The sequence below is a fragment of the Meles meles genome, chromosome 15, assembly GCF_922984935.1.
Source record: "Meles meles chromosome 15, mMelMel3.1 paternal haplotype, whole genome shotgun sequence".
Classification (NCBI taxonomy): Eukaryota; Metazoa; Chordata; class Mammalia; order Carnivora; family Mustelidae; genus Meles; species Meles meles.
This window is the reverse complement of record NC_060080.1, coordinates 43,979,873-44,051,961: the sequence shown is the minus strand read 5'-3', so window position 1 is coordinate 44,051,961 and position 72,089 is coordinate 43,979,873. Positions and strand designations below refer to the sequence as shown.

At 34.6% G+C, this 72,089-nt stretch overlaps 1 long non-coding RNA gene across 1 annotated transcript; it reads right to left on the bottom strand.

Moving 5' to 3' along the window:
* Positions 1–42,874: 42,874 nt before the first annotated feature.
* On the bottom strand, positions 42,875–57,958 carry LOC123925528. The gene is made up of 3 exons (XR_006815037.1): positions 57,927–57,958; positions 44,426–44,532; positions 42,875–42,961 (listed from the first exon to the last, which is right to left on the bottom strand). It is a non-coding gene; the product is annotated as an uncharacterized LOC123925528 (long non-coding RNA).
* Positions 57,959–72,089: the final 14,131 nt, after the last annotated feature.

Genomic DNA, 72,089 nt, shown 5'->3' with positions numbered 1-72,089 from the left:
TACAGATCTGTCAATAATCACTTTAACGTGAATGGACAAGATTCTCCAATCAAAAGACAGAGAGTAACTTAACAGATTAAAAAAACAAAGAAACAAACAAACAAAAAAACATGACTCATTTATATGTTTTACCTACAAGACATTTCAAATGTAAGGACACAGAATGAAACTGATAGTATGGAAAAACATATTCTACTCAAATGGAAATTTTTTAAAAAGTTGAGGTAGTTATTATATGCACATCAGACAAAAGAGACTTTAAAATAAAGACTGTATTAAAGGCAAAGAAGGACACTACATAATGATAAAGGAATCAGTACAAAAAGAAGATATAATATTTGTAAATATATGTGCACTTAACATAGGAGCACCAAAATATATAAAGCAAATATTAACAGACCCAAAGGAGAAACTGTCAACAATACAATGACAGTAGGTGACTTTAATACCCCAGTTTTATCAATGAATAGATCATCCAAAGAGAAAATCAATAAGGAACCATTAACCCTAAAGAAAACACAAGACAATATGGACTTACTAGATATGTACAGAACATTCCATCCAAAATTAGCAGAATACATACTCTTCTCAAGGGCACATAAAACTTCTCCAGGACAAATCATATGTTAGGTCACAGAACCAGTTTTAATAAATTTAAGAATACTGAAATCTTTTTTTAAAAGATTTTTATTTATTTATTCGACAGAGAGAGACACAGTGAGAGAGGGAACACAGCAGGGGGAGTGGGTGAGGGAGAAGCAGGGTTCCCATGGAGCAGAGAGCCTGATGTGGGGCTCGATCCCAGAACCCTGGGATCATGACCTGAGCCAAAGGCAGACACCTAACCACTGAGCCACCCAGGTGCCCCAAGAATACTGAAAGCTTATCAAGCATCTTTTCTGACCAAAATGGTATGAAACAAGAAATTAATTATAAGAAACAATCTGAAAAAAATGTGAAGATAAAACAACATGTTACTGAATTAACATGTTACTGGTTAAAGAAATCAATGGAGAAATTAAATCTTAGTGATTCGAAGAGAGAAGTTTATAGCAACACAGGCAGACCTTAAGAAACAAGAAAACTCTCAAATAAATGAACTAACTTTACACCTAAAGGAACTACAAAAAAGAATACAAAGCCCAAAGTTAGTAGACGGAAGGAAATAATAACTATTGGAAAGGAAATAAATGAAATAGAGACTAAAAAGACAACAGGAAAGATTAATAAAAATAAGACCTCGTTCTTTGAAAAGATAAACAAAACTGACAAAATTTTAGCTAGATTCATCAAGAAAAAGAAAAAAGAGAAAGGGTTGATACAAATAAAGTCATGTGATGTGATGAGCACTGGTTGTTACATGAAACTGATGAATCACTGAACTCTACATCTGAAACTGGAGATGTATTTTATGTTGGCTAATTGAATTTAAATTTAAAAAATAAAATTGGAAATGAAAGAGAAGTTACAACTGATATTACAGAAATACAAAGTATCATAAGAAACGATGAGGAACAATTACAGGTCAACAAACAGGACAGTCTAGAAGAAATGCATAAATTCCTAGAAACAAACAAAAAATTTTCCAAAACTAATTGCTGACAAATTATAAAATTGAATAGACTAGGGGTGCCTGGGTGTCTCAATCATCAAGTTTCTGCCTTCAGCTTAGGTCATGATCCCAGGGTCCTGGGATTGAGTCCTGCATCAGACTCCCTGCTTGGCAGGAAGACTGCTTTTCCCTCTCCCACTCCCCCTGCTTGTGTTCCCTCTCTCACTGTGTCTCTCTCTGTCTCTGTGTCAAATAAATAAATAGAATCTTTAAAAATAAAAAGTTGAATAGACTAATTACTAGTAAGGAGACTGAATCAGTAGTCAAAAATTTCCTAACAAACCAATCCAGGACGAGAAAGCGTCACTGGTGAATTCTAACAAATATTCAAAGAAGATTTAAATCCTGTCCTTCTTAAACTCTGAAAACAAACAAACAAACAAAAAACAAAAAACAAAACTGAAGAGAAAGAAATACTTCTAAACTTTTTTTTTAAAGATTTTTTATTTTATTTATTTGACAGAGAGAGATCACAAGTAGACAGAGAGGCAGGCAGAGAGAGAGAGAGAGAGAGAGAGAGGGAAGCAGGCTCCCTGCTGAGCAGAGAACCTGATGCGGGACTTGATCCCAGGACCTGAGATCATGACCTGAGCCGAAGGCAGCGGCTTAACCCACTGAGCCACCCAGGCGCCCCTACTTCTAAACTTCTAAATGAGGCCAACATTACCCTGATACCAAAACCAGACAAAGACACAAAAAAATTTACAAGCTGATATCCCTGATCAACATATACAAAAATCCTCAACAAATATTAGCAAACTGAATTCAGTAATACCTTAAAATGATCATAAACCATGACCAAGTAGAATTTATTCCAAAGATACAAGGATGGTTCAACACCAACATATTAATCAGCTTGATGAAGGATATCAACAAAATGAAGGATAAAAATCATCTGCATTATCTTGATAGATGCAGAAACAACATTTAACAAAATTCAGTAAACATTCATGATAATAACTCTCAAAAAGTATGGGTACAAAGGAAACATACCTCAACAGAAAATATATAACAAGCACAGCTAACACATACTCACTAGTGAAAAGCTAAAAACTTTCCCTGTAAGATCCAGCAAGACAAGGATGCCCACTCTCACCCCTTTTATTCAACATATTACGGGAAGACCTAGCCAGAGCAATTATGCAAAAAAAAAAAAAAAAGAAAGAAAAAAAAAAAGAAATAATAGGCCTCAAAATTGAAAAAGAAAATGAAACTGCCAGTAGTTGCAGACGATATGCTTTAATATACAGAAAACCATAAAAACTCCTCCAAAAACTGTTAGAACAAATTCAATGAAGTCACAAGATACAAAATCAATATACAAAAATCAATTGTGTTTCTATACACTAATAAGAAACTGTTATAAAGAAAGATTAAGAAAAAATCCCATTTATAGCTGCATCAGAAATAATCCTAGGAATACATTTAATCAAGGAGATAAAATACCTATACTTTGAAAACTGTAAGACAATGATGAAAGAAACTGAAGAAGACATAAATAAATGGGAAAATATCCCATGTTCATGCATTGGAAGAATTATTATTGTTAAAATGTCCATATTACCCTAAGCAATATATAGATTCAAGACAATCCCCATCAAAATTCCCACAGCATTTTTCACAGTAATAGGACAAGCAATCCTAAAATTTATGTGAAACTACAGAAGACTCCAAGTAGCCAAAGCAATCTTGAGAAAGAATAACAAATCTGGAGACATCATGCTCCCTGATTTCAAACTACATTACACAGATATGGTTATTAAAATAATATGGTATCCACAAAAACACAGATACATAAATCAATAAAAAAGAATAAAGAGCCCAGAAATAAACCCACACATAAGGACAATTAATTTATAACAAAAGAGGCAACAGATAACAATGGTGGAAGGACGGTCTCTTCAATAAATAGTGATGGGTAAACTGGATAGTAAGATGCAAAAGAAAGACACTAGACTATTATTTTATACCACAAACAAAAATTAACTCAAAATGGATTGAAGACATGAATGTCAGATCTAAAACCATAAAACTCGTAGAATCAAACACAAGCATTAAGCTACCTGACATCAGTCTTGATGATAAATTTTCTTGGATATGACTCCAAAAGAAAAGATAATAAAAGTAAAAATACACAAGTGGGACATCAACAAACTAAAAAGCTTATCAAGAAAGGAAACCATTAATAACTACTGAATGGGAGAGAATGTTTGCAAATCACATAAAGGGTTATTATCCAAAATATATAAAGAACTCATATGACTCAATAGCAAAAAAAAAAAAAAAAATCCAATTAAAAAAAGGGCAAAGGAGCTGAAATGACATTTTCCCAAAGAAACATAGATATTTCAAAAGACACATGAAAAAATGCTCAGTATCACTATTCATCAGGGAAATGCAAATCAAAACCAGAATGGGTGAACACCCCACACCTATTAGAATGACTATTATCAAAAGAAAAGAAATACTGATAAGGTTGTGGAGAAAAACAAACCATAGTATACCACTGGTGGGAATGTAAACTGATGCAGCCACTATGGAAAACAGCAGGGTGTAGCTTCTTCAAAAAATTAAAAATAGGTCAAGATGGCGGAGAAGTAGCAGGCTGAGACTACATCATGTAGCAGGAGATCAGCTCGATAGCTTATCTAAACATTGCAAACACCTACAAATCCAATGGGAGATCGAAGAGAAGAACAGCAACTCTAGAAACAGAAAATCAACCACTTTCTGAAAGGTCGGACTGGCAGAGAAGTGAATCTAAAACGACGGGAAGATATACCACAGGGGGAGGGGCCGGCTCCCGGCAAGCGGCGGAGGAACGGAGCACAAAATCAGGACTTTTAAAAGTCTGTTCCACTGAGGGACATTGCTCCAGAAGCTAAACCAGGGTGAAGCCCACGCGGGGTCAGCGTGGCCCCAGGTCCCGCAGGGTCACAGAAGGATCGGGGGTATCGGAGTGTCGCAGAGCAAGCAGGTATTAGAACGGAGAAGCCGGCTGCAGAGACAGAGCCGAGGACTGAAATCTCAGCTCGGGGTTACCTTGAACTGGTCGCGGGCTGGGTGAGCTCGGAGCGCAGCTAGAGGCTGGGGATACGGGAGTGAGTGGGTGCTGTCCTCTGGGGGCACACTGAGGAGTGGGGCCCCAGGCTCTTGGCTCCTCCGGGCCGGAGACAAGGAGGCCGCCATTTTCATTCCCGTCCTGCGGAACTCTACGGAAAGCGTTCAGGGAACAGAAGCTCCCAAAAGCGAACCTGAGCCGATTACTTAGTCCGGCGGCCGGTAAGGGCGGTGCAATCCCGCCTCAGGCAAAGACACTTGAGAGTCACTACAACAGGCCCCTCCCCCAGAAGATCAACAAAATATCCAGCCAGGATGAAGTTCATCTATCAAGGAACGTAGGTTCAATTACTAAGACAGCAGCGCAATTCCAGAGGAGGAGAAAGCAAAGCACGGAACTCATGGCTTTCTCCCCATGATTCTTTAGTCTTGCGGCTACTTCAATTTTTTTTTCTTTTTTCAATTTTTTTTTCTTTTTTCTTCTTCTGCTAAATTTTTTAAAACTTTTACCCTTTTCTTTTTTAACGTTTTTTGACTAGTTTATCTAAATATATATATATATTCTTTCTTTTTTATATTTTTTTAATTTGTTTTATTTTTTAAATTTTTTTCTTTTTTTTTTCTGAACCTCTTTTTATCCCCTTTCTCCCCCCCACAATTTGGGGTCTCTTCTCATTTGGTTACAGCTCATTTTTCTGGGGTCTTTGCCACCCTTTTAATATTTTATTTGCTCCTTCATATCCTCTTATCTGGACAAAATGACAAGGCGGAAAAAATCACCACAAACAAAAGAACAAGAGACAGTACCGAAGGCTAGGGACCTAATCAACACAGACATTGGTAATATGTCAGATCAAGAGTTCAGAATGACGATTCTGAACATTCTAGCCAGGCTTGAAAAAGGCATGGAAGATATTAGAGAAACCCTCTCTGGAGATATTAAAGCCCTTTCTGGAGAAATTAAAGAACTAAAATCTAACCAAGTTGAAATCAAAAAAGCTATTAATGAGGTGCAATCAAAAACGGAGGCTCTCACTGCTAGGATAAATGAGGCAGAAGAAAGAATTAGTGATATAGAAGACCAAATGACAGAGAATAAAGAAGCTGAGCAAAAGAGGGACAACCAGCTACTGGACCATGAGGGAAGAATTCGAGAGATAAGTGACACCATAAGACGAAACAACATTAGAATAATTGGGATTCCAGAAGAAGAAGAAAGAGAGAGGGGAGCAGAAGGTCTATTGGAGAGAATTATTGGAGAGAATTTTCCTAATATGGCAAAGGGAACAAGCATCAAAATCCAGCAGAGGCAGAAAACCCCCTGCAAAGTCAACAACAATAGGTCCACACCCCATCACCTAATAGTAAAATTTACAAGTCTTAGTGACAAAGAGAAAATCCTGAAAGCAGCCCGAGAAAAGAAGTCTGTAACATACAATGGTAAAAATATTAGATTGGCATCAGACTTATCCACAGAGACCTGTAAGGCCAGAAAGAGCTGGCATGATATATTCAGAGCACTCAACGAGAAAAACATGCAGCCAAGAATACTCTATCCAGCTAGGCTATCATTGAAAATAGAATGAGAGATCAAAAGCTTCCAGGACAAACAAAAACTGAAAGAATTTGCAAACACCAAACCAGCTCTACAGGAAATATTGAAAGGGGTCCTCTAAGCAAAGAGAGAGCCTAAAAGTAGTAGATCAGAAAGGTACAGAGACAATATACAGTAACAGTCATCTTACAGGCTAATAATGGCACTAAATTCATATCTCTCAATAGTTACCCTGAATGTTAATGGGCTAAATGCCCCAATCAAAAGACACAGGGTATCAGAATGGATAAAAAAACAAAACCCATCAGTATGTTGCCTACAAGAAACTCATTTTAGACGCGAAGACACCTCCAGATTTAAAGTGAGGGGGTGGAAAACAATTTACCATGCTAATGGGCCTCAGAAGAAAGCTGGGGTGGCAATCCTTCTATCAGATCAATTAGATTTTAAGCCAAAGACTATAATAAGAGATGAGGAAGGACACTATATCCTACTCAAAGGGTCTGTCCAACAAGAAGATCTAACAATTTTAAATATCTATGCCCCTAATGTGGGAGCAGCCAACTATATCAACCAATTAATAACAAAATCAAAGAAACACATCAATAATAATACAATAATAGTAGGGGACTTTAACACTCCCCTCATTGAAATGGACAGATCATCCAAGCAAAAGATCAACAAGGAAATCAAGGCCTTAAATGACACACTGGACCAGATGGACATCACAGATATATTCAGAACATTTCATCCCAAAGCAACAGAATACACATTCTTCTCTAGTGCACGTGGAATCTTCTCCAGAATAGATCACATCCTGGGTCACAAATCAGGTCTCAACCGGTATCAAAAGATTGGGATCATTCCCTGCATATTTTTAGACCACAATGCTCTGAAGCTAGAACTCAATCACAAGAGGAAAGCTGGAAAGAACCCAAATACATGGAGACTACACAGCATCCTTCTAAAGAATGAATGGGTCGGGGCGCCTGGGTGGCTCAGTGGATTAAGCCGCTGCCTTCGGCTCAGGTCATGATCTCAGGGTCCTGAGATCGAGCTCCGCATCGGGCTCTCTGCTCCACAGGGAGCCTGCTTCCTCCTCTCTCTCTGCCTGCCTCTCTGCCTACTTGTGATCTCTCTCTGTCAAATAAATAAAATAAAATCTTTAAAAAAAAAAAAGAATGAATGGGTCAACCAGGAAATTAAAGGAGAACTGAAAAAATTCATGGAAACAAATGATAATGAAAACACAACAGTTCAAAATCTGTGGGACACAGCAAAGGCAGTCCTGAGAGGAAAATATATAGCGGTACAAGCCTTTCTCAAGAATCAAGAAAGGTCTCAAGTACTCAACCTAACCCTACACGTAAAGGAGCTGGAGAAAGAACAAGAAAGAAACCCTAAACCCAGCAGGAGAAGAGAAATCATAAAGATCAGAGCAGAAATCAATGAAATAGAAACCAAAAAAACAATAGAAAAAAATCAATGAAACGAGGAGCTGGTTCTTTGAAAGAATCAATAAGATTGATAAACCCCTGGCCAGACTCATCAAAAAGAAAAGAGAAAGGACCCAAATCAATAAAATCATGAATGAAAGAGGAGAGATCACAACTAACACCAAAGAAATACAGACAATTATAAGAACATACTATGAGCAACTCTACGCCAACAAATTTGACAATCTGGAAGAAATGGATGCATTCCTAGAGACATATAAACTACCGCAACTGAACCAGGAAGAAATAGAAAACCTGAACAGGCCCATAACCAGTAAAGAGATTGAAACAGTCATCAAAAATCGCCAAACAAACAAAAGCCCAGGGCCAGATGGCTTCCCAGGGGAATTCTACCAAACATTTAAAGAAGAACTAATTCCTATTCTCCTGAAACTGTTCCAAAAAATAGAAATGGAAGGAAAACTTCCAAACTCATTTTATGAGGCCAGCATCACCTTGATCCCAAAACCAGACAAGGATCCCACCAAAAAAGAGAACTACAGACCAATATCCTTGATGAACACAGACGCAAAAATTCTCACCAAAATACTAGCCAATAGGATTCAACAGTACATTAAAAGGATTATTCACCACGATCAAGTGGGATTTATTCCAGGGCTGCAGGGTTGGTTCAACATCCGCAAATCAATCAATGTGATAGAACACATTAATAAAAGAAAGAACAAGAACCATATGATACTCTCAATAGATGCTGAAAAAGCATTTGACAAAGTACAGCATCCCTTCCTGATCAAAACTCTTCAAAGTGTAGGGATAGAGGGCACATACCTCAATATTATCAAAGCCATCTATGAAAAACCCACCGCAAATATCATTCTCAATGGAGAAAAACTGAAAGCTTTTCCGCTAAGGTCAGGAACACGGTAGGGATGTCCATTATCACCACTGCTATTCAACATAGTACTAGAAGTCCTAGTCTCAGCAATCAGACAACAAAAAGAAATTAAAGGCATCCAAATTGGTAAAGAAGAAGTCAAACTATCACTCTTCGCAGATGATATGATACTATATGTGGAAAACCCAAAAGACTCCACTCCAAAACTGCTAAAACTTGTCCAGGAATTCAGTAATGTGTCAGGATATAAAATCAATGCACAGAAATCAGTTGCATTTCTGTACACCAACAACAAGACAGAAGAAAGAGAAATTAAGGAGTCCATCCCATTTACAATTGTACCCAAAACTATAAGATACCTAGGAATAAACCTAACCAAAGAGGCTAAGAATCTATACACAGAAAATTATAAAGTACTCATGAAAGAAATTGAGGAAGACACAAAGAACTGGAAAAATGTTCCATGCTCCTGGATTGGAAGAATAAATATTGTGAAAATGTCCATGCTACCTAAAGCAATCTACACATTTAATGCAATCCCTAACAAAATACCATCCATTTTTTTCAAAGAAATGGAACAAATAATCCTAAAATTTATATGGAACCAGAAAAGACCTCGAATAGCCAGAGGAATATTGAAAAAGAAAGCCAAAGTGGGTGGCATCACAATTCCGGACTTCAAGCTCTATTACAAAGCTGTCATCATCAAGACAGCATGGTACTGGCACAAAAACAGACACATGGATCAGTGGAACAGAATAGAGAGCCCAGAAATAGACCCTCAACTCTATGGTCAACTCATCTTCGACAAAGCAGGAAAGAATGTCCATTGGAAAAAAGACAGCCTCTTCAATAAATATTGCTGGGAAAATTGGACAGCCACATGCAGAAAAATGAAATTGGACCACTTCCTTACACCACACACGAAAATAGACTCCAAATGGATGAAGGACCTCAATGTGAGAAAGGAATCCATCAAAATCCTTGAGGAGAATGCAGGCAGCAACCTCTTCGACCTCAGCCCTAGCAACATCTTCCTAGGAACAACGGCAAAGGCAAGGGAAGCAAGCGCAAAAATGAACTATTGGGATTTCATCAAGATCAAAAGCTTTTGCACAGCAAAGGAAACAGTTCACAAAACCAAAAGACAACTGACAGAATGGGAGAAGATATTTGCAAACGACATATCAGATAAAGGGCTAGTATCCAAAATCTATAAGGAACTCAGCAAACTCAACACCCAAAGAACAAACAATCCAGTCAAGAAATGGGCAGAGGACATGAACAGACATTTCTGCAAAGAAGACATCCAGATGGCCAACAGACACATGAAAAAGTGCTCCACGTCACTCGGCATCAGGGAAATACAAATTAAAACCACCATGAGATATCACCTCACACCAGTCAGAATGGCTAAAATTAACAAGTCAGGAAATGACAGATGCTGGCGAGGATGCGGAGAAAGGGGAACCCTCCTCCACTCTTGGTGGGAATGCAAGCTGGTGCAACCACTCTGGAAAACAGCATGGAGGTTCCTCAAAATGTTGAAAATAGAACTACCCTATGACCCAGCAATTGCACTACTGGGTATTTACCCTAAAGATACAAACATAGTGATCCGAAGGGGCACGTATACCCGAATGTTTATAGCAGTAATGTCTACAATAGCCAAACTATGGAAAGAACCTAGATGTCCATCAACAGATGAATGGATAAAGAAGAGGTGGTATATATACACAATGGAATACTATGCAGCCATCAAAAGTAATGAAATCATGCCATTTGCGATGACGTGGATGGAACTAGAGCGTATCATGCTTAGTGAAATAAGTCAATCGGAGAAAGACAACTATCATATGATCTCCCTGATATGAGGACATGGAGAAGCAACATGGGGGGGTAGGGGGATAGGAGAAGAATAAATGAAACAAGATGGGATTGGGAGGGAGACAAACCATAAATGACTCTTAATCTCACAAAACAAACTGGGGGTTGCTGGGGGGAGGTGGGATTGGGAGAGGGGGAGGGGGCTATGGACATTGGGGCGGGGAGGCGAACCATAAGAGACTATGGACTCTGAAAAACAACCTGAGGGTTTTGAAGGGTCAGGGGTGGGAGGTTGGGGGAACAGGTGGTGGGTAATAGGGAGGGCACGTTTTGCATGGAGCACTGGGTGTTGTGCAAAAACAATGAATACTGTTACACTGAAAAAAATAAATAAAATAAAATAAATTAAAAATAAAACTACCATATAATCTAGTAATTCCACTTCTCTATATTTAACTGAAGAAAATGTATTCAAAAAGTAAATTTAAAAAATACATGAATCCTTATGTTTACTACAACTTACAATAACCAAGATATGGAAACAACCTAATTGTCCATTAATGAATGAATAAAGAAAATGTGATGTGTACATACACACACACACACACACACACACACACACACACATACACACACAGGAATACTATGCAGCCATAAAAAGAGATTGCAAACTTGACACCTACAAGAAGATGGATGAATCTAAGTGAACTAAGTCAGATAAAGACAAATACTTTATGCTCCCCCTTTTATGAGGAATGTAAAAAAAAAGAAAAAGAAAAGAAACAACACAAATCCTACATACATAGACAGAAAGGTGATTGCCAGAGTGCAGGGGTAAGGTGGCTGAAATGAGTACACGGGTCAAGAGGTACATATTTCCAGTTACAAAATAAATAACTCATGGGGATGTTATGTACAGCATGGTGATTACAGTTAATAATACTGTAGTGCATACTTCAAAGTTGTCAAGAGAGTAAATCCTAAAAGTTAACTTTATGTATAGTAACTAGATTTATTGTGGTGATAACTTCACAATGTATACAAATATCGAATCATTATGTTGTACACTTAAAAGTAATATAATGTCATATGTCAATTATACCTCAATAAAAACTCTTTAAAAGTAATGAAATATGAGACATAATTATCAGTAAAGAAGACATCAAAAATTGTAAAACAATACTAAGTACAACATGACTTCAATAAATTTAAAAAAATTCTACAAGAAATGTTTGAATCCCTTTAAAAATATAAACTTGGGACACCAGGGTAGCTCAGTTGGTTAACTGCCTTCAGCTCAGGTCATGATCCCAAGGTCCTGGGATTGAGTCCCATATCAGGCTCCTTGATCAGGAGCGAGCCTGCTTCTCCCTCTACCTGCTGCCCCACATGCTTGTGCTCTCTCTCACTCTCTCTCTCTGACAAATAAACAAAATCATATATATATATATATGTGTGTGTGTGTGTGTATGTGTGTGTGTGTGTGTATATATATATGAATGTATGAATGTGTGTGTGTGTGTGTGTGTGTATTTAACATTCTCAACCCTGAATACTCATTATGATCACTGCATAGAATTTGGAACAAAAAATTACCAATGTTTAGGCCCTACTACCACGGATCAATTAAATCACGGTATCTGAGAATGGACCCTGCCTTTTTAAAATCTCCTCAGTTGGTACTGATGGATGCTAAAAATTGAAAGCTTATATTTTCATCAGAAGATTCCTTTCCTCTGTTCTCATATCTATTGTCATTAGTTTACTTAATATTCTCTTGCTGTAGAATATATTGAAAAGGAGGTTAAAATACACCAATTAAAAGATACCAGAATCACATGAAATCACAGGTGAACTCCATTTAACTTCTAAAGAAAGAGGTGGAAAGAAATTTTTAGTATTTCATTTTATAGTAAAAGATGAAAAGCCTCCCAATTCATTCCATAGTAACAGTGGAAATGAAAAACCAACATGGATTAAAATAATAATAACACCAAAATATACAGTTCCAGTATTCAAACATGAGACCCAAGACTTATGCAGACAAATTAAAAGAATTAAGCAGCAAGAAGGCATCTAACCTAATTTTAACTGCCCTCTTCAGCATAAATTCCATCATGGCCTTTCTTTCATTAAAAGAGAAAGCAGGGGCGCCTGGGTGGCTCAGAGGGTTAAAGCCTCTGCCTTCGGCTCAGGTCATGATCCCAGGGTCCTGGGATCAAGCCCCGCATCCGGCTCTCTGCTTGGCTGGGAGCCTGCTTCCTCCTCTCTCTCTCTCTGCCTGCCTCTCTGCCTACTTGCCTACTTGTAATCTCTATCTGTCAAATAAATAAATCTTAAAAAAAAAAAGAGAGAGAGAAAGCAGCTGGGGAAAGCTGCACTTTGGAAATAACCTCACATAAAGAAATCTAAAACACTCTCCTGGTAACATTGGAAACTAGCCTGTGTAAAAGACCCCTTAAAGTCATTTTCTCTGATCCTACTTTTTTATATTTTGCCATTAAAATTATTTCTTAGTAACCTTAGTTCCTCTATTGATAATTATCCTGCGTTTCATTAAGATGGAATATTAATCATATGTCAACGAATAGAGACTTGCATTATGGGACTCAACCAGATATCCAGATAGCCAGAGTCTCCTTATAAATATACAAAAGAACAAACAAAAACATGTACCTTTTCTTGTGTAAATAACTATTATTATTTTAAATTTACACTCATTAATCATTACTCTGATTTTCTACCTGGTATTTCTTTTGTAAATCTACCAAAGTCACTTTTGTTTCTTTCTCCTTGGATCTTCACCCAAATGGTTTCCATGAAAGGACCCACAGATTGTGAATTTCTACATAATACAAATATGTATACAAAATATTCTGGGCATAAGAATATAAGATAGAAATAGTGCCAACAAAAGATACTTTGGAAAGGTACCAAAGAAAGAACTTAATGCAAATTTGTCTTATTTAACAAATTACTCTAACCAGGCCTTGAATATAAACATGCAACACTTATCTTTTCAGTGGGCTTCTATGATTTCTCGACATTTAGAAAATTCACAATTACTTAATTGACACCATCACTGAAACTTTGCAGTTTTTACTATTTTTAGTATTATGAACCCTATAGTAAGAAGGTCCTTTTGGTTAGAATCAGCAAAGTGAGCAGGTTTATGAATACAGTTAACCAGGTTTTTTGTGGGTATTGTGTGTACGTCCAATCTCAATTCAATGAAAAATGTATCATTCTCAAAATATTCTCCACCGGATTCAGTGTGTCAACATTTTATCTAGCTAATAAACCCATTTCCTCCTCTCTTTTAGTAATAATTCTATATGTAACCTTTTCACATGCAAAAACTGTGGTGGTATTCAAAGCAACCAGAAAGCAAAAATTGTAGATAGACCACGACATTCTCAATCCTCATTCCTATCAATGAGTATAAAGAGGGAAAAAGCTAACAAGTGTCATTATAGTAGAAGGTTGCATAAGTATGAAAGTGAATGTCTAGAGGGTCACAGACCTAAACAGATTCCTAACTACAGATGAAAGGGAGACCAGGAGAAAAAGAAAATCTATTGAGGCAAATAATACTATGCAAACCTTTTTCTACGGCTTCTTCCCTAACACTCCAGCATATTTTAAAATAAATGAAAGGCTGTGTTTTAGGAATGAAATTGAGTGAGTCAAAAACCAGTAAGTTCAACAATGTATGTTTGTATTATTCTTGGTTGTGTTACCACAGATTGTGGTAAGCTAGAGAACAAATATGCATGGGTTCACAAATATCTTCTTGATTTGAAGAGTGATAACACAGCATTGAGTTATTGAGCAGTGACAAGAGTAGATTAGGATAAACTAGTCTCGAGTATTTGCATTTATGGATATTATTCTATTTGATCCAGCCTTGTAAGGATTCATGCAATTCCCATTAGGTGCAAAGGGAAATAAAGAACTGAAGCACTTGTTTACCTTATGATTAAACATCACGTCAACAGTATCTTTGAATCTCTGAGTGCATTTAGTGCCATTAGGTATGCTATCAAACATCCTATCTTGATTATTCCCTCGGCCCTCACAGGTGGCAGTGGCACTGTTGTCATAAGGTGGAACACAGGAAAAAAAGAGGGCTGATACTTGAAGCTCATAAATGGAGAAATGAAGAGGCTGTGGTTGCTGGAGTTGCAAAGAAATTAAGGAGTCGAGAAACTAGAAGATCAGGGGGGAAGGTCCACAAAGACAGAACTGGAAAAAAACATGTTAAGTCACATAGATCAGTTCATCAACAAGTTTTTGAAGATAGATATAACAGGGGAATGGATCAGTAATGTCAATATCCCAGTAAAAAGGGCCCAAACCATGAAAAATCAGGGCATAGATACATAGATTGAATGATTACAACTTATCAATAAGGAAAAAGAATGGCCCCAATGTTATAAGGGAAAGGAAAGATGAATTAGAAACACACAAAGTGTGTTTACACCCAGGAAGTGATATATACTATTACTTCAGAATGGACTTAGCATAATTGTAATGTATATTACAAATAAACATTTAATTTGCATAAATGATAAAGTATATTATATAATACTTATTATATAATATTTTATATACCACATATTATATAAATGTGTATTGTAAAATATACATTTTATAATTATATATTATTACATAGGTACACATTAATGTAAATATACATTTAATTTATAGATGTTATAAATGCTTATATGGTTGTAAAATGTATACTACAAAATCTAGGGTAACCACTAAAATTTTTTTAGAAGAAGTATAATCAATATGCTAACAAAGAGGAGAAAATTGAATCACATAAAATGCACAATTAAAACTGGAGAAGGAATAATAAGGGGGCAAAAGATATTACTAGTACAATGAATAGAAAACAATTAGAAAAATGGTAGATATTAAACCAACTCTATCAAAATCACTTAAATGTGAATGGTCTAAACACACCAATTAAAATACATAGACTATCAGAGCTGATTAAAAAAAAAGATCCAAGTATATGTTATCTATAAGAAATGCATTTAGAAATAAAGACATAAAGAGGCACCTGGGTAGCTCCGTCAGTTAAGCAGCCACCTCTGGATTTCAGCTCAGGTCATGATCTCGGGGTTGTGGGATTGAGCCCCCAACTGGACACTACACTCAGCACAAAGTCTGCTTGTCCCTCTTGCTCTGCTCCTCCCCCCAGCTAACTGTCTCTCTTGCATGAGCTGTCTAGACTGCATGAATGAAATCTTTAAAAATATATACATACATGTATACATACATACATAAAGACATAGTTATGTTAACAATAAACAGATGAAGAAATATGTACCATGATATCATTCATCAAAAGGAAGCTGAATTGCCTATTAATTACAGAGAAAGGAGGTTTCAAAATAAGGAAAATACTCAGGGATAAACAGAGGTATTACATTATGATATAGAGTCAATTCTATAAAAATATGTAATAATCCTTAACATATATGCTCCTAAAATAAGAGCATCCAAATATGTGAGGCAAATATCTCATACAAATGCAAAGAGAAATAGATAAATCTATTCTTATAGTTTGAGATTTTAACAATTCTCTTTATTATTGGCAGATGAAGCAGGCAGAAAATCATTAAGGATATAGTTGCCTTGTACAGTATCATCAATCAACTTGATTTATTTGACATTTATAGGATATCTAATCCAATGACATTACAATACACATTATTCTCAAGTTCATACAGAACATTCAGCTAGACAGAACACATTCTGAGCCATAAAACACACCTAAATTAATTCAAAAGAATAGAAATCATATAAAATATATGAGAGACCATAGTGGTATTACACTAGAAATCAATAAAAAGAAAGACAGGAGGTAAATCCAAAATATTTGGAGATTAAACCACATACTACTAAATCAAACATGGGTCAAAGAAGAAGTCTCAGGAGGAATTTTAAAATACTTTGATATAAATGAAAATAATCCTTAAAATTTGTTAATGCTTGGAAGGAATTTTATAGCACTACATACATTAGTTAAAAAAAAAAGTCCTAAAATCAATAATCGAAGCCTCCATAAAACTAGAAAAAGTGTTTCAACTTAAAGTTAGCAGAAGAATAAATAAAAATTAGAGCATAAGTCAATGAAAATAACAGAAATCAATGCAGATAATCAACAAAACAAGAAGTGGTTTTTTGAAAAGGTGGATATAATTGACAAGGTTGTATCTGGGGTAAACGAGGGGAAAAAAGAGAAAATAAAAATTACTACTATTAGAAATCGGAGATCATCACTACTGATTCCATAGTCCTCAAAAATGTAATAAAGGTGTAGTATGAACAACTCTATGTTTACAAATCTGATAACTGAGTTGAAACGGACCAATTTCTTGAAAGACACAAATTCCTAAAACTTAGACAAGGAGAAACAGATCATCTGAGCATAATTACTGTCTATTAAAGATACTGAATCAGTAATTAATAACCTTACCAAAAAAAAAAAGATACTATTAAACTCAAGTGATTTCACTGGTGAATTCTATCAAGAGTCTAAAGAAGAATATATGATACCATGCACTTGTCAAAACCCAGCGAATTTTACAGCACAATGAGTGAACTTTCATGTATGCATATTAAAAAAATATATTTAGGAGTTTGGAAATCCCAGGAAGAAATGCCGACTGTGATAAGAGCACCTAACTTATTACAAATGTACAAAACAATCTCACTGAATGGAATGGGAGGGAAAGGTGCTGACCTAAATAATATTGGAATGAGTGAACTCTGAAAGACGAAATGCAAAAGAACTGTACTTTAGCTGATAAAGTGTTTTCTCAGAGGGTTATGGGTTAACAATGCTGCTGCTGCTATTCAAGTGTACTGAAATACAACAATTAAATGGATGGAAGAAGGTGGAAGCCAGGCTTCACATTTCTGGAGTTCAAATTTAAAGATAAGCATGGGGAGGAAATAAGAATCATCCTTGGAAATAAATTAGAGTTGGACACGTCAGTATGGACCTATGTTTACTTTATCATATATAGACTGTTACCTATAGGAATATTTATAGATATGTCTACATACACAAAATTGTTACCTGGGAAATAAATGACACCGTTGTAGCAATGAGCATGCCTGGTGCCTGGCTAGATATTGGTTTCTTTTCTTTTCTTTTTTTTTTTTTTTAAGATTTTATTTATTTATTTGACACAGAGGGAGATCACAAGTAGGCAGAGAGTGAGGAGGAAGAGAGAGGGGGAAGCAGGCTCCCTGCTGAATAGAGAGCCTGATGTGATGCGGGGCTAGATCCCAGGACCCTGAGATCATGATCTAAGCCGAAGACAGAGGCTTAACCCATTGAGCCACCCAGGCACCCCTAGACGTTTGTTTCTGATGCCATTCTCCAATAATAGAAACAAATATTCCTTGGAGAAATGGCTAATTCCAGGACGGGGGCCAGAAATATATACGATGAGCCTGGAGTATCTTATGGTGCCAGCACATAAGGAAGTGTTCAAAAAAAACCAAAAACCCCACTTTGATGAGGGCATGTCAAAGGTACACAGGAGCCAAGTGAAAGAGCTCCCGTTCAACAATATAAAAATCTGACAAATAAAAAAATTGTGTTGAATCATAACCCAAAGTATAAAATATGTACTCCTGAGTTGATATTCTATAAATAAATTACTGAAAAGATTAATAAGTGAAGAAGGAGAGATAAATCTCCCACGTAGAAAAATTCCAATAATCTACACAGATACTCTACCCTCAAGGAGGAGGAACATAATCCCACACTTTAGGTATGGGCTGCACGTAGAAATTCCCTTACAAAGAGTACAATATGGAAGGGGGGAAAATACACTGGAGAGGTCTCAGCCATGGTGATCAAGGCCAATATCAGCAGTCATAAATCACACTGATAGTACATATACTTGGTAAAGTTATACTTTGTTTCCCAATAACCCATAATACCAGTTTTACTATAAGAAAAACATCAAACAAATTCTAATAGTGGGCAATCTATAAAACACCAGAAACACTGTCCTCCAAACTGTCAAGGCCATCAAAATCAAGGAAAGCCTGGGAAACAAAGGAGAAATGTCCTAAGAAGGTATGACAACTAAATGTCACATGGTATTCTGGATGGGATGCTGTAACAGAAAAGGGACATTGGATAAAAACAAAGGAAATCTAAGTGAACTAGAGATATTATTTAACAATAATGTATCAATATTGTTTCATTAGTTGTTAATAAATATCCTAATCTAAGATGTTAATGATAGGGGAGACTGAGGTGCGATACAGAACTCTCCTCACAAATTTTCGATAAATCTAAAACTGCTCTAAAATATAAAAATTTATTAAAAAGTAAAAAGAAAGTAAAAAAAAAAAAAGGAAAAAGATAGTGGAAACAAAAGGAATGAAGTACTAATACATGCTACAACCTGGATGAACCTTGAAAATATGAAATAAACCAGTCACAGAAAGCCATGTATGGTATGATTCCTTTTATTTATTTATTTATTTTTATTTTTTTAAAGATTTTATTTATTTATTTGATAGACAGAGATTACAAGTAGTCAGAGAGGCAGGCAGGGAGAGAGGAGGAAGCAGGCTCCCCGCTGAGCAGAGCATGATGCTGAAACAATGACCTGAGCTGAAGGCAGAGGCTTTAACCCACTGAGCCACCCAAGTGCCCCTATTTATTTATTTTTAAAGATTTTATTTATCTGAGAGAGAGAGAAAGCCAGAGAGACAGCACAAGCTGGGGGAGGGGCAGAAGGAGGGAAAAGGAGACTCCCAGTTGAGCAGGGAGCTGGGGGAGGGGCAGAAGGAGAAGGAGGCTCCCTGCTAAGCAGGGAGCCCAATGCCAGGGCTCAAACCCAGGACCCTGGGATCATGACCTGAGCCAAAGGCATACCCTTAACCCACTGGGACACCCAGGCACTGCTGGTATGATTCCATTTATATGAAATGTCAAGAATAGGCACATCCAAAGAGACAGAAAACAGACTAGTGATTACCAAAGTTTGGGTTTGGGGAGAATGTTAGCTACTTGTAAGAGTCACTGCTAAAGATTATAGTGTCTCTTTGTGGGAGATTTAAATGTTCCAGAATTACATAATGATGATCAGCATAAAATTTTGTAAATATATCAAAAACCATTGGATTTACACTTTAAAAAGATAAACCTTACTGTATGTGAATTATACCTTGAGAAAGCTGTTAATTTAAAAAAATCACTGCAAAGGGGTCCCTGGGTGGCTCAGTTGGTTAAGCATCTGCCTTCAGTTCAGGTCATAACCAAGGATCTTGGGATCAAGCCCCACATCAGTCTCCTTGCTTCAGCTGGGAGCCTGCTTCTCTCTCTCCTCCCTGCCTGTGCTTTCGCTATTTTTGTCTCTCTCTCAAATTAAAAAAAGAAAAAAAAAGCAACAACAACAACAAAAATTACTGCAATGATTTGTGTTTCCATAATAGGTTTGATGCTGGGTCCAGACTGTACTCTTGATACTGTCAAAAATCTTATGACTAATAAAACTACCTGAAAACTATCAGCCAGGAAAAAAAACAAATTTATGTCACTAAACCTTATCAGATAATTAAATATATGAAAGTGTGTGTATACATAAAATATTGTAATTATATACTATATTTTATTAATAAGAAAACTAAGGCCTAGAGAAGTAAAAGTACCTGTTTAAGATCATGAAACTAATAATAATAACTAAGACCATCAATTCCAGACCACATGACTTTCTAGTAACCATAATTTCTCCTTGACCATAGTACTGAACTCTCCTGATTTTGCTTCTTATCCTTTCCTTGAAATAGTACTTTGGCAAAACTTTTCCCTTGTTTGTATGTGCAGTCTATAATGTGGCACAATGTTGTCTTTGCTAGTTTGCTTCCTTTAACTATCTTTGCCTGCATTTGTGTGGCCTAATCCAATTCTCTAAAGTGAATGTGTGTCTTTTGGATATTATCTATATTATTAACTCATTTGCTTTGCATAACTCTGTTAAATAAAATAGTGCTAATGAAAATAGGAGTTTGATTATATGTGAAACAAGAAAATGAGATCTAACAATGACTTATCATCACAGTGTATTTGGCAAAGATATAGAGAGGGTCAACAACTAAACTTACCTATTTTACAACTTTGTATGGTTGTATATATCCTGATATGTTTTAACAAGATAAAGAACACAAATCATTCTACATTCTGGGTTTTTCATTTAAAAAAATTCTTGTTCATCTCTTACTCATCATTACTTCAGTAATCTATCTTAAAATCTGAAAGCATACTGATTGATTAATCTATACAGATACCATAATACAGCATGTGCTGAGGAGGTGGTATATAAAATTAAAAAATTACTTTCTAATATTTAAAAAATAAATAAATTACTGAAGTGTACAGAAATTTTACTAGGAACTGAGTATAATATATTCAGTTAAGTGACTCTTCAATTTAAAATGAGTGAAAAAATATTCAGAACAAAGAAAATTATCTTAATGCAATGCCTTTAAACCATTAAAGTAGATTATATTGTATAAACCAGGTTAAAATTTAAATCCAGCATAAAACAACAAAAAAATGAAGTCTTAAAAGGAGATATAGTAAAATCAATATTGTTCTTTTGGAGTGAAAGCATTCTCTTGGAAATGGTCAGTAAACCATTAAGGCATCAGAACAAAAAATTTCAAGTAAAACTCCTGTAGATTTCAAGAGTTTAATTACTGATGAATTACTAGAATGCTATTCTTAATTCTGGAACTTTCCCAACCAATTTGGGAAGTAATTTAATGGAGAAAAATATCTCTATATCAATGACTATTCAAAATGTATATGTGTAAATCATGTCATGAAGACAAAAAATGCATATATAAGCTATTTCCACCTAGAAACAACTCACAGCTCACCGTTACTCCCGTGGAGGCTTGGCTCTTCCTCACTATTCAGGCTAGTAGGACCCCCAACTGTCCTTTTAGCCTTGTGTCAACACAAGCAAATTATTTCAATTAAAAGAAAGGAAATAATTGGTTCAACTTGAGGAGATAGTTTTTAAAAACAGTTTTGAGGTTTCTGAATCTGAAAACTGAGAGTCAGAGGATATCAGACTTACAAACATGAGAGGTCACAGAAACTAATTATCTTCTGAGTGCATCGTATCATATATCATGGGTAAGACCTAACTTCATATCTTTATTTTCTTTGTAGTAATTGTTTTTCCTTGTGTCCTTCTCTAACTAAACTTACAAATAGCTTTTGTAGCCAGACCAAATTATGTGTTTAATTAGAGGTGCATGATCATTATTTATTCTTCATTTATTGAAAGAATAAATGCAGTGGTGAAAGTTTGGATAGATGACCATCATGAGTTAAAACTAGGCATGGTTATAATAATGGTTATAGGTATTGGGTTTAAATATTTGTACGAATGGATAAGGAAGATATGGTCCATATATACTAATGGAGTATTATGCCTCCATCAGAAAGGATGAATACCCAACTTTTGTATCAACATGGACAGGACTGGAGGAGATTATGCTGAGTGAACTAAGTCAAGCAGAGAGAGTCAATTGTCATATGGTTTCACTTACTTGTGGAGCATAAGGAATAACATGGAGGACATTGGAAGAAGGAGAGGAGAAGGGAGTTGGGGGATATCGGAAGGGGAGATGAACCATGAGAGACCGTGGACTCTGAGAAACAAACTGAGGGAGGGAGGTAGGGGGTTGGGTGAGCCTGGTGGTGGGTATTAAGGAGGGCATGTATTGCATGGAGCACAGGGTGTTATGCATAAACAATGAATCTTGGAACACTGAAAAAAATAAAATAAAATTCAAAAAAAAGTATAACAAAAAAATGAATAAATAAGTATTATCTTCACAAAAGCAGCAGGTAGAAGTCTATCAGCTAGTCAACTTCCATATGCTTCACCAGCCTTACCTGGCAAATGGCGATGACGGTGATGATGATGCATATAACAGTCATAATAACTCTTTTATTAAGCTTGTTATGAAGATTAAATAATATTTATAAGCTGCTTGTCACAGTGACAAATTGAATAGGATAAATTAAACCCCTCCACCAGACTCATAGCAAGTATTTTTTTTTAAAGATTTTAGTTATTTATTTGACAGACAGAGATCACAAGTAGGCAGAGAGGCAGGCATGGTGGGGGGGCAGGCTCCCTGCTGAGCCGAGAGCCTGATGTGGGGCTCAATCCCAGGATCCTGAGATCATGACCTAAACCAAAGGCAGAGGCTTAAGCCACTGAGCCACCCAGGCGCCCCTCATAGCAAGTATTTTAATAATTTAATAGGGTATGCATTGTTGCAGGTTGCATTAGTTAATTAATAAGAATTTACCCACAGAATGAAACACATCAGCAATTCATTTACTAGGATATGTAGCTACATGACAATAAGTCTATAAACATTTTATAAACTTTATATGAAAAAACTGAAATGATTTGTGATGGCATGATAGGAGACCATTCAATTTATTTCTAGGCAGTGATAAATGAAAAAACAGTTGCAAATGATAAGAGGTCTCTAGTGACAGGGACATTTGTATGAGTCCCTCTATCAATTCAAAATTCAAGAAGGACCGTTGGCTTGAGCATTATACCCACACCTCCAAGTCTTTGAGACTAGCTCAGTTACTATCTGCCATGAGGGATCTCAGATTCATTTAATTCAGGCTCATGACCAATTCTTTTTTTTTTTAATTTTTATTTATTTATTTTTTCAACGTAACAGTATTTATTGTTTTCGCACAACACCCAGTGCTCCATGCAATACGTGCCCTCCCCATTACCCACCACCTGGTTCCCCCAACCTCCCACCCCGCGCCCCTTCAAAACCTTCAGGTTCTTTTTCAGAGTCCATAGTCTCTCATGGTTCACCTCCCCTTCCAATTTCCCTCAACTTACTACTCCTCTCCATCTCTCAATGTCCTCCATGTCATTTGTTATGCTCCACAAATAAGTGAAACCAATGACACTTGACTCTCTCCGCTTGACTTATTTCATTTAGCATAATCTCTTCCAGTCCCGTCCATGTTGCTACAAAAGTTGGGTATTCATCCTTTCTGATAGAGGCATAATACTCCATTGTGTATGTGGACCAATTCTTATAAAATAATTAGCTTTTGACCTCTGGCCGATATTACAATGATGTTTTGTTCAATTTCACAGGGAAAAGAAATCTGCCTCTGCATTTTCACCTCCAGAATCATAGAATTGCCTCAGAAGAAGAAAGAATCAGAGTCTCAAAGTCTGAGACAGAACTTTTGCATAGATAACCAGGTAAGCAATACAACATTTTGGAAGATTTCTTCTCAATTACTCCTGGGATTGAGTTTTTAACAAGAAAAAGGCTGGGATAAGGGAAGAAAGGACAAAGAATTTGGTTCTTTGTCCAACATCTTTTGTAGAATTTTTACATACCAACAGTTAAAGTGGAGTTATTTCAATTAAGAAATTTAGGGTCTTGGCCACTTAGCCTCAAGACCACACATAGTGGGAACTTAGCAACTGCCACAGAATACTGTTTCTCTGATAAACTTATTTGTAAACCACTGGATAAAGAGGCTAGGATTCGCTTTAATTCTAACATTTTTTTATTATAAAATTTGATTTGAAAAGAATATTAGATATCCTCTAGATTCTAAGACATGTATTTTAAAAAGTAAGAATGGAATTATTAATGTTTTATAGACTAATGGGTCATTACATTCATTTAGGAGAGTATTAAATAAATAAATTAAACAAACAACACTCTCCAAGTTGTGATGCAGTGAGTGTGGTTTAAGCAACCAGAACCCAAATGTTTTTAAACATATCAAGGGAGTCCAAAAATCACCAAAATGTGGAACAAAAAACAACAACAACAAGAAAAACCTTCCTCCATTTTCAGTACTAAAAGATACTAAAGCACAAAAGACTATCCACTTGACTTTTAAAGAAAAAGCTATAGAAAAAAAAAATGTGTAAGAAAAAAATGGAATTTTGTTGGCTGAAGGAAAAAGAAAATAATAAAACAAAAAATGCACAGAAAACATCAGATGGACTATACCCCTCTGCATTTTTTACTCAATTATTGCCATGGTATAATATGGTAAGGCCTAAAATCCAATGATCATCTTTATAAATTATGGGATTTAGAGTCAGAACATCCACAGCAAAATGTTGGCTCCACTATTTGTTTATACTAAACAAATAATATTAAACAATTAGTCTCTTGAACTTTATCTCTAAGATAGGAATAGTAATAGACTCATGAAAATGCTTTGTAAAATGTTGAACTATAAAATGAACATTTCTAAGTAACTGAAAAGAAGGACCTGGAATAAAGTACTTATGCTGAGTAGTATTTCAGATTTAATTTCATTCTTAGTACTATATACTGAGCTTCATTTATCAGAAAACTGAAGCTTAGTGAAGTTCAATGAGTGTCAAGGTCAAAAATCTAATAAATGGTAGAGTTAGAATTTGAACACAGGTTTCTAAATTTTCAGAGTCCAGGCTTTTATAATATGTCGTGCCTTATAATTTTTTTCACGCTTTATAATTTAGCAGTGTTTTCAAGAATATACAAAAAATAGATTTCCCCCAACTTCATATAATTTGCATTTACTATGATGTATCAATAACAGAATATTAACAAGCACTGAAAACACTCTGAAAGCCTTCACAGAATATATGTACCTGGACAAAAAAAACTATCCACAGAAAACTTATTAAACAGAGGGAAAAACTTATTAACACAGGGAAAAACATAGGATCCATTCCATTATACACATACATGATCTATACCTTGATTTTATGTTGTTTACTGGGTTGGGCCACTGCCTTCGGCTCGGGTCATGATCTCAGGGTCCTGGGATCGAGTCCCGCATCGGGCTCTCTGCTCGGCGGTGAGCCTGCTTCCCTCTCTCTCTCTCTCTCTGCCTGCCTCTCTGTCTACTTGTGATCTCTCTCTGTCAAATAAATAAATAGAATCTTAAAAAAAAAATTAAAAAAAAAGTAAAAATTGATCGCAATTTTTTAGAGTATTTATATTCATGTACTCTAATACTTTGTCTTTGGTACACATTAGCCCCTAAAAGATGCCATTAATTAGTAACCCCTATATTCAATATAAGACCATGCCCTTTAAACTCCTTTTTTCCTCTATTTTTAGGCCTGCCGTTTAGCTGTCATGAAACCCCTGAACACCATGCATGTTACCTGCATATGAAATTGGTGTGTTCTGTTACCTGATGCTCACATTATATATTATATAGGCTTTCAGGGTCTTTCACTCTTCACTACAGGTATATGATTGATTTGCTTAAATTGTTTCTGCAAACAATATGGTTGATACCAAAAACCTGCTTTCCTTCTGGACTTTAGGAACTTTGGCAACACAAAGAGCCCCTATATGACCAGCCCTTATCAAAATTTTAGGCGGTGAGCCTCTAGTGAGTTTCTCTATTAAATACACATTTCACTAAAAACTTGTAACACTTGTATCTTTTCTAACTTAGTAAGCTTAATGTTTCAAAGTTCAAACATGTTGTAAATGAAGGTCTAGCTTTTTCACATTAATTGCTCCACAGAATTCTATTATTTGTGTCATTTTTTTCATTTTCTATCAATGGACATTTAGGCATCTACATGTTTGGGTTTTTTCATTTTATATTTTTCCCCTGTACAGTCACAACATGTTGCTAGAGAAAGTAAGCATGGAGTTTGTGACTAAACTGTGAAACATTCCCCCGGTTTTCTCCAGTCTTCACTCCATGCAATGCTTTGCTTTTGCTGATTTTGATTTGTACCTTTTCACTGTAATAATTCATAGCCAGAAATACGACTATATGCTGAGTCCTGTGCATATTCTTAGAAAATTATCAAACTTGCTGGTGGTCTTAAGGATGCAGAAATATAAAATGGTTTAAGATATATCAAGAAATAAATATTAATGAGTAATCAGAATGCGTAGTAAGAAAGTATCTTCCTCATAGATAAGGAAGGTGTTTGATAAGGAAGGATAAGGAAGATCTGAAACAGAACCTTAAGAAATGGAATTCATAATCACTGAAAACACCAAATCAGACATTTTTAAAAGGCTTTATATACAGCAGAAGAAAAAACTATTATAATGGAAGATAAATTTAAAGAATTAACCGAAAGGCATCAGATGGAGCAAAGAGATGGAGAAGATAACAAAAAGAAAAAGATTTAGAATACATCATCATAATAAAGATATGAATCTTCATTGTCTTCACTGCTAATAACCATAGAGAATTACCATTCTACAAAAGGACAGAGATCATTGGAGGCAAAAAGAATATTCTAACAGTGTCTAGTAATACACGGACTTAGATCAAGTAAGGATAATTAAGAGAAAAAAAGCCTTCTCGACAACAAAAAAGCAGAAAGATTATGAATTGATAGTTTCAAATTGATGAGATAAAATAATAGTCAATCTAGAATTGCATACTTAGCCAAACTTCTATTGAAACACAAAGCTGAAATGTTTTCTTTTCAGAAAAAACTGTAATGAAGGACCTTACCAATAATACACCCTCACTAAGGAAATTTCAGAAGACATATTACTGCAAGACAAAAATCTTATGAAAGAATTCTGGGATATATGAAGAAATGTGAGCAAAGGCACTGCTAAATTTGAAGGTATGTCTAAACAAAAGCCAATTACATAATATTCCAGGAATTAATTTATATTTGGGGAAGTTAAAAAGTAGGAGTAATATAATACATAAGAATAAATGTAAGAATTAAAGAAGCATTTTAGCATTTTATAAACACAAAAATCAATATATAAAAATCTGCTACATTCATTTCTAACCAACAAAAACCAAAATGAAATAAAAATTTAAGAAGGTGATTTATAATACCTAATACCTATAAAATAATTGAGGTTAAGTCTTCTAAACAAATAGTATTAGTCTTCATTATTATTTATAGAATGTTGCAAAAATATATCAAAAGTATATGAATCAAGAGAGAAATACATATATTCATTGATAAGAAATCTTAATATGTCAATAACCTAGTTATATATTTTCTTTACATATATTTACATGTAATATATGTATATGTGTATGCATAATATGTGTATACATAATATATGTGTACATTAGTTTTTTAATAAAACATTTAGGATGATTCACTTTCATCTAAGTACCATTTTAGCATCATCCATTGAGAGAGAGTGAGAGAAAGAGTGACAGTACACAAACAGGGAGAGGGAGAAGCAGGATCCCCACTGAACAGGATGCCTGACACAGGGCTTGATCCCAGGATCTGACCTGAGCTGAAGGCAGATGCTTAACCAAATGAGCCACTTAGGTGCCCCATGATGTGTGCTTTCTGCATTAAATTATATACTGCTGTCTTGCTATTTTTTACTATAACTTTTTCATTCACTTATTTCAAATTTTCTGTCAATTTTATTTGACAGAAAGTGTGGCACTGCACTTTTAAAATGACAAAACTGTACTTAATTTAAAATTAATTTTAGTTTTTACTGTGGCCTTAGTAAATTTAATTATTTAATGTATCATTACTACTAATACATTTTAAGTGATCTTACTTTGTTTTATATTAAGCAAGTGCCTTTTTTCCTATTGTTTCATATACTTTGTAAAGTTAAAAACATTTTTCAAAACTTTCAGCTTTATTGAGATATAATTGACATGTATCACTGTGTAAGTTTAAGGTGTACAAGGTGACAGAATATTATTCAACCATAAAAAAGAAGGGAATCCTGCTATTTCTGTCACCATTTCTTTTTTAAATCCTTTTTTTTTTGGTCTGAAAACTATAAATTAATTTATATGCTTTTTACTATATTGATTTGAGAACATATGTAACTTTCTAACACAGTGAAATTTCTTAGTAGGTTTTAGTTATCAATTGTACAATACTTTCAGCCCTTCATCCCTGTAATTGCTATCTGGAATATTATATCAACTATTTCTAAAACACTACTTACTTGTGATTATGTATGTATGTATCTATGTATGCATATATTTCAAAAAATACTGTGAAGGCACTTACCGTCTAACCATATAGTTTCCTAGTCCCTGTGCTCACCTCTTACTCATCTTCATTTACTTTTCTTTATCCTGAAATATTTATTGCAATTTTTGTAGGAAAAAGATTGAACCTCAAGAGGAATTCTGTCCCCTAATGTTTCTTACTCAGGCTATTTTACTCATTTATATTACTTTCTGGGCTTCTCTAGTAGTATATTTCATTTATTCTAGGATATACTTTTTTTTCCCCCACATCTTAGCTTTTCTTAGATTGAGATGAGTTTTACAATTGATGCAACCTTACCAATGCATCATAATTTAATAGGCAGCATCTTTGTAGTAAGTTAAGAAAGTTGTGTATCTGGTTTAGATTCTACAAAATACATTATAAACACTTATTGAGGGCTTTCCTCTATCCCAGGCATTACTTTCAGCTTTAAGTAAAATAATCTTTTAAAATTACTCCCAAGTTCAAATAACTGGTAAATGAGCAATGTTGGGATTCAAAACCAATCTGATTCCAGAGCCCACTTTTTTTTAACAACTATAAAACATCTGTCCTTTGTGAGTCTGTTTCCCAACTTGGTAGTGTGCCTTACTCCTTAGTTTTCCGAACTCCCTGATGATAAACATCACCTGGAAAAAATAATGTCAATTCAAATTCCTGCCTTTAAGGGTTACTGAAATAGAACCTTCAGAGGAAGGGCATGTATGCTGTGCTTTATCAAGTGTTCGCAGGTGATTTGTATCTTCAGGTAAGTAAACACTGCCATGACCCAGGTATTCTGGGCTAGCTCCTTTTTAGGATTTAACTCCTCACCAACAAGCAAAGTCCCAACATATAAGCTCTTGGGGACCACTGCTATTTACCTTGGGAGGAGATGAGTTTTTAATACCTGTTAACTGCCTCCCCTGAAATCTAAACCAAAGCCTATTTTGGGAGCTCATCCTTCACCATTAGGGAGGGATATTCCCATTTCTGCATCTTTGGAAACATCAGAACATCTCATAACTTATGTATTACTTAGATCCCTGATGAGAACTACTGGCTTACTACAATGGATAATACAATGATGCCTCTAAGCCACTTGGAACTTTTTCAAGGTCTTTGAACTTGAAGGTCATCTGTTTATAAAAGCATCATATACTTCTAAAAACTATTTAATAAACATTAAACATTGATCTCCTTCAAATATTTTTTCTCCTTCATTTTTCCTACCCCTCATCTCTCTCTTCTTTCCTATGTATGTGTGTTTGTGTGTGTGTGTGTATCCTGTGGTTCAAAGAGATAAAGTGGATTTTATATTTTTTAAGCTAGTGTCAGACCTGACAATAATACTCACGGAAGGACTCTCAATCAGGTCATTGCATTTTATCTTGCACAATGGAATCTCTGCTATTTTACTATAGTACTAAAAAGAATACATGACAGTTTCCACATTCAATTCCAAGTAGTATATTGGGCTAAATGTCATTAATATTAAAGTCTGTATCAGGTGGAACTTAGCTGAACTTTTAGATTCAAATCAAATCAATTTGAATGAAATCAAGTTTAGACTTTGATCTGACCTTGATGTCAAGCAAGAGTCTCTCAATTTGGCTGGGAAATTGTGCTTTCAAGAATCGAATTCATTTTCAAGCTTTATTTCTTTTCCCTCTTTCAACTCTATTTCCCTGAAGTCAAAAAGAATCAAACCTAGCGGTGTCTCTATTATTTTAATTGGATAATATCAGTTGATAGACTGTGTTTCAAAATTCTAGTTCTATTATATCTGAAAAACTAGAAACCTCCTTGGAGAAAATTATCTAACAGAAAAGATTATTATTTGTTAAAAAGAGTGCAAAAGGATATAGGTTTTGGTAGGTTTAGAAAAAAATAAATAAAATTTAAAAATTAGTAATTAAAGGGCACTCGGCTGGCTCAGTCAGTAGAACATGTGACTCTTGATCTCATGGTTGTGAGTTTGAGTCCCATGTTGTGTGTAGAGCTTCCTAAAAAAATAATAAAGAAAAAGGAGTATTTAAAAATTAGTAATTAAGAGTCAAGGGCAAAAATCTGTCCTGATATCTCAAAAGATCTCAGCTAACCTATATGTAAAATTAAGTTGGTAGTCAACATGATCTTCCTTGTAATAGTCTTTAGAAAGATTAGGGAAATGGGCCTTCAAATATAAAAGTGAATTAAAACATGTACCTCTTCTTCTACATAATGAACAAACCAAATAAAATGCTAATTACATTCTAAGTATATGAGGAAATTTGAGGTTATGGTTTCCAGTTCTTTATCAGAAGAGCTAATGATCTGAATGATGGTAAGGGTAAAAGACCCAATACTGTTATAGCCTTAATCTTTATACAATGTTTCTCTTACTTTAAAATCTCAAATTATATTTTTATAAATCAGTCTCTAATAAAAACTTTAATATTCAATTTTCTCATATTTTTTCTAACTTTTCTTAAATATGCAAAATTTGACTGAACCTACCATGTAAATTTTTAATAAACTTTGTACATACCTCTCTAGTTCTTTTTTGTTTTTTTCCCTTTTGATTCAATATTCTTTACCTACATCACTATTTATCCACATTTCACTCACAAATCCTAGAAAATGACAACTTTAAAACATCCAGAGATAAATTTGCATCTTTACATAGTATACTGACACAACTCCTAGCCAAGACAGTAAAACTGTTATCTTCAGTATAATGCCTTCATTTTTTATTGTTTTTAAGATTTTGACTACTTTGTATTTGAGTACATTACCTTTATCTATTTTAAGTTTTATTATATCTATTTGATTTTTCAAACAGATCCTTGGCTATGGTCCATTACTTTTCCTGAATTCGATACTGTTAACTGTTATTTCACAGAATATCAAACCTCATTATTTGATAGCCATCATCATCTATATTTACTGTCAGATCATGTCTGGGCATTATTTCCATGGATCTACTGATCTGCACTAATGTCCTTAGTGGCAATGATTTTGTGGGCACAATGTAGCATTTTTTTATGTGCTTTTTTACCAGGCTTGATAGCAGGGCTATATTTGCATTTTCCTGGAATCATAGATTGTTCTTCATCTTTTAGAAATTTCTCAACTAACTCTAAAATATTCTTTGATGGCACATTCAGATGAGGTTAGGCAAACTACAAAGTTAGAGGGCATAGTGACCAAAACCACACTCACTTTGGACACCAACTGCAAGTTTTAGGTTAGGGAGAACTGGACCAAACCACCCTCAGGTATGATAATTTGCTAGAATGACTCACAGAAGTCACCGAAGACTATTATATTCATAGTTATGATTTATTACAAGAAGAGGATACAGATTAAAATCAGCCAAAAGAGGAAGAGCCCTGAGAATGTCCAGGAGAATTACCAAAATTTCTATTGTCCACTTATGTATGACAATATGCAAATAATATCATCAACTTGTGGAGTTTACCTGACCTTTGGTATTCAGCATTTTTATGGTGCCCTATTATATAGGTATGATTGACTCTTCATATAGTTGATCTCAGGCTCCAGGTTGACTAACTCTAGGTTGATTCAAAGCACTGATCCTAAATCTGTTTTAATCTTTCTGGCATAGACAGTTCCCACCCAAAATCACAATGTTACTCTTTGGCTAGGCTAAAGACCCAAGACAAATGAAGATTACCTCCCAGAAGATAAGAATAAAGGCTAGACATTTTTGTGCATGGTTGAATTCTTTTCTACACAATCTACCCTCTGGACTTAGACCAAGTCTGTTTTCTAGCAAAACAATTATATTTGTCTAGGCAACTACATTTAGTTTGTAATGAATATAACAGACACAGCTATAGGATGATGAATATGCCTATCATTTGGATGAACCAGTGTTGGGTAGGAATAGATTTAAAGAAACAATAAATCTATACTATAAGCCACTAACACATTTTCATATTTTTGTTTCCTGATCCACCATTATGCATACACTATGATTAACTCTTACAGTACTATTGAGCATGAAAATTATTAGCTAAATCCTACTCTTCTTTTTTTTTTTTTCTTGCATCTTTTTTTTTTTTCAGCGTAACAGTATTCATTCTTTTTGCACAACACCCAGTGCTCCATGCAAAACGTGCCCTCCCCATCACCCACCACCTGTTCCCCCAACCTCCCACCCCTGACCCTTCAAAACCCTCAGGTTGTTTTTCAGAGTCCATAGTCTCTTATGGTTCACCTCCCCTCCCCAATGTCCATAGCCCGCTCCCCCTCTCCCAATCCCACCTCCCCCCAGCAACCCCCAGGTATTTACCCTAAAGATACAAACATAGTGATCCGAAGGGGCACGTGTACCCGAATGTTTATAGCAGCAATGTCTACAATAGCCAGACTATGGAAAGAACCTAGATGTCCATCAACAGATGAATGGATCAAGAAGATGTGGTATATATACACAATGGAATACTATGCAGCCATCAAAAGAAATGAAATCTTGCCATTTGCGACGACGTGGATGGAACTAGAGCGTATCATGCTTAGTGAAATAAGTCAATCGGAGAAAGACAACTATCATATGATCTCCCTGATATGAGGACATGGAGAAGCAACATGGGGGGGTAGGGGGATAGGAGAATCCTACTCTTCTTTAGGCCAGTCATTTTCCATCAGTACTGCATCATCAGGAGTCTTTTTTGACTATACATTTGATTATTAGTACCATTATTGTAATTTTACCAACAATGTCAGTGTTAGAATTTGTAAAGTATGTAAACCAGTCCTTCATTCATTCATCTCCCCAGGTTTTGGACAATGAATATTTTAATTGCTCATTCCAGTTCTCTCCACTCATTACTCTAAGAATAAAAAGGTGTCCCTTGCTCTGAGAAAATGTGAAAATGTGATTCAGCTGTCCAAATTGGTCCAGAACTATCTTTTGTTCCAGTCCTTTTATAACAAACTAAGCTTCCATCCCTGGGTTACTAAAGCCCCATCCTGAGGGTCTATTCCTGTCAGATCTCATTTATAGTCTCCCAGGGCTACCAGCGTGAGTTCAACTAGCCAGCTATGTGTGGGATCTTGCCCTTTTCTCAGCATTGTCTGTCCCATAGTTATCTGTGGTCTCTGTCTCCCTTACTGATTGACAGAATAGACCTTACTGGCATTTGCTCCTCAGAAGATGCAAGAGGAATATATCTTAATTCAGGCAATCTCTTCATTGTTGTATCCTAATGAACCAAGTGCCCACCTGAAGTGAACACATCAGGATATCCACTCACAAGTTGTCCTGGAAGGAATTCTTCATGATATATCCTACTTTAAAGTTCTATTTTAATGTAATCCATAAATTTTCATAGTGATTTTCATAAGGACGTCCCACATATGAGCACCCCTTTGATAGGCCTGTTTTCTACTGCCCTTCTGCCTGACCACATGGCCAAACCAGTCAACCACTGTCCATGAGTCACCTTAAAACCTAAATATAGAGGCAAATCACATGTAATTCAGCTCACTCTACTGATATGTCTTTACTTTCCCACTAACAAAAGCAACTCACAGGAGAGTTTATTGTCATTCATATGCAAAATGTCAACATTAGTCACTAAATCTAACTCCCAGGTGAGTTTTACATTTATGCAAATATCTAATTTATCTATGAAATAATATAACTTTAATTTCTGGAGAAGTAATTAACATATTTAACGGACCTGATATGTACATAAAAGAGGACATTATTGGTAGTCTTAAAAGCACACTTCCCACACATATGCTTTCTTTTTTCCCCCCTCTGGGAAAAAAGTACAAACTCTTTCATTTGTACTCATGTTTTACTTTTCATAGTATTTAAATATCTTAATGTGTCATTCTCACATTAAGCCTGTAAGAGTACCAGAGAATGTGTCATCATATATACTTTATAAATGGGAAGATAATGCTCAAAGAAGATAGTATATGCTCAAATTCAGTTAGCCAACAAATGGCATATAAATCAGTAAAACTTAAGTTCACTGCTTTAATTTATAATACAGCTATTTCTAAACCAAGCCCTGCTTTGAAAAAGATTCTAGAGTTTTCCTGAGCCTTCACTCTGTCTGTATTTCCACAATGGCATATTTCCTGTGGATTAACAATGTGCTAATATATGGAAACCAGGGAAGAGAGTTACAGTCTCAATATGGATTCTTATAAAGCTTGACACAGGCAAGTAGTTGAGGTAACCCCTCATATTATTTAAGAGGAAACTATCTCTACATTTAGAGCTGAAGTATAAGAATAAAATAATAATAAATAGTAAATAACATAATGTAATAATAATATAATAATACTGATATATATAATAATTGCCCTCTTATCATAAATAACTATAACAGGCTGTAAAAATCAATGCATGTATGAATTAAAATATACTAGATAGATAATGAAACTAGAAAAATAACTCATCAACAGGAAAATAAGCAGTCCATAGAAACTGACCCTGAGATAATAGAATTTGGAAATACCATAAAGTAACTCTATTATAGCTATTATCACACTATCAAGGACTCAGAAAAGATATGATATTTGAGTATTTTCTGATGGGTATTTGGAGGAAGTATATGTTTATAAGGTTGTAAATTGAAGAGTATCTGTTGTCTGTTCCATATTATAATGGCAGAATGAGTAGCAAAAACAGTGTAAAAAACCTCCAACATTTAAAGAATGTTCTAACCCCAATATATTTTAAGAACTGACAAATCAGAATAGACAACTGAACAAAAACAATTTATCAACATTGTTATCAGAAAATATTAAACATTTTCTTATTGGCATAGTATTTAATGTTTGAGTACCACAAATAAATTCAAGTATCATCTAAAAGGAATTATTAGGGCACCTGGGTGGCTCAGTGGGTTGAGCCGCTGCCTTCGGCTCAGGTCATGATCTCAGGGTCCTGGGATCAAGTCCCGCATCGGGCTCTCTGCTCAGCAGGGAGTCTGCTTCTTCCTCTCTCTCTGCCTGCCTCTCTGCCTACTTGTGATCTCTCTCTGTCAAATAAATAAATAAAATCTTTAAAATAAATAAATAAATAAAAAATAAAAGGAATTATTAATGAATTTTTTATTTGTTTATATAAAAATGATTTTAAAATCTGTGATGAAGTGTCAGTATTGCATGGTACTTTATATTTTCATGTTTAAATAAGGAAGTTCCAGATACTTGGATTTTTAAGTAAATTCTTTTGCTAGTTAACTGCTGGCAGCCAATTTTTAAATATTAAACACTACACATAACAACCTTGTGCAGCTAAATGAAATGTGCCTGTGAGCCATATCTGGTGAGCTTTAATATGTAACCTCTATTCCGAATATAGCTTATTTAACCATGAAAATGTAAAGTACTGGACTTGTCCTCTTATCATAAATAATTATAACAGGCTATAAAAATCAATGCATATATGAATTAAAATATAATAAATAGATAATGAAACCAGAAAAATAACTCATTAGCAGGAAAATAAGCAGTCCATAGAAACTGACCCTGAGATAATAGAATGTTGGAAATACCATAAGGTAACTCTATTATAGCTATTATCAGACTATCAAGGACTCAGAAAAGATATGATATTAACAAATGAAGAGATGAAGAATTTAAGTAGAGAAATGGAAACTATAAAAGAAATCCAAATCAAAATTCTGAAGTAAAAAATAAATATAATTAAGTATTACTGGATAAGTTAAACAGAAGTTTAGGAATAAGAAGATGAAAAAAATAAAAAAAACAAATTTGGGAAAAATTAACAGCATCTCAGTGAACCAAGGGAAATACAAAATTCTCCATCATACATGTTATTACTTCTGACAAGAAAAAAAAGAGAGAGAGAGAGAGAGAGAAAGCACTGGGCCCCCCAAAAAGTTGGATAAAATGTTTAAAAATTCTTTAAAATTGTTAAAGAAAAAAAGTTTAAAAAAAAAACAAAACTAATGGCTAGAATCAATGGCACACTGGTAAACATTTAACTGTCAATTTGTTGAGTATAGAAACCTATATTGTAGCATTTCCAATGTCTATGATGTAAATATTCCAACCAATTTCAAGCTACTGATGTGATTTAACAAGAGAACAACATTCTGTAACTAACATTTTTAATAGTAAAATACTGGATACTTTTTCCCCCTGAGAGAGAGAGAGAGAGAGAGTGTGTGTGTGTGTGTGTGTGTATTTGGAAGACCTGACTAATGATATAAGGCATCAGAATCATCAATAAATGATAAATCTAGTGGTTTAAGTACACACGTTATCACTCAGTAATCTTCCTGCCATAAACTATCAAACAAACACAAGTTGAGGTTCATTCTTGAAAACAAAAAGCATACATTCTTGGAGTCAGTCAGGGTCCAGAAAAAGACAAGAAATGCTACTGAATATTCCTAGATTAATAAATTAATTTCTAGATTAATGTAACTAAGTGTTATGTCTGACACTGAATTGGACCTCAGACCTCAGAAAAAAAATTAACAAAATAATTATAAAGGACACGCTTGTCATGACTGATGATACTGGAATATGGATTTAGGATTTGATAATAATATTGAATTAATATTAAATATCTTCATTTTGATAGCTATTCTGTGTTTGTGCAATATAACAATAGTGTTCTTGGGAAATAACAGTGAAAATTGAGGAGTAAAGAGAAGTGAAAATTTTGGGGATAAAGGGAAGGCGTGTTTTCACTTACTTTTAAATGGATCAGAAAAAAAATTATTTTTCATTCTACCAATATACTGAAATACACAGAGTACATATACAAACATACATAACAGATTTATAGAGAAAGTAAACCAAATATATACAACTGATAAATTTGGTTAAGAAGTAATGGGATTTTTCTGTCCTACTTTTGCACTTTTTTTTATATTTGAAACTATATCAATACTTAATGTTATAAATTTTAAAATAAACATATGACCTAAAATGTGGATATACATGGCCAGCATTTTCATGAGGCAGTAATTACCTGGATTCTAGTAGTAGCAAGTCTCTTCATATGAACAGAAATTCTAACTCCATCATCCATCATGTTTTCTGAACCATAAACTTGGTGTTAGTTTAACTATACCTGACTTACTTTACTCATTTTACACCTAAAGGCAGAAGAGTTTGCAACACTTTGTCTAAAAGTAAAGATTGCTATAGACTAGAATGGATAATATGCTAGATATAATATTTAACAATCAGTTCTCTGTTGTGAAAAAAAAAGCTCATATTTGTAATATCTGCCAATATCCATCCTGTAAATGCTCCCACTACAGCCAATTTTAAGCTACCAACCTGAAATCATAAAACAATGCTGGGAAGGGTTGCACAATCAGCTTTTATGAGCTAGTAGAAGCCAGTTCCAGCACATCACTGGCTGGAACTGCCAAACTATCCCAGATTTCCATACCTTAGATGGAACTTAAAGATTATGCAGACTTGAAGAAAGTAGAATAGGGAAAGAAATTACATTGTCAGCAATGGACAGAATAATACTTCGGACCTTGCTATGGGAATTGTAAGACATGCTAATGGTGTATACATATACAGTCTTGAGGGAGAGAGTTTAGAACAGCAATTTAGAAAATTTAGACTTTCTGCAGTCCTTCCAGTTTGAAGTATACTGAGCCTTCCTGAATATTTAATTGATTGAACCGTTGAATCATTTTTTTTTTCCAAGTTGCCATTTCAACATACTATTTTCTAAGGTGTATTTTCCCTTTTGCTTTCTCATTTACAAAACTGATCTAATTGCTTTCAAATACTTAAGTGGAGCTATGGTGTTATCTGTTTTGTTTTCATTAAGTCTCTCCCATCTATTAAAATAAACAAATTACAGACTAACCCCTATCTATTTGAGTGACAGCTTTTGAAGGCACTTGAAGCAATCCATAGACTTGAACTAATTTTCTCACTCAATGGGACTATAAGATTTTCTACTCCCTTCTGTGATTAATGAGATACTATCTTAAAAAAAAAAAAAAGTTTGTCAGAAAATAAGGTGGGTTTCAACAAAGGCCCTGAGAAAAACTGATATACTTATGCAAATTTATAACTGTAATTACATTTTTTTTATTATGCTGAGCTTCTTTGGCTTCATTTCCTCAACCAGATTCATTGTCTCACTGTTACATATTATACCATCTTAGTCCTGGTGGTTGGTAAATTAATCTTCTTTCTTGGCCTAGATTACATCATTTCGTTTTCTAAACTCTTGCTATATTCTGTCTTAAAGTTTCTCAACATGCGTAATTTCAAGTTAAGCAGGTCAATAATTCTGTGAAGCATTATATATGGTTTAAAATTTACCCTGTTTGCTGCTGACTAGCTAGCCTTCCACAATTTCATGGATACTGGCAGAAGACATGAGACTTGTGAGACAGAGAGAAGGAGGCTTTATTACACCCAGCGCACCACTCAACATGGTTTCTTGTTTACAAAGATACCTTCTGGAGTTGGCGGTATAGTGGTGAGCATAGCTGCCTTCCAAAGATACCTTCTGCTCCCAAGTCTCATGAGGGTGATCACTGATGCAGGTAGAAATGTCAAATGCTGTGGCTTTGCCTCACAGTTGAAGAACCCAGAGATTAGAAGGCCCTGATCTTTTATATTTGGCTTTAAGCAAACTTCCACAAACTTTTCCCCAGAGGGACACATTATATTTATTACCTTACTTAGCAAAAACCCTCATCCTTTATTCTGGAAGGATATACTGTATCTTTCCAAGGGGCTCACTATATAAGCATTCCTGAAAAGACAGCCTGGAGCAAAAGTTGCCAATGTCTCTGCTAACAAGATGTATAGAAATGAGATATTCAGAGAATATTTTCTCTTAAGACCATATAGTACAAAACTTCTTACCAGATAGACTGTTATGATAGTTTAAAAGGCATGATTAATAATTTGAGTTTTAAGGCATATTACTCTAGCAAATGCAAAATCTTCCCAATGAATTTAATGCATTTACCAGTCATTGGTCATTAACCCTTTGATGTGTAAACATTTATCGGATATTTTCCAAAGCTAAAATAGCATAAGCAATGACTTTGATGTGCAGGAGAATCTATACCCAGAGTCAACATCTCTACTAGATGGGCAAGAGCCCACTGAAAAGCAAGGATAAACAGTCTTTGTGGAAATGGGAGGAAAGCCCTGATTTAAAAATTAGAGTTCCAGACAATTTAAGCCATACTCTTAATACTTTCACTTCAATCTATATAAATTTCGACTTGTACATAAAATTGTGCAGAGTAACAACCTTTGTTCTCTTCATAATGGATGTACACCAATATTTTTCTGATTGAACTTTCCCCTGATTTTCACTCAATTTTTCTCTCACTGACTTTCCATGGTCAAACCATTTTTTTTTCTTTAGTATACATTTTCACATTCCATCTCTCCCTCCCCCCTTTTTTCTATTTTACCCTCCACTGATTAAGGCAATACTCGTTATTGTGTATGGAAATATGCATCTCTTCAATTGTCCCCCATCCAACTCCGTAGTGCAAAATTAGTAGCTGAAAACAAAACTCACTATTTCAAAGTTCGGTAGAGTACAAGTCTGGGCACAGCATAGCCGGGGTGCAGGATCGCTGTCCTCGAAAGTGGAAATAAAGTCCTTAGCTGGGTGGTTTTTACCTAGGCTCTGAGGAAGAATCTGCTTCTAAGATCATTTAAGTTGTTGGCAGAATTTAGTTCTCTGCTGCTTTTAAGGCTGAAGTCCCCATTTCCTTTGTGGCTGTCACTAGAGGTACACTCCTGAAAGTCTCCATTGCAGTGCACGCGCGACTTCTCCCCCCAAACCAACTAAAGTCAGTCCATACTGGCCACCGCCCTAGAGAACACAGGCACCCTCAGCTTGTCGCTGCTCCACCGTGCACACCATCCACTTTGGCCTAATTCTTGACTGCACTTGCTTGAAAGGTAGGTTGAGCCAAAACCCCCATGCCCTGTCCGATGTAGGGGACGTGGGGCTTCCGCAGGCAGGACATCCGAGTGTAGCTTATCTGAGGACTCCTAGTCCACTTCCTGCAAGTTCTGTGAGTTCCCCAGAGACTGGGCTAATGCGCTGGGAAACGGTCAAAGCTGAGTGCCAGCCTGTTTCCACAAGGGCTCTGAGACACCTGGGGCCCTTGATGTAAACCCCAGCCCTCCCCTTGCTGCCCTCCTGCCAAGCTGGGGTCACTTTGGAATTCTGCCTATCACAGGGATCATTTGATTAGGCCACCTAGGATAATTTCCCTTTTAAAAAGCCAGTTTCGGCAAATAAAGTAGCCTAATCACAGATCTGGTATTCCTTTGTATTCACATATCGCTCCCACACTCCCGGGAAGAATTAGACGAGGGTGTAGGTCCTTGAGTTTCATTTTAGAATTCTGCAACCACACCTGTGTGTAACGAAGTTGTAACTCTGTGTTATAAAGTTTCTCATAAAACGTCTGGAATTTTACTTTTAAACTAAGAATCAAAAAAAGTAGGATTTCCTTTTTATGATCAAGGTGTTTCGTTTCTTTAGTAGGCAAAAGGACCTGCTACTATACAAGAAACACTGATTCACAGCAGAAACATGCAAAACCTCATTATAATATAAAACTCTAGCATTCTAGAGTTTGTCACCAATTAATAGAAGATATAAACCTTGTTCTTGAAAATTTACATTGTTGGGGCTCCTGGGTGGCTCAGTCATTAAGTGGCTGCCTTCTGATGGGGTCATGATTGCAGGATCCTGGGATGGAGCCCCACATTCGGCTCCCTGCTGTGCGGGGGAAGGAGGGTTGGGGGGAAGACTGTGTCTCTCTCTCCTATTCCCCCTGTTTGTGTTCCCTCTCTTGCTGTTTCTCTCTCTGCTGGGGGGAAAAAAAAGTTTAGAAAATTTACATTGTTTTCTAGGAGAAGAGAGATGAATAGATAAGAATTTAAAACTGGCATAAGAAAGGTTAATGTATCAATAAATGTCAGTAAGTGTATTAACTGAAAATTTTGTTGAGATGACTTTTTATGGGAAGTACATTATATATTACTGGGTAACAACATTAAAACAAATTTACAGGCTTAAAACCATGCACTTTTATCTCATAGTTTCTGCAGGTCATACATAGGTCCTCTGCTTAGATTCTCAAAATAATTCAGGGCTACATTCTCAACTGGAGCCTCAATTTCAGAAGAGTCTACTTCCGAGCTCACTTGTTGTTGACAAGATTCATTTCCTTGCAACTGTACGACTGAAGTCCTCATCTTCTTTCTGGCTATTGGCCAGAGGCTGTCCTCAGCAATTAGAGGCTGCTAAAATTCTATATCACATGGACTTTTCCAACATGACCTTTTACTTCAATTACCCAGCAAGGAGTCTATAACATGAGTCTGATGGCAAGACAGAACCTTATGTAAAGTAATGTAATTATAAGAATGATACCTAATCACCTTTGATACATTCTCTTAGTTAGAAGTAAGTCACAGGTCCCACCCAGTTAAGGGCTATAGGTTATATAAAGGAATTAACAGCAGATGTGAGAATCATGGAGGGGGGGCATTTTAAAGTCTGTCCATCACTGTAAAACAAAGCTGGAGAAGTTACCCTTGGATAAAGATGGGTGAGAATGAAAGAAGGGAATGATTTAGAAAGAGAGATTTGGAGGATGGAGGGATGAGTATCATTTTGAGCCCTGATATACCAAGCAACACCAATGGTCTTTGCTGTAGAAAATGATACTTGGGCAGCTACATCAGATGAATGATAGTGCTGATAAAGAAAACCTGTAAAAAGTCAAGATCAGAATAGTTATGTTCATGGGCAGGTGCACTGAAGTCTGCCTCCCAAATGATCTGAACTTCCTCTTTTTTGCTCAATGAATCAGGCCGGTCTCAGAGACTGTAGAAATTAAATCAAAACCAACTTAAACACAAAAGTTTATTGACATACCCATGAAGCTGATGGATGGTTTAAGGAGTTCACCAGGTTTCAGGGGTAAAACTGAATATATATATATATATATATATTTTTTTTTTTTCTTTTCTTTTTTTAAAGAGAGAGAGTGGAGAGGGGCAGAGGGGGAGGGAGAGGAAGAAAGAGAACCTTAAGAAGGGTCAACACCCAGTGTGGAGCTGACCTCAGGACCCTGATATCATGACCTGAGCCAAAATCAAGAGCTGGACACTTAAATCAGTGAGCCACTCAGGCGTCCCCAAACTGACACTATTTAGCGAAGTCTTGTCTACCATTTAATAATTGGCTTTCTTTTTTAGACTTCATTCTTCAATAATTTCTTTACATAGGGTAACAAAGAGAACTTGCATATTCCTCAGTTCTCATCGCACCAAAATCAAAAGAATCTCTCTCCCAGAGACCAGTCTCCCCTGAAAAAAAAAAAAATCACTGTGATTTATCCTTCATAGATTAAATAAACCCTTCTATACTAATGATCTTACCTTGGGGGATGGAGAACTATAATTGGCCAGATAGCCTGCATCCTGTACTCTTTTTGTTGTTGGAAGTTCCCATCATCTGAGTAGCAACTTCAAAAGCAGAGAAAATAAGTAAACTACACCATTAAAAAAAAAGAAAAAAATGGCAAACTATTTCTTAAAAATGTAATAGATATTAAGTTATGATAAAGTCATTGTAATATTTATACATATTTGCACTAAATATTTGCACTTATAAAACAAGCTAGATTTAAGCATCCAACTGACAATAATAATCAGGAATACTCAGCAGCATGTGAAAGTACCTTGCAAAGTATAAAGTAGCCTAAATTTTTTAGTTATTTTTATTAAATTTTTTGAATTGTAAATTTAAGGCTTTTTATTCAACATAAGGATAGTGATATAGAGTTCTGTATATGACTTTCAGATATAATTCAATATAATAAGTTCAGTGTGACTTTTAGATCTAATTCAGTGTAATAACATGGATAACAGCAACGGATAGATTTTTACACAAAGCATCCCCAATCTTGACCTTCTTATCATAACTAACCATCCTTTTCTCTAAAGAGTTGAACGAGTAACCCCCAGTATAATGTTTGCTGGAGTGCATCTCCTGAGCAATATTATTTGCTTTATAAAGAACTCTCCAGAAGAAATCCTGCAAGATTTCTTATTCCAGGATGATTAAATAACAATGTTAAAAATATGAGGAAGCTACCACAGGGGACAACATGTAAATAAACCAATAAGTAAGATTTCACAGCAATAATAGCTGTGCAGGAGAATGAAACAGTAATTAATTTGGTAGTCATGGAGTACATTTTTATTTCTAAACAGTAACTGAATATATTGAGTAATCAAATAATCAGTATAAAATAATATTTCATTTTTTTCTCTTAATTTTTTGGTTTCTCTATAGCAGTCACCAGAATAGTCCCTGCATAAATATTCTATTTAAATCTAGACCCATCAATATGAATTTATTCATTTATATACAAGGTGTTCTACTTAAATCAATCCACATGGATATACAGTGGATAGAGTCACCATACCTTCTGTTTTGCCTGAGACATACTAGGTTTATGCACGTTGTTCCTAAAAACTTTTCACTTTCACTGTGTTGTATGATAAATTATATGGTCTCCCTAGCACTGTGAACCTACCATATGCTCTGAGATTGCTACACGCTTACTATTTTTTAAATCTTAAATGTCATATAATTTTATCTGTAACTATTTTATAAGGACATTTGAAAATGTCAACCATACCAGTAGCACAACAACAAAAAATAGTAATTCTTTAAAACCAATATATAAACAACCAGTGTTCAAAATATCTGAAATGTTTAATATATTTATAGCTTATTTGATTTAGGATCCAAATAAATTCTTGATATTGCAATTGGCTTTTATGTCCCTCTACAGTAGCTTATCTCTAAGGATGTCTAGGGTCATAATAACGACTATTGGTCAAGATAAGGAGGAAATGTTCTAACTGGTTGAATACCCTCACTATCTAAATAGTTGAACTATTTAATGCCCTAACACTCACCTGGAAGGGCTCTGTAACAGTTTATCCACAGTGATAATTGGAAGTGTATAGATTGATGATCTCTGACTGATTTATCTGGTTACACAGCTTGATTTTGGTCCTGGGGCCTATAAGGTATAAAAGATTCCTCAGTAAACATGTGACTCACTTTCCCTGAGTGCGTCCAAGTTATCTCACATATATCTTGATGGTTCATAATCTAAAGAAGTGAATCTGGTACTCCTGAGAAAGGACATGGAAGCCTGTACCTAAAAATATGCCTGGGCTTTGAATTGAATTGAATTGAACTGAATTCCCTGTCTTCATCAAAGCCTTAATTAGGTACAACATGGCAGACCATTGTGAGTCTTTACAATTATTTGTGGTGATGCATTATTACTATAGTAATAATAACTGCCACTGATGATTACTGCTTAATTCTATTACCATGTTAAAGAGGGTTTATTAAAGTTTTTACATACCTTATTTATTTACTGGATAATGTATATATGTAATTATAAGTCCCTTGATCTAATATTTAATTACCACAAAGTACAATTGGTAATACAAGATAAGTGTTTGATATTTTCTGTTTAATTTTTTAATTTTTTTAAGATTTTATTTATTTATTTGAGAGAGAGCATGAGCAGTGGGGAGGGGCAAAGAGAGAAGAGGACAAGCAGACTCTGCACTGAGTGGAGAGCTTGATGCAGGACTCAATCACAGGACCCCGAGATTAGGACCCGAGCCAAAGGCAGACACTTAACTGACTGAGCCACCCAGGAACCCTGACATTTTCCCTTTTTTAAACACTTTTCAAATTTGTGAATTATTTCCCTTGTGATTACTTGTTGGCAGGACTATAGGTTGTTAGACTGAGAGCCTCAATTCCTCACTGGCTGTTGGTCAGAGTCTTCTTTTAATTTCCATCCCTTTGAGCCTCTCCAATAAGGCAGCTAGCTTCATCAAAACGTGCATCTAAGAAAACCATAGGAACCGTCAGCTAACAAGATGAAATTCAACATCTTTTGAAACTGCATCACAGAAGTGATGTCCCATTGCCTTAACTGTTTTCTACTGGTTAGAAGCAAGTTATTAGAATCAGGTCATTCTTAATGAGGGGTATTAAACAAGGCTTAAAAAACAGCAAATGGGTACTATCTTAGAAGTCTGCTTATCACATATGCATACACATATGGTCAGAGATTCAGAGAATATAATGAAAATGAGAATGAGGGGAATTAATATGCTAAGGGTTTATGAATGAAAAATTTTTAGAAGAAATGAATTGTATAAACCCATACAATCAGAAAAACACAATATAAAACAAGATAAATGCACTGAAAATCACAAGCCACAAAAAGACACAATGTAATCAACACAGTAAAACACCAAAAACAAAGAGATTTTTGCTTTTAAGATTTTATTTGAGAAAGAGAGAGCATGAGCAAAGGGAGGGGCAGAGGAAGAGGGACAAACAGACTCCCCACTGAGTGGGGAGCCAGAAGTGAGCCTTAAGGACATGGGGCTCATCTTGAGGCTCATTGTGGGGCTCAACCTGGGGCTAGATCCCAAGAACCTGGGATCCCAAGACCCTGAGCTGAAGTTGGACACTTAACCAACTGAGCCACCCAGGCACTCCAAAAATTAAAAATATAAAAAGCTTAAAGATGGACCACCAACTAAAGATTGATATTTATGTTGACAGCGGATTTCACATCAGCAACAAAGGAAGTTAGAAAAAAAGTAAAATAATATCTTCAAAGATATGAGCAAAATTTCAACTAGAGATTCTATGTCAAATAAAACTATACTTCATGACAAATGGTGATTTGTTTCTTTTATTTACTAAAGGAATTTCTAATGTACATATTTCAAGAAAAAGGAAAATTATTCCCAATAAAGGGTGCAATAAAAAGGTATAAGGTGCAATGAGAAATATTAACAAATTAGCTAGTAAATGTTGACATAAATCTAACCTAATTTTTGTGCAAAATAATAATGATAATGAAGTTTAAGTTATAACACTAAAAAATAAGACTTGCTTGACAAGAGCAAACAGCTCCGGAGGAAGTTAAAAAAAATCCTTCTGAGATCCATATATCAGATATGAGAGGAGTAAAAGAACGATTAACTTTAGACTTTGCTGAAAAATTTGAGTAGCCATTACAGTAATGGAAATATAGATAAAATTAGTATGAGAGGAAACAAAAGAAGATATTACAAGAAGAAAAAAATGGAGAAAAAAATGCATGACATCAAGTCATCATTATTTGCAAGGCATTAAAATGCACTTAATCTCTCATCTAAAGAGAAAGAGCTTTTCAGATTTCATATAAGAAAATTCATCTAAGCTTTTACAGGTGGAATATATAAAAACTAATAATGGAAATGATAAAAGTAAATAATAGGAAAGAAAAGATTTTCCAGGAATGTATGATCAGAATGAAACTAGTGTAGACATAGTACTTTTAGTCAAATTGGACTTTAATATGAGACAGATTATTAGGATTTAAGGTTGTCCTTCTATAATTAAGTAATTCAAATCCTACTCATCAGTAAGGTATTACAATTTTAAAGTTGTAAGTTGCTGATAAAAATATTAATAAATCAGAAATAAATACAAATTAATGGATAAAATGACAAAGGTATTATGATGAGTGGATAGGTCTTGATGATAAATAAAAAATACTAGACATTAGTAAAATCTATATAAAAAATAAAAGAAATAAACTTGATATATTAGGCATACAGAAAATCCTGAACTGAACAACTAGAAAATGTAGTCTTTCCAAGCTTGCACCATTGATTGCTAATCATTGATTCTGTACATTATTATAAAGCAAGTACATCATTTCATTAAAATTATTTTTATTATATAACCCACATCTCTGATGACAGGACTGTATATTACATTATATAGGAATAACTTAATGATGCCTGAAAGCCCACCACCATGACAAACACTGGTAATTTTCCACCAGTATCCGTTTTCCCTTTCTATCTTAAATAATGAATTATATAAATTTAGAAAAGGTGATAGATGAATTCTGTGGAAGAATTGAGTGTGGCCATGTGGTTAAGTTCCTGTCAGAGAATTTTTAAATGGAAATGATGTGTGCAACCTCTACATTATTTGCAAAAAAAGAATTGCTTATTTTTCTGTTTTCTGTCTCCTACTTTCCTTGTGTGCTGGTGAGCCAGCCAGTACTGACCATTCAATATAAGAAAATATGCAAGGTACTGAGATTGCAACAGTAGTACAAACAAAAGACATGGGTACTTGAATGACAAATGCATCAAAACTCACTCCTGGCCCTGACCTTACTTCTGATAAGAAGTAAACTTCTGCTTTATTTAAGCCACTGATTTGCAGATTATCTTTATATATTTGTGATATTAGTTAATTCTTTTCTCTTGTATAATGGATAAATTTCTCTTAGTTTATAGTTTTATATTTATTTTGATGAACAGAAATCTGTAAAACTATATGGATATATCAATATTGTCTTAATTTAGTGTTTTTTGTGTCTTATTAATAAACTCGTTGATCTCCCAACATTATAAAAACATTACCTAATGTTTACATTACATTATATTAGGTACCTAATGTACCTCACTACCTTCTGAAAATTTTAAGTTGGGACTCATTGTGTTCCATCCACATGACAGTTACCTTTATATACTAGGAAAGATAAGGATGCAACTTCATTTATTTTCAAATGGATAATCAGTTACTTAGAAATATTTATTGAATATCTTGCCATTTCCCACTAATTTAAATTGCATCTGGGGCATCCGGGTGGCTCAGTCTTTGGGCGTCTGCCTTCAGCACCAGACGTGATCCCAGGGTCCTGGGATGGAGCCCTGCATCTGGCCCCCTGCTCAGTGGGAAGCCTGCTTCTCCCTCTCCCACTCCCCCTGTTTATATTCTCTGTTTTGATGTCTCTCTCTCTCTCTCTCTGTCAAATAAATAAATAATATATTTTAAAAAACAAAACAAAATAAAATTGCATCTTTGTTACTTCTGTTTGTGGGAGTCTAAAGGAATCACAACTTTAGGAATTAATGTTTCGTTATTTTGTAATCCTGATAAAGTACATACTCTAGGATTCACAAACATTCTTCTAAGGTACATTATGTACCAGAATTCCTGTAAAGTGCAGGATGAAATATTTTTGAAAGTTCATAGCAGTGTTGTTTTTAAGTATCAAAGAATTACCAAAGAATGGAGAACTCAAATGTCAATTAACAGGAGAAGAGTAAATATGAATTCTTTTCCCACTCAATGGGAAAATATGAGGAAAATAAGGTGGGAAGTCAACATTAACAGGAACATAATGCTAGGTGACAAAAGTATAATATGAAACCACTTTTATTAAGTTATAGAAATAATCAAAACTAATTTACTGATTTTATTGTTTGATATTCTTTATACTTAATATTCTTTATAGTAATTTTATAATATGTGTATAATCAAAAAACAATTGTTTATTGTTTACACACATATTATAAAATTATAATCATATATATTATATATAAAATTATAATTATACATAATATATAAATATATTATAAAATTATACTAATTTTACAATGTGTGTAAGCAATACACACATTGTAAAATTACTATTAAGAATATCAAGTAAATGTTAAAAAATTTTGGAGGCTGTGTGTGTAGAAAGGAGCTTGATTCAGATAATTTATTTTTCTTCTAGTAATTTTCAGTGTTGGTATAATTTTAAACTCAGAGAAAAGTGGCAAAAATAACACAAAAAAGAACCTTCACCTAGATTCAACAATTTTAATACTTTATGCAATTTTCTTTGCCATTTTTTTCTTTGCTTTGTAAAAACATACACATACACTGTTATTTTTTATTTCTTCTAGATACTTTGCATTTCCATATACATTCACAATCAGTTTGTCAGATTCTATGAGTAGCTTATTGGGATTATGACTGGGAAGGCCTTAGATCTATACATCAATTAGTGGAGAACTGGCTTCTTAAGGATATTAGACATTCATATTTTCAACATATTGTATGTTTTTTTTAATTTTTCTCAAGTTTTATAGTTCTTAGTGTAAAAGTTTTGCATGCTTTAATTTTATCCATATACTTTGAGGTTTTCTTTTTTTTTTTTACTTTTAAAGGTAGTTTGGTTTTTATATTTTTTGCCAATATTTGTTGCTACTATATGGAAATTTTTTTTTATTATTGACCATGTAAATTAATTAGTAGATTGATTTCTTTGTTCTTGTTGTTTGTTAATTTCTTAAGGATTTATACATCCTTAATCATATTTTCTGAGAGTGGAAATAGTTTTACCTTTTTCTTTTCAAACTTTATGCATTTTATTTATATTTCTTGCCTTATTGTTAGTATATTCATTGCAAGGCTATATAGAAATGCTGAGAATGGACACCAGGGCCTTCTTCCTGAATTTAGGGAAGCATTTAATATTCCACCTTTAAAAATGGTTATAGGTCGTTTAGCTGTAGGTGTTTCGTGGATGTCTTAACATATTCAGAAGTTTCCTTCAATTCACAGTTTTCACAGTTTACCGAGATATTTAAATAATAGATGGAAGCAGAACTTTGCCAAATGATTTTTCTGCATATATTGAGATGATCCTATTTCCTTTGTATGCCATTGGTAAATTATTCTAAGTGATTTAAAAATGCTTAAACCAATCTTGCATAGTTGGAACCAATGCCACTTAAGGTTAAGTTATTTTACATTGTATATACTACTGGATGTATTTTGATATTTTTTTCCAGGAGTTTTAAATCTATTGTCATGATATATTATTTTTATTATAGTTTATTGATTTGGATTTTATATCAGGTTTCTGGCTTTATAAAAAGAATTAAGGTTTCTTTTTTATTTTCTGAAAAATATGTGATATTTTATCTTCTACAAATGAGAGAACTCAATGGTGAAGCCATATGAGCCTCAGTTTTCTTTGTGATGTTTCTGATAAAAAATATAATTTCTTTGAAATCCATAAAACATTGTGAAAAAAATTTAAAAATGGGAAAGACACTCCATTTCCATTGGTTGGAATATTGCTAAATGGCTTAATATTGGTTTTTTTTTTTTGATTTATCATTTTTTTTTAAGATTTGTGCTTCTTTTGTTACATTTTGTTACATTTGTTTCCATTTGTTTCCATTTGTTTCCAAATATTTTACTACTCTGATGCTATTATAAATGGGCTTGTTTTCTTAATTTCACTTTTGGACTGCTCATTGCAAGTACATAGAAATAAAAATGAGTTTTGTATTTGGTCTTTTATCCTAAAAAAAAAATATATATATATATATATATATAATTTCTTTAAGTGATACAAGACTACTTTTATATCAGGTGTGGTCATTTTTAAGGAGTTGTCACAGTTTGGTATAGAGTTGTTATGATATTATTTTCTATATTTGTTTTCTTTTTTGGTCTGAGCAATATTGATATTTTTTTATATCTGAAATTGGTAGTTTTGTTCTCTCTTTGTTTCTGTTACTCTGTCTCTCTCAATGTGTTTTTCTAATATATCTTTTAAAAAAATAAAACTTTTGTTATTTTTTAGATTACTGTTCTGTTTTCTCTTTTTTCTGCTCTTTCCCATTCTTTTGTTCTAATTATGTGGTATTTAAATTACTTAGCTTCTTTTTGTTTCTTATAGTCGAAGATCTTCACTTTTCTTATTAGGAATTAATATCTATAAATTTCCATCTAATCACTGTTTTAGATGGATTCCACAAATAGATATATGTTGTAATTTTATTATCACTTGATTCAAAATATTTCATAAAGACCCATGTGATTTTTGACACAAACTATTTTCTATTGCACTTTAAACTTTCCAAATATATGATGCTTTTTTTTTTTCCTCATTTTATTTATTTTTTCAGCGTAACAGTATTCATTCTTTTTGCACAACACCCAGTGCTCCATGCAAAACGTGCCCTCTCCATTACCCACCACCTGTTCCCCCAACCTCCCACCCCTGACCCTTCAAAACGCTCAGGTTGCCCCAACCTCCCACCCCTGACCCTTCAAAACCCTCAGGTTGTTTTTCAGAGTCCATAGTCTCTTATGGTTCGCTTCCCCTCCCCAATGTCCATAGCCCGCTCCCCCTCCCCCAATCCCACCTCCCCCCAGCAACCCCCAGTTTGTTTTGTGAGATTAAGAGTCATTTATGGTTTGTCTCCCTCCCAATCCCATCTTGTTTCACTTATTCTTCTCCTATCTCCTACCCCCCCATGTTGCTTCTCCATGTCCTCATATCAGGGAGATCATATGATAGTTGTCTTTCTCCGATTGACTTATTTCACTAAGCATGATACGCTCTAGTTCCATCCACGTCGTCGCAAATGGCAAGATTTCATTTCTTTTGATGGCTGCATAGTATGATGCTTTTTTAAAACCTTATTATAATTATTAATTTAAAACTACTATTTTCAGAGTATATGCTTTGTTAATATTTCTATCTCTGATGTTATTGAGATTTTATTCCCAACTATGTGGTCTTAGTAAATACTCTGTGTGCACTTGAACATAATGTATATTCTGGAATTATTGGGTGCAGTGTTTAATAAAAGTCAGTTGAGTCAGGGTGATTAATAGTGTTGTTTAGTTCTTCTATATCCTAGCTGCCTTTTTGTCTATTTATTAATCTCAGCAAAGTGTTTGTTACAATCCAACTATGATTTTGGATTTATTTCCTCTAGTATATGAGGTTGTTTTTGTTGTTGTTGTTTGAGGGTTTTTTGGTATTTGTTCATTCTTATTTCTTAAGTTGTGGTAGTAAGAGTATTTACTAGGGATTTATAACTTCCTGATATTTGGAAGTTTTATCATTTGTGGTAATATTCCCTATTTTGATACCTAATATTTTCCTCTATTTTTATAATCATGCAGTTCTCTAATATTGCAGGATATGTTTCATTTTCCTTTACTTTGCTTTAATCCTCTCAGTTTATAAATCCAAAGTATGACTTTGAAGATAGCATTTACTTCCCTAGCTTTTTTATCCATTCTAATTTTGCCTTTTATATTGTTTTCATACCCATAGAAGTTTAAAAAATTAACATAAATTGCTTGATTGAGGTCTGTCATTTTATTACTTGTCTCCTATTTGCCCAAGCCCCCCTCCACCTAATCCTTCTTTTTCGCCTTTATTATAAGGGTTAATACAGTGGTTTGCTTTGTTTTTACTATTCTAGTTTATTTCTATTGACTCTGTAGCTTTGCATCCTTACATTTTTTAGCTATTTCTCTAGTGGTTAAAAAAAAATGCACTCCTAGCTTATTACATAAAATCTAAGAACCTTGCCACAGACAGATACAATCCCCATATTTTGTGCTATTATTTTCACGTATAATACATGCATGTGTATTACAAACCACAGAACACAGTGTGTATATGCCATTTTGAGTGCTCCTCATTTCATCCTATACCCGCATTACCATTTGGTTTCATTTCTTTTTAAATAATTATTAGCTGTTATTTTGAGTGCCATTCCACACTAGCTGCATATTTATCATATTTTATCAGTAGAAGCCTTTATTTTGCATTTATATGAAGGATAGTTTTTCTGGATTCGGAATTTTCAGCTAAAAAGTTTTTTCTTGTTTTCCCCAACTATGAATATCTGGTATGTGGTTTTTTTTTTTTTTAAGATTTAATTTATTTATTTGACCGAGAGAGGTAACATACAAGCAAGGGGAGTGGCAGGCAGAGGGAGAAGCAGACTCCTTGCAGAGAAGGGAACCCAGTGTGGGACTCCACCCCGGGACCCTGGGATCATGACCTGAGCTAAAAGCAGACACTTCACCAATTAAGCCATCCAGGCACCCCTAAAGATTTGTTTTATTTTCATCTTAACATTGTTTCTGAAAAAAAAAAAAAATGCAGCTGTCTTTCTTATTATAGCTTCCCTATATATAATATATTACTTCCTTTTGGATGCTTTAATGATATTTTCTTTATTTTGGGGTTTTGAAAATTTGATTCTGTCTGCCTAGGTGTTATTTTCTTTGTGTTTACACTGGTTGGGGGTTATTGAACTTCTTGGATATAAACATCCACGTCAATCAACAAATTTGGGGAGTTTGGGGACATTATTTCTTCAAATATTTTTTTCTACCTTGTTTTTTTCTTCTTTCTCTGACTTCTTTTCAATATATGTTAGATGGTTTATATAATCACACAACTCACTGAGATTCTTTTAATTTAAAAAATACTTATTTCTCTAATTTTCAATAATTTCTATTGGTCTATGTTCAATTTAACGGACCTTTCTTCTGATGTGAAATCTATAGTTAAATCATCCAGTAAAATTTTAATTTCATATTTTATAAATTTTAATTCTAGATTCCTTTTATTTAAAAGTATATTTGCCTCTTTTTGCAGAAATTTCCTATTTGTTTATTCATTATGACACAAGTTTTCTGTAAGTTCCTCGACATATTTGTGAAAGTGACATTGTAGTATTTGTCTACTAATTCTAACATGTGTGTCATTTCCTTGTCAATTTCAATTGTTTGCCTTGTCTCTTGAATATTAAGTCAACGTGTTTGTTTCTATTTGTGTCTAATAATTTTTACTGGGTACTTGACATTGCAAATTGATAAATTGTAGACATTTTGAAGAGTGTTGATTTTGTTCTACTAAACAATGAATCTGCCTGGAATTAACCCAGACATATTTCTCCCTTTACTGCATAGCAGCTGTTTGGTAGTTCTAGCCTTTCAGATTTTGCATTCCTCAAGAAGTTCTGGAAACTTCCCCATATGTTTATAGTTTAGAACTCAGTCAAAGTTTTTCTATGAAGGTTATACAAAGATTTAGGGCTTCACTTTAGCATTTTCCTCCCTTCTGAGATCCTCTTCTTTGCTTTTCATCTCTTCTGGAAGATCCAGCTCTGTTCAGTTCATGAGCAGGTAGGCAACAAATTTCTACTTCGTGCCAACTTCAACCAAACCATTTGGGGAGTTCTTTCTGGATATAAGTCACAAAACAGAGTTCCTAGTTATTACAGTGCCCCTCATTCAGTCATCAACTGCCTTCCAGTTTCTGTCTGGTTTTGGAAAATTTCCAGTGCCTTCATGTGGTTTACTTTAACATTTTGTTCAGATATATAACTTTTATTTGTAAGAGGATTAGTCTGATATGAGCTAGTCATTATCTGAAGCAGAGCTCTGCTAGGGTAATTTTTCTTTAAATATGGGTATTGTTTTCATATGTTTTCTATTTATAATTCTTTTTACAATTTATTATTTTAGAGAGAGAGAGCATGAGTGGGAGGGGTATAGGGGGAGGGAGAGAGAGAATCTCAAGCAGACTCTGCACTGAGCATGGAGTTCAATGAGGGACTCTATCTCATGACCCTGAGATGATGACCTGACCTGAAACCAAGAGTGGGATGTTTAACTGACTGGCCATCCACGGGCCTCTCCATTTATTATTATAATTGCTAACATATATATTTTCTGTATTTCACAATAAAACATAATTAGATTTTTTTTTGACCACAATGATATTTTCTGATCACGAAGAGACTTTTGAAATGGCATTGATTTTATTTATTTATTTTTAATGACAATTCCTTATTTGTACCTATACTATTCTGTCCATGGAATTATGTTTTTTCCTCTTGACACTCCCATGAATGGGAAATTTTGTTGAATCTTCTTGGAATTTTTGTCAGGTTTGAAGCTGGAGACGTTTATTTCAAAGTCCAAAACAGAGATTTTATCTGTAGACTGGGTGGAATTCTCGCATAGATGTACCTTTCTGTAGAGGTCCAAAGTCTACTCTAGCAATCCTAATTCCTCTATAGGATTTTTGTTTGTTTGTTTGTTTGTTTGAAGTACTAGCCAGTATTTGATAATGGTGGGAAAATGTCGTGACTTTTTTTTTTATTCCACTTAGATAATGAGTGAGGAAATGGTGGTGGTGAGATAAGAATGTAGGCCGTAGACTGACAGAGTAATTCAATATTCAGCATTTCAACCAAACCTCAGCTACCATTCTCGCTTCTTCCCTTTGTGCTTATGTGTTTGTGATTCTATTGTTTGTCCAGAGAAGCTCTTCCATCCACTGCACTTGTCACCTATGAGTACTGGTCTCTAGTTGTCTGGATTGATTTTTTCCATGTAAAGGCACAAACTTCTCATTTACAGACAGTCTATCTCCTGTCTTGTTTTTATGTGTTTGGTTTTACTGTCATTTTATGGGATCTTGAGAGCAAAGAGAAACAAACATGGAGCCACCTTTGATCAGAAACCTTAAACTCACCACCTTCATATGTACCATTTTGTTGGTTTAAACGGATATCATTGCCAATACCAAATGTTGGCCTTTGAATCAAAACTTTTCAAATGAATCCCTCCTTTTTCAATCCTATGGGGTTGTTTTTTAAAATCCAAATGAAAATGTTTTATATATAATCCTGTTTAATTTCATTTCAAGAATTTAAGACCCTCTTGTTAACCTTTTAAAGTGCCTTTGACTCTGTTTTGTCATTTGAAATATCACAGCTCCCTCTTGCCAATACACCATCTGTGATGACATATGGTATTTTAACTTCTACAGCATGATTTGAAAAGGGTCATTGCATCACTGTCAGCCTGAATCCTACCTTAGATAACTAACCTGAGGCCCCCTTTCCTGGTGCAGAGGCAATTTTCTTGCTCTTTTTGAATTGTTCCTTTGATACAATGGAAGATATTTGTTCAATAGGAAAGAAAGTAAATTTTAAAGAATTAATGCCAAGGATCTTAAGTGCATTAGGTCTATAAGTCTCAAAACTGCAAGGCTGTAATATTTTTCTTATGTTATAGATGAAAACACTGAAGCAGGAGCAGTTTATGTAATTTTCTTAGGATATAGACAACAACTGAGAAGAATGAGATTTGAACTCATAGTTTATGTCTTTAAAACTCATGATTTCCACTGCTGAACTTTAATTTTAGTGTAATGAAATAGCAGACCTTAGTAATTCCAGTTCTTCCTATATGCTGATCCTGGGATAGCCTTTAAGAGAAGTAGCTCAATCTGCCCTAGTTTTCTGTAGTTACAGAAAGGATTATGTTTGCTACAATTCACAGCTATAAGATTTCTGGAGGTTGACAAGTGTTTATTTTAATTCAGTTTCACAAAGATATCAAATGTCTCTGTAATTATTTTTATCATTCTCTCATGAAAAAAAAATTTAAAAATCACTCTAAAACTCCAGACATTTCATCTGCATTCCAACAGTGACAAGAATGTTGAAACAACAGAAAATATATAATAGTTTACTATGTTTACTTTTAATAAGCTTTCCCAGTACATTTCACCATTGGTTAGAACTATGTCACATAGTCATATATAAATACAAGGGAGATGTGATTAAATACAAGGGAGATTTAAATACAAGGGAGAAGTGTTTTTCTAATACTATTTGATTCACATTCCCAACTTACATACAACATCTCAAAGATAATTTTATTCTAATACTTAGTATATTTTCATTTTTGTATACATGACACTAAACATATATTGTTACTAGATATTGTTGTGTCCGAGTTTTCGCATCTGAGAGACCACCGAGGAGCCAAGCACCGATGCAATCACATGAGGGTTTATTTGACAAGCTTAAGCTTGGGCCCAAGTATACCCAACACAGCGGAGTAGGAACTTGGACCCCGAGGTGACATGCTTAAGCTTGGGCCCACGTATACTTGATGCAGTGGAGTAGGGACTTGGACCCCGAGCCTAGTTAAGGCAGGGGTATTTATGGGTTCCTGTTACTAAAGTAGGGTGGGTGTCTTTAGAACTAAAGTAGGGTGGGGCTACCTGGAACTAAAGTACAGTAAGGAAAAGTTCAGCCCTTGGGCACAGGGGTCTGAGATGGCCGTACTTATGCTAAGGCTAAACCTGAGGTGGGATGGCCTTGATTTTTCTCGGCCTCCACAGATATGAATGTATTTTAATTTAAGTAAGTATTGTGTCTTATTCTTTGTCTTACTTTAAGACCACAGCTTATGTTTGTAAGATTTATCTATTCTTCAGTGTGTGCATTTTGTCCAGTATTCTGATCATTGACGATTTCATGATGTGTGTCCAACATACGTTGCATTCAAAATCCTCTGTCCACACAGAAGAACCAAACTGTATATATATTGTTGTACATACATGCTTATGGACCCTTGTGAGAAATTCTTTGGCATGCATATGCAGACATAGAATACTTAATTTGACTTATTAGTTCCAGACTGCTCTCCAGAACAGCAACACCAATATATGATCCCAAACTGCAGAAATTTCCCTATCATCCACACCACCTGTTGATTATACTGAGTTTCTAAATTTTATGAGCTTAATAGACATAATACTTTTTGCTATTTTAAGTTTCACACCTCTGATAATTAATTATGATTTCCTCTTCGTATGCTGTTTGTTATTAGTCAGTGTTCTCTAGAGAAGGAAAATGAGTAATTTGTTTGATATATATTTATTATGAAAAATTGTCTCACATGATTATGAAGTCTGCTACGTCCCACATGATCCACAAGTCCTTTGCAAGCTGGAGACCAGGAAAACCAGTAGTGTAATTCAGTCCACATCTGAAGTCCTGAGAACGAGGGGAGCCAATGGTGTAAATCCTAGTCTGAGGACCAACAAAGATAAGATGTCCCAACACAAGCAGGCAGGCAGGATGCAAAAGTGATGAATTTCTCTCCCTCCACCTTTTGTACTTTTCAGAAAGGGAGTCTACTTTACTGAGTCCACCAGTTAAAATGCTAATCTCATTGAGATCCTCACAGACACACCCAGAAAAAAAGCTGTAATCTAGGCACCTCAATGCCAATGAAATTGATACATAAACTTAACCATCACTGTTTTAACCTTTCCTTTTTTCTCTAGCTTCAGTTTTCAACCTCTGTTGATTTTGTTTTTCACTGATGGTCCTGCCTTTTTTTTTTTAAATTTGTAGGACATTTTTATATTTTCAGATGCTATTTCCTTGTCAGATTTAGAAATGTTAATTGCTCTCTAAAATTGTTTTTAACATGTTAATTTTACTGAATGAAAGTGCTTAATTTTAACATTAAACTATTGAATAAAAATAATACCACCAAACTCTTCCATTTATTTTGCTTTGCAAATTTTATTTTGAGTAATTACTTAAGAAATGTTTTTCTACCCTTACCTTTCCCAGCTTCTAGAATCTACCTGAATTTCTTGTTCATTTGCTCATTCTTTGTACAAAGCACATTACTCCAATATCTGGTTTCATCTTCAAATCTCTTTTTCTGAAATTGATGCTCTGTGTCCCTCTTATAAGAAGTCTTGTGATTATGCTGGATTGATGTGAATAACCCAGGATAATCTCTGACATTCAGAATCCTTAATTAATCAAATCTACATCATTGTAATGTAAGGTATCATATTCACAGGTTTCAGATAATAGAACATGGACATCTACTCAGGACAATTATATAACCTACCATACATTTAAATTAAAAGATTGCAAAAAGTTATACTATAAAATATCTAATCATAAGAAAGCTTAAGTCAATATTTTAATATGATAAATGAGACTTCAGGAGAATAAATAGTACCAGGGAGAAAAAAAAATTTAAATGATAGAACAAGCAAATTTATGAAAAACATATAGTCCAAATGTATATGCAGCCAATTATAGACCATTTCCAAACACATGGAATATGTGCTGACCAAACAAAAATTGGAAAGAAGCAAATTACCAATTATACTTGGGGATTTCAATATTTACTTCTAAGTAATTGGTATTACAGTTAAACAAATTTAAATTAATAAGGTAATTTAAGATATGGTTAATTTATATTTACAATTATTTAAAATTATCTTAACTTTAATTACAATAAAAATTAGTTAGGAAAAGTGGACTTAAAAGTCAATATCTACCAACTCAACCTAATTGACATTTATAGAACACCCCCCTACCAAAAATCAAGATCAGGTAGGAAATTCATTAAGAAATTTTATGCTTGGCAACATTAGAAATAAATTTAAAAGTATATGTAACTAAAACAAATTAAAATATTAAAATATAAAATTTTTATGTAATAATCTAAAGTAGTGATTAGAGGGAAATTTATAGCTTTAAAGTTTTTTTTTTAGGAAACATGTACAGAATATAAAGTGATCTATGTTTCTACCTGAAGAGCTAGAAAAAATGAAGTGAAATTAAAACCAAAGGAACTTTATCTAAGGGGATTATAAGGATAAAAGTAGAAATCAAGTAAAACAGAAACAATAAAGAGAATCAATGACTCTCTTTATTGATTCTTCAAAATTGATTCTTCAAAAATATCGGTGTAATTTATAAACCCTGGCCAAACTGACCAAGAAAAAAAAAAAAAGAGAAGACACAGATCACAATGCTAGGAAAGAAAGAGGAGATATAAATATCATTCTTTTTTTTTTTAAGATTTTTTTTTCAAATATTTTATTTATTTATTTGACAGACAGAGATCACAAGCAGGCAGAGAGGCAGGCAGAGAGAGAGGAGGAAGCAGGCCCTGCAGAGCAAAGAGCCAGGACCCTGAGAACATAACCTGAGCCAAAGGCAGAGGCTTTAATCCACTGAGCCACCCAGGCCTCCCATCAATATCAGTCTTAAAAATACTACATGATAATAAAGACATATTAATAATTTTATGTTGAAAAATTTAACAAACATTATCAAATGGAGAATTTCTGTGAAAAAATCTACCTTCAAAACTTTCTCAAGAAGAAATAGATCACCTGAATAGACTTAAATACATTGAAGCAATTGTATTTGAAGTTGTTGTTTTTTTAAAAACCCAAAGAAAAAATTCAGAATTGAAGTAATTTCAGTTGTGAATTCTATCAATGTTTAAAAAATAATTAAAAAGATAATTTTATTCTAAAATGGAAGACAAAGAAAAATTCCACTCATTTTATGAGGTCAGCATTTCTCTGAATCCAAAATCAAAGAAAAGAAAAGAATCATTCAGACACATGACAACAAAGATTACAAACCAATAAAACTTCATGACAGTATCCTTCATGAAGGTGTATTTTAAAATAATTTTTTAAAGTTAGGAAATAAAATCCAGCAACACAAGAAATAATAATATCCCATGACCAAATGTAGTATATTCCAGGAAAAGATAATAGTCCGTAATATGTTACTGCTACAATTCACCAGAATGGCTAAAATGAAAGATTTACATTTCCAAGTATGTTAAGGACGGTATAGTCACTTTGGAAAATACTTTCACACTCTATCATAAAATGAAACATCACTTGTATGAGATAATATCTCATTGCAGTTTTGATTTACATTTCCCTGATGATGAGTGATTTTGAGCATCTTTTCATGTGTCTGTTGGCTATATGTCTTCCTTGGAAAAGGGTTTATTCTAGTCCTCTGCCTGATTTTAATTAGATTGTTTGTGGGGCTTTTTTTTTTTAAGATTTTATTTATCTATTTGACAGACAGAGATCACAAGTGATCAGAGAGGCAGGCAGAGAGAGAAGGAAGCAGGCTCCCCGCTGAGCAGACAGCCCGATGTGGGGCTCGATCCCAGAACCCTGGGATCATGACCTGAGCCGAAGGCAGAGGCTTTAACCCACTGAGCCACCCAGGCACCCCTGTTTGTGGGGCTTTTTAAAAATTTTTTTATATAAGCTGTGTAAATACTCTATATTTTTTGGATATTAATCCCTAACCAAATTTATGACTTGCAAATATCTTCTCATACCTGTCAGACTGGCTATTATCAAAAAGACAAAAAATGACAAGTGTTGGTGAGTATGTAAAGAAAAGAGAACTCATACTGTTGGTCAGAATGTAAATTGGTGCATTCACTATGGAAAACAGTATACAGTATCCTGAAAAAATTAAAAATAGAACTACCACATGATTCAGTAATTCTACTTCTGTGTATTTACCTGAAGAGAACAAAAACACCAATTTGAAGACATAAGAGATAAATGTACCCCTATGTTCAATGCATATTTACAAAACCAATATATGGACGCAATCTAAATGTTAACTGGTAGATGAATGTATGAAGAAGATATACATATCTATCTATCTATCTATCTATGTATATAGATATATGATCTATATCTTTTTATGATCTAGATCTTTTTATGGCTGAATAATATTCCATTATCTATCTATCTATCCATGTAGATTTTAGAATTCATTTCCTTGCCATTTCTAGGTTCTAGAAACTGCCTTTATCTACATAGACAGATAGATAGACAGATAATGGAATATTACTCAGCCATAAAAAGAAAAATGTCTTGCCATTTCTGACAACATGGATGACCACGGAGGGTATCCCTAAGTGAAATAAATCAGGCAAAGAGAGACAGATACTGTATGATTTCATTTGTATGTGGAATCTGAAAAGCACAACAAATGAACAAACAAAACAGATACATACTCATAGATACAGGAAAAGAAACAACAAACTGTTGATTACCAGAGCAGGGAGCAGTTGGGGCCTGGGCAAAATAGAGATTAAGAAGTGTAAAGTTCCGGGGCGCCTGGGTGGCTCAGTGGGTTAAAGCCTCTGCCTTCGTCTCAGGTCATGATCCCAGGGTCCTGGAATCGAGCCCTGCATCGGGCTCTCTGCTCAGCAGGGAGCCTGCTTCCTCCTCTCTCTCTCTGCCTGCCTCTCTGCCTACTTGTAATTTCTGTCTTTCAAATAAATAAATAAAAAAAATCTTAAAAAAAGAAGTGTAAAGTTCCAGTTAAAAAGTAAATAAGCCATGGGAATATAATGTACAGCACAGAGAACATAGTCAATAATATTTTAATAGCTGCTCAGTGACAGAAGGTAACTAGATTCACCATGGTATCATTCTGTAATGTATAAAAATATTCAACCACTCTGATGTGTACCTGAAACTAACAGGATATTGTATGTCAATTATACTTCAGTTAAAAAGCAAAACAAACGATTATCACTTATATGATCTAGCAATTTCATTCTTACATATTTAAACAAGATAAGTAAAACAGCAATGTGTTCACACAAAGATTTGGACATTAAAGTCGATAGAAAATTTATTTTAAATTACCATAAACTAAAAAAACCCAAAAACATAGGTGAATTTTAGTATATCTATAAAATAGAATATCATTCAGCAATAAAAATGAATGATATCCTGACACTTGAAAGCACATGGATGACTCTCAAAACCACTATTCTGAGGAAACAAAGATAGGTATTAAAGAGTAAAGACTACTGGGAGCCTGCTTCCTCCTCTCTCTCTCTCTGCCTGCCTCTCTGCCTATTTGTAATCTCTATCTGTCAAATAAATAAATCTTTAAAAAAAAAAAAGAGTAAAGACTATATTTTCATTTATGTGAAACTCTAGAAATGAGAAGCCTAATCCACAGTGGAAGAAAACATGTCAGTGTTGTTTTGTACCATGAGTACAGTATTGACTGGAAGGGGCACAAGGGAGATATTTTTGGGGTAACAAAAATATTCAACACAACTTTAGTAATATTGGTAATCACACAAGTGTATACATTTGCTAAAACTCACCAGTGTAAAGAGTATGTTTTATGTATATTTTATCTCAAAAAAGTTTGTATTTAAAAGATAACATTTTTGGGGTGCCTGGGTAAGGTGGCTCGGTAGGTTAAGCATGTGCCTTCAGCTCAGGTCACGATCCTAGTATCCTGGGATCAAGCCCCACATCAGGCTCCCTGCTTGACGGTGAGTCTGCTTCTCTCTCTCCCACTCCCCCTACCTGTGTTCCCTCTCTCACTGTGTCTCTCTCTGTCAAATAAATAAGTAAAATCTTAAAAAAAAAAAAAGATAACATTTTTTCCACTTACTTTATAGCGTTCATTTCCTCATTCAGGTTTTGGATCCATTTAGGTTTTATATGTTTTGTTTAGATGTATGTGCTTTGTTTAGCTCGGATTCAATTTTATTTTCTCCTTTATAGGTCTTTTATAAGCTACATTGAGATTTTCCCTAGATACTTTATTGATTTGTAATTATTTGAAAAATATCTAATTTTTTTCTACATTGCCTACTTGCTTTTGTACTAAAATGAGCTATCAAAGTAAATCTTGTTCAACAATCTTCTTGAATTTGGAAAAATGTGATGCTTATTTGTACTAAAACATGTTTTAGCTTTCTAATGCCGATATAAAAATCATCACAGTCTTATTGGTCTAAAACAACATGTAGTTCTAACTACAGGTTAGAAGCCAAAACTTAGTTTAACTCGACTAAAATAAAGGGCTTAGTGGCCTGCGTTCCTTGTGAAGAATCCGTTTCCTTACCATTCCTAGGTTCTAGAAGCTGCCTGCATTCCTTGGCTTGAGGCCCTTTCTTCCATCCTCAAAGACAGCAACACAGCATCTTCTCTCCCTCTGAGCTATACTTTCTTCTTTACATCATCTTTCTCATGCTCTGAATGAAATCATCCTCCCTCCCTTTAATAGAGACCCCTACGATTGAATTGAACATACTCTGATGATTCAGGGTAATCTCCCCATCTCAATATTATTAGCTTAATTTCATCTTCTAAGTTCCTTTTACTGTGTACAATAACCTATTCATAGGTTTTCAGGGATTAGGAGTTGGATGTTTTGTGGGGGCATTAGTAATCTTAACCACATTTATATTGTACTTATCAGTAAAAACGGAATTCTCTTAAATAGTAAGAGTATAACAGTGACTGAGCAACTAACAATCATTGTGATTGGATGTGATCCTGAAGCAGTGTTTGCTAAAACCATTATTTCCCCACCACCCCATGGTGACACATTTGAGTTTTAGTAAATCCATGTAGAACACAAATGAGTCATCAGTCGGTGAGTCATGAAAGTAGTTACATCTCTTTCCCACTAATTCAAAAACATAATTTGAATTCAGAAGTGATATGTAATGACAGGGAAAGCTTTGTATCTATTTAATTCTTTTTTAAAGTGAATATCTGGAAACCTCAGTACTTTGTAATCAGTAACTACCTTGTCTAAAATATAGCCATCACTTCACGTGTTTTAGTTCCAGGACTTGAGGTTGTTAAATGTGTCACCCTTCCTGAGACAGTTCCCATTTGCATCCTCTACATGCTTGAGACATCCATAACTTGTGTGCCATAAGAAACAAAGATTTTTCAGAAAAATTTAAACTGAACTTTGGAAGGTTTTGACTATGAAATTGCTAATTTATAGTTTGTATTTGTACAAATCATACAGTAGATATGATTTTCACTTTCTTCATTGTAAAATTAGGATAATTTTTATGCCTGACTCTTAGCATATATAAGAAGATCAATACATGATGATCGTTTACAAAATTCTCCACAAATGTAAATTATTACTGATATAAAAATGAGCTTCTAGGCACAGTTAAATTTAAATAAGGGTAGTAGTCCGCCTAACGGGGAAAGGATAGTTTCTTCAACAAATGTGCTGGGGCAAATGGATTTTCACATGCAAAAGAATGAAATTTAACCCTTACTTCACACCATTTCAAAAGTTAACTCAAAATGGATCAATAACCTGAATAGGTGAGCTAAAACCATAAAACTCTAGAACAAAATTTAGGGGTAATCTTCATGATTTTAGATTTTGCAGTGTATTTTAAATATGATCCAAAAGTACACATGAGAAAAGAAACAATGCAGCTGGTAGTTGTAATTGGGTTGACACAATCTTACTCAATTTATCAATAGATTATGCAAATCTCAAGTGGATTTTTCACCTGTCACATGGCAAACTCGAGGCTTAGTATAAAAATGGAAAAATAGCTGAACCATATTCGGTGATTGGAAAGGTTAATTTTGGCTGATGTCTGCCTTAGTGATTTGGAACATCTGTGAAATTTATGCTATTAATGCTTTTGATGTGTTTGATTCCCAGGAGCACTCATAAATTAAGCAGAAGCCTAACGTTATTTTTGATCTTGGACTGTATGTTTTCTAAGAATAAGGTAATTAAGAGTGCAGACTGGAGTCAATCCGTTTTATAAGACTTTCTGATTTCACCAGCTATAGTGTGATCAGCTATTGTGTATTAGGCAGTTACTGAAACACTGGGCTTCAGTGTCCTTGGCGATAACACCCCTTTTAACAGATTTGTTGTGAGGGATAAGCATTATAAAAGACAGGCTTAGTTACTAGCACAGAGCAAGCTTGAGATTCAGTTCTCTTCAGAATCTCTACCTCTATCTACAAAATTGGAAAATAATAGACCCTTTAACTGTTGTGATGGTAAAGATGACAAAATCTACATGAAAGCATGTTACAAGGTCTTAACTGATTCGTAAATGGCAGCTTTTCAGTGCCTACCATATTCAAGTAATCTAATGAATGAATCAGTAATGTAACAACTTGTGAGTAGGCATCTGAAAAGGCAAATATCATCAATAGATTTCAGTGTTTTGGGAAAAATATAGACATAAACAAAACCTGAGCACATGTGCTGATATTTGTGACTTGAGGTGATTTTTATACTTTTATCCCATGCACACATGGATGATTTTCAAGATAAATGTTTTGGAATTTGTGCGGGGATCAGTGGAGAAAGAACTGTGTCTTGTTATTTATGTACCCTTCGTTCTTGATGGGCTCCCTCAGAGAAGCCTCAATCTTCGGCCGCAATTCCTTGTATATTATTCTTCAGCTCACCAGTGTTCTTGCTTTCCATTTTCAGTAGTCATAGCCTAACTGCCGTTAATGATAGCTAAATCACTTCAGTCATTCTCTTAAGTACACATGCCATCTCCCTAGAGCATACGTACTTCTCTCCTTTTTGATGCCAACCCACCAGCTCCAGCCAATCAAGAGTTCCGCAGGCTCCCTTATTTTATCTGAATGAATGTTATAAAGTCAAATCAAGTTCTACTAGGCCTCTCTCACCCTCCTTCTCCAAAAAATTAGCTGGCTAGGATAGGGGAAGTGCTTTTTGGTCTTCAATTATTTGCTGATTTTGTGTTTCCTAAACCCTTCAGTTTATGACTGAAAAGTCAGAAATACTGTATGACGTTGAGAAAGTTATCTCACTTGGTTTCAATTTCCTCCTATATAAAGTGGAAATAATAATAGCATTCACTGTGCCTAGGGTTGTTTTAAGTAATAAATGCGTTTATACTTAACAACATTTATAATAGTGTCTAGAATCTAGTAAGCACAATGGGAGTGTAACTAATTATTACTACCCACCTTAGCATACTTCCTAAGATGTTCTCCCTAGTTGCAGCCACCGTCTCTATACGGTGTGTGTGTGTGTGTGTGTGTGCAGCCACCTGTCTCTACACGGTGTGTGTGTATGTGTGCATGCATGTGCGTTAAAATTACTAGATACAAATAGAAAAGATCCTCTCTTAATTACTTATTTATCTGAGCATGGGCTCATCAACCCTACCCAAATGAGGAGAGACAATGAAGGCTATTCAAAATCAATGTGAATGTCAACACACTTAGACAAATAGCCAACCTGCCTTGTGATAAGTACAATGAACAAATCAATGAGACCCATTAGAAGGTACTTAAGAATAATAAATTATAAAGAGATAAATAACACATCAGCAATGGTTTGGCCCTTGAATTGAAGGTGTCAGAATTGGAAACCACTCAGATATTCTTTCTAGAAGTTAAGCTTTGGCAAAATATATGAATCATTTTTAAAAGATCAAAGCTTCTCTATGTGACAAAGTGTATTGGTCAGTTTGCACCGAAGTATTCCTGTCTGTAAACTTGCCTAAGCATGCAGCGAGAGCACTGTCCTGTCTGCAGATATGGTCTCCCTCCATCCCACCTGCTGTTTATAGTCCTAAATGAGAAAATTTCGAGTCAGAAGACCTAAGCCATCATTACTACAAGTATATAAGCAATACAGAAGGTTATGCTGACCTAGTGGTTGAGAAAAAGCTAACATTTCCTTTTAGAATGTGTGTTTACTCCTAGTTACTTTCCCATACTCATCTTTATTGGTGTGCTTATAGTAAAAGATCTATTAGAATATGGGGTCAATGGAGGACTAGATACAACTTTGGGTGTTTGGAAAGGACTTAAATAGTTATTAATATTTATCTTGTTAAAACCTCCAGAGGAAGTTGCATTTCAACTAGGGATAAGAAGTGAATCTATTATGTCACAAGTTGAGGTGTCCGTGAGCAAGTCAAGGAGGAATTGGGGCTACAGAAGGTCTGATCACTTTCCTTGAAATCACATATTTTATTCAGGTAGCAGTTTTCTTTCAGTAAGGCTAAAGTAACTCTAGTTTTTGGATAAAAATGTTGTCAATCTGTACATAGCCTTCTGGAATTTTGTACCCAATTAAACCATCTGTTGGTGCCCTGGAGCACACCCACCTACAAATTTCTGAGCTAATGAGTTGCTCAGTGGTTTCAGTAAGATTTCTTCCTCAAGGACAATGCCTTATGCAGTTAAAAAGCCTGAAAGAAACTGTTAGAGAGAAGTATAAAAATACCTACTTTTTATACTGTAAAATGGTCAGTGTCAAAACAAATGTGAGAAAAGTAGATTTGTTTGGTTCAGCAAGTGGGTGTTCTCTTCATGGCATTTCGACATTTACCAATTTAAGAAAGAAATCAACAGTCCTGAGACAGGATTCTTCATTGCATTGTAGAAGCTGCCCTCTCTGACAGTCATGAAAAATAGGTCATGCAAAGGCATTTTCAAAAGTGGTCAGGGTCTGCTTACTGATATAAATTAATTTATGATGCACAGGAAACAGGTGTATGAAGGAGAAATTGTTCTTTAGGTTTTGTGTGTATGAGTGTCCTGCAAAGAGTTGATATATCACTGAGAGAAATGCTGAGAGAGAGAGAGAGAGACAGGGAAGGGTATGGAAAGAAACAGGACAAAAGAGAAAGAAGGGAGGATATAAATAAAAAGAGAAAGTAGATGATATAGGGAAAAGACTAGGATAAAATAATTGCCCCTTAATTAAATTACTAATTCAAGCTTTTCTTAACCTAGAGATTTTAATGTATTTGTTCAGATAACATTCATCTTATATTTAACCTTAAGTAAGAATAACTTTTTAAAAAAATTGTAGTACATTTGACATACAATGGGATATTAGTATCAGGTGTACAACATCATGCTTTGATAAATTTATATGTTATGCTATGTTCACCACAATCATCTGTCCTCATACAACACTATTACAATACAATTGACTAAATTTCCTATGCTGTACCTTTCATTCTCATGACTTATTCATTCCAAAACTGGAACCTGCACCACCCATTTCCCTTCACCCATTTTGCCCATCCCCTCTGACAACTGTCCAATAATATCTTTTCATAAATGTTTACAAGGATACCACTCCAACACTCAACTAATAGGAAATTACTTCTTAAAAAGACAGCTTTTCTATAAACCAACTATTTAGACTTTCTATTCTTTTCCCCAAAACTAATACCATCTGAGAATCAGTTCACAGATTAATGATTCACTATTGCCATAGTTAGAAGACAATTTTGTAACCGAAGAAAAATTTTTGGCATCAGGCTAGAAACTTACATAGACAATTACATAGACTCAAGTTTACAAATAAGTTTCATAGTATATGCTAACTCTCAATAATAGGTAGGAAGGAGCTGCCTGAGTGTTGAGTTGAGAGGGATACTGAGGTCAAGGACAGGCACAGCAGAAATGAATGACTAGTCTTCCATGGACACAAGAAGGGGAATTGTATCATATGTTCTAGGTAATTGGTCTGTTCTAACACTGTGCTTTCCAAAAGAGTAGTCACAAACCACATGTGGTTATTTGGGTACTCGACATATGGTTATCCAAACTGAGACAAGTTATATGAGTAAAATACCACTGGATTTCAGACCTCGTATTCAAACCATGTAAAATACCTCTTTAACAATTTTTATACTGATTACAAGTTAAATGATTTTTGAAAATGTGATTACTAGAAAATTTAAAACTACACATATGGCTCACATTGTATTTCTATCGGGCAGGACTGGTCTAGAAAATCAACTCAAATGGTAATTTACTGCATATCAAACACATCTAAAACAAATAATCTTTCATTTATTTTACACGGATCCCATAAAATAACCTAAACACTTTGTTAATTTTTTTGTGTGCTAAGAAGATCTGAGTATAGCATATTAAAAAAAAGATAGTTAATATTTGCTAAGCACTTATGATATCACACAAAGTATACACTACAATCTCATTGATAAATGAGGAAAAAGGCTTACTGTGCTTAAGTCAGTACCAAAGATGGCAGTCTAATAAGCAGTGGACATGTGATCTAAATCCTGGTAGTATGTCCTAACTGTTGGGCTAGTCTCCCTATCTTGGGCTTATAAAATGTGTAATTGCATTCAATATTATAACTGACTCTATGGAATTCTTAATCAAGCATTTCAAAATGGCACAACTCAAGTAAATCTGATTCCCATCATGTGGTATCTGATTTGCAAAGGACTTTAGAATGTCATATAAATGACTTGTTTTCAATGAACTGTGAGAAATAAATTTCTGTTTATAAGTCACTTAGTCTATGTGGTACCTTGTTGGAGCAGCTCAAATTGACTAAGGCAATCACTAATGATTCTGAATGAGTGTGGGTCTCTGTAACCCTTGTTGAGGGTTAATATAATATATAATTTATGCCATAGCTTAAAGAATTAAAACTTTTTTATTTTAACCGTTTCCCCCTAAAACTTACCTTTAACTTTTCCTCTTAAAGCATATCTCACTGATCATAATCTCTTCCTAAGTAAGTTAAAATTTATAAGCATTAATTATTTAACTGCATTTGCATATGGGTGAGATTTCTGGATCATAAAAATATGTTAATGTTAGCATATTTGAGTGCAAATTGACAAAAGGCAATGGATGGGTGTTCAGCTAACAGAACAGGCTAGCATTTTGTCTTCTCTTAGAGTGACAGATCTCCAAATTTCTCTTCTCACTTCTCCCTGGCCCCCTCACTCCCCCCCCCACACAGATAGTACTTCAGTTTGGACATCCTTCTTCTTGTTCTTGCCTTGGACTTATTTCAAGTTGGTGGACATGTCCAGTGGAACTTATTATTCAATACTTTAAAAAAAATAGTATGTGTCTGTCAAAACTACAGTGGTGGAAAGCCTAAAATAAATTGTGTCACATTCACTCACTCCTTTTGGGGTAACTATATGGAAATTAAACTGAGGTGGTTTTTTTCAAATTGCTTATTTACTGCAGATTTATTAACTTCAAAAAAATATTATCCAATATAAAATATATCTCTCTCAAATATGCTTCCTTTAACTAACACACTAATTTGAGGTAAGGAAGAAAGGCCACAGTATGTTTATTAACTCCTAGATGGGTCTTCATAAAGGTCATAGAGACCTGAATGCCCACTGTCTCCCAGGAAGTGGCCTAGGCTAACACTACAGAGTAGACACTATTCAGCAGGATCAGGCACTTCCTCCAGAGCATTTAGAGAATTGGTGGAGTATCACTGCAGTATGAGTCAATATCACAGAGCCATGAAAGTTTGGAGATTTTATACTTGGAAAACTTGAATATGTTGGTCTTAGATTGGTATGATTTGGTGTTGATAGAGGTGCTATGGCTGGAGCTGGGAATCAGGCTCAAAATTTATACACACAAACACTCTAAAATGCCTAGAAAATATTTACCTCCCTCCTACAAAAATGTCCTATTTTGGTTGATTCTCTTTTCTTTTTTATATTTGCCATCTCTTCTATCTTTTTTTCTCAGATTTTTCAATAGATCTCACATTCTTTGAACATCTTACCCTCTTTAAAATCTCTAATTATTCTTATTCCAATCTCCTTTATTCTATATAATTGTTACTTAGGTTAGACTTGAAATATTAAAAAAAAAAAAAAGATAGTAAGGCCTACTAAGTCTCTAATCCCAATAGGTTATAAAAAACTAAATTACTCAAATCCATTATGTGTCTGAAAATGTGGAGATGGCTCTATTCCTTATTGATATTTTTCCCCTCAGTCTTCATTGCTAAAGACATTTTAATTTATTTCTGATGTTACAGATTTATTTATATATGACCACTTAAACTTCAGTGTTCTCAGTAACTAGATTTCTAGAGTTCTACTGTAGAAAAACTAATCTCACTTCTCAAGGAACTAAACTGTATTCGGCTCCAGTTTGACTCTTTTTTTAAAAGATTTTATTTATTTATTATTTATTTATTTAGTTAGTTTTGAGAGAGAGAGTGAGAGAGAGAGAGAGACAGTGTATGTGCAAGTCTGGGGAAGGGCAGTGAGATAGGAAGAGAAAAAGAAACTCAAGAAGACTCTGTGGAGCTACTGGAGTCTGGGGCTCCATCTCATGACCCCAAGATCATGACCTGAGCTCAAATCAAGAACTGGAGGCTCAACCAACTGAGCCACCCAGATCCCCCCAGTTTGACTCTTAATGCAGTTTGCAAAAGGAGTTTATTTATCTGGCATTGATGGTTGTCCATATTGTGTGATTTGAGAAATAGGAGGAAAAAATTCCCCACCAAAAATTAAAAGTGGCACTTTTATGCCATAATCTGAGGATTTACACTATAATCTGAGGATTTACACTGTAAGTGATTTCTTTTTTTAAGATTTATTTACTTATCTTAGAGAAAGAGAGGGATGGTATAAGCAAGGGGAGAGGCAGAGGGTCAGGGAGAAAAT